The 72,089-nt window shown below is 39.3% G+C and overlaps 1 protein-coding gene across 1 annotated transcript; it reads left to right on the top strand.

The window, feature by feature from the left end:
- Window positions 1–12,384: 12,384 nt before the first annotated feature.
- LOC128661550 (programmed cell death 6-interacting protein) lies at window positions 12,385–62,898 on the top strand. The gene is made up of 4 exons (XM_053715793.1): window positions 12,385–12,687; window positions 25,418–25,472; window positions 58,036–58,105; window positions 62,888–62,898. Exons 1-4 carry the CDS (start codon window positions 12,482–12,484, stop codon window positions 62,896–62,898), a joined length of 342 nt encoding a protein of 113 aa, XP_053571768.1. The 5' UTR covers window positions 12,385–12,481.
- Window positions 62,899–72,089: the final 9,191 nt, after the last annotated feature.

Raw genomic sequence — 72,089 nt, 5'->3', positions numbered from 1 at the left:
CTTTGATCCAATTCAAATACATGTGTCCTACATATTTTTGAATTTGAAAGGGGGATTTATGTCAAGGTATTTGAAATATTATTAAATAATATATAGAAGTATATTTGTCTTTATTTGGTAAGTCTGTGCATGTGCACACTGTTTGTAGAACAAAGGATTGTTTCTGGGAGATCTCACACACTCAATATGCTAAATTATGCAATTGTATAATTTAGCAAGGAGCTGAAAATTGACAGCTGCCTGTTAAATGACTCAGGCTGTGTGGCTGATAACACCAGAATACACGTGACACAGACATTGCGTCTGGGTTAAGATAACACAGAGAAAACACATGACTTACATGCTTCCAACAACTGTAGTCAGATTTCAAATAAAATATAATTCCAGGAAAATATATATATTTTAATGGATATGAGATGTCTATTTATGTGATATAAAATATTAACATCTAAACATATATATATATATATATGGAAAGTAAAAGATTGAATGAAATTTGTAATAATCCCATATTTGAATTACACAAATATATAACATACCTCCCTGCATTCCAGATGGAATTAAAAAGTGATAAATACAAGATACTGCATGGAAGTGTATGTGTATGTATATATATATATATATATATATATATATATATATATATATATATATATATATATATATATATATGTGTATATATATGTGTGTATATATATATATGTGTATATATGTATGTGTATATATATATGTGTATGTTTTGAAAAAATGAAATATCTTAACCTCTGTGTTTTGTTTTTTTTAAGAATATAAATAAATATTTGTGAACCTGGAAAGAAATAATTAATGACACTTATTTTTATTTCAGATCTATTCAGACAAGATTCAGATATCCAGGAAGAAATGCACAGAAATATGAAACATGCTGTATATGCATGAATACCATATTAGATGTATAAATCATACTAATCTGTAACTGTTAGCATTATAAATTGGTAATATAATATAATGGAGTTTGATCTAGAAATGATCAGAAAATTCATAAAACCCTACCCTATCTAAAACAAATGTTGTGAATAATTGCTATAAAAAGTTATGGTCTGATTAAATAATCATTTCATAAAAGTAATTAAGTTGTTTAAAAATGTTTAGAAATTTTAAAGGTGAATTTGTTTGTTGGTATGTTTGCTGCCACCTAGTGTTATGATGCGAAATTGCAGCCATGAGATGATTGGTTGTTGCAAAGAATGCATTTCCTTGACAACACATTTACCAAATAAACCAATCCATGTTCAGTTGCAAAGAACCAATCCAAGACAAGGCCGTGGGCGTTTCCAATATTCACCAATGACTGATAATAATAAAAAACGGGGAGGGGTGAAATCAGATGATTTAAACCCCAGCATAGAGACTAAAGAGGTGGTTGTTGCTGGCTGACTCCTGAAGGAATAATAACTACGGTAGTTATTATTAAAGCACACACCTACTATTGGACTCCATATGCATTATCCCCAAATTTTGAATTTCTGAGGTGAAATTGGATCTGTTAAGAAACATTGGAAACTGGATTGCTGTTTATTTGGTGATGTATAATAGGTTTCATGTAAGATAAGTTATATCCATAGCCATTACAGTTAATAGATTTAAAGAGCAGATTGTATTTTTAAACTGTGTGTCATTGTTTTAGCCTGCCTATTTGTATGCAAGCATTTAAAGTAAGCATTTACTATTACTGTATGTAGCAGAGTTAAAGAAATAGTTTGGATTTTAAGTTAGCATTTCACAGCCTATATATTGTTTAAATCTGTATCTGATTTGTTAAATAACTCATCTGTGCAAGTTCTGATACTGTAAATAAATATTGTATTAGCTTAGCTTGTTAGATCATAGCAGCACTGTGTGTAGTTCCCTAAGTGTGCTAGTTCATAAGTGTAGAGAGAGTTATAACAACGGAGTTATTATATATATTATATATGGATATTAACAATATAGAACAGCGACTGGTATATAATTGGAACATAATTGGAACTTTTAATCCTGCTTACACTGCTGTCTCTCCTCTCTCATCAGGTATGTGCTTAAGGACTCCATTTTAACCCTGCAACACATATTAGAACTGCATATTTTACCCACCAAACTTTATATTTCTCTGGTATGTGCTTAAGGACTCCATTTTAACCCTGCAACACATATTAGAACTGCATATTTTACCCACCAAACTTTATATTTCTCTGGTATGTGCTTAAGTACTCCATTTTAACCCTGCAACACATATTAGAACTGCATATTTTACCCACCAAACTTTATATTTCTCTGGTATGTGCTTAAGGACTCCATTTTAACCCTGCAACACATATTAGAACTGCATATTTTACCCACCAAACTTTATATTTCTCTGGTATGTGCTTAAGGACTCCATTTTAACCCTGCAACACATATTAGAACTGCATATTTTACCCACCAAACTTTATATTTCTCTGGTATGCTGTATTACCTTTTTTAAAAAAGCTTTCTTTTCTGTGTCTCCCATTTTGATAAGAAAGGTGCCATTTGCAATGTTTGTTTAGGCCTTGTTTTATGCTGCTCTAATTTATGACCTATGCTAATTAGGATCATGTGACTGTTATTACCTTTAAATTGAACATCCCTAGCTTGTTACATCAAGCTTAGCTTGTTAGATCATAGCAGCACTGTGTGTAGTTCCCTAAGTGTGCTAGTTCATAAGTGTAGAGAGAGTTATAACAACGGAGTTAGACAAAGGAGTGGACAACAGAAATAAGTACTATCAAATTCCAACAATTAAATGCAAACATGCTACACTTTCTAATCTCTGCTTTAACCTTTTCCTCCCTTCTCTTTAAAGTCACAACTCTTCCATTCACAAACAGCCCTCAGAACATACATATTTCTCCTTCCCTTCTACCTTCCCCCCTCTACAACACACATGAACTTTATTCCTATCTCACATCCCTCAGCCAGCCATGCTTTACTGATCCTAAACTTAAACACTCACATAAGACACATTCTCATCTCCTTTCACTCACCATCTTTCTTCTTCTTGCAGCTGGGGATGTCTCGCCTAACCCAGGTCCACCCTCTGCTTCCCTCAGATCACTACCCCAAATGTCACCTCATACACCTTGCACACGTAACCCTCTAAACCTCATTAACTGCACCTCTATTAGTACACCCCAATTCTCGTGTGCCCTTTGGAATGCACGCTCGGTATGCAATAAGCTTACATCTATTCACGACCTATTTATTTCACGTGCACTTAACCTGTTAGCCCTCACTGAAACTTGGCTTTCCTCCTCTAACACAACTGCTGTAGCCTCTCTGTCCTATGGCGGCCAGCACTTCAGTCACACTCCCAGGCCTGGAGACAAACAAGGAGGAGGAGTAGGAATTCTCCTGTCTCCTCACAGTACCTTTCACTGCATTCCTTCACCCCCCTCTCTTTCCTTCTCATCTTTTGAAGTTCACGCTATCCGCCTCTTCTCCCCTATAGCTCTTCGTGTTGCAGTTATCTATCGGCCCCCTGGCCCAGCATCACAATTTCTGGACCACTTTGAAGCCTGGCTTCCACATTTTCTCTCTTCTAATGTCCCCTCTCTCATCTTAGGGGACTTCAACATACCCCTTGATAAGCCTAACACACCTGCTGCCTCTAAACTTCTATCCCTTACCACCTCTTTAGGCCTGTCCCAGTGGACAAAATCTCCAACACACTGTGAAGGCAACTCCATAGACCTGGTCTTCACAAATCTCTGTGCTGTTTCCAACTCCCTTAACTTTCCCTTTCCTCTCTCTGACCACCATCTATTAACTTTCTCTCTCACTCTACCTGCTAAATCTTTGCAAGCCCCCAAAAAACTGCTACCTCACAGGAATTTAAATGACTTGGATCTCACAGACTTTTCCACTCAACTGAGTCCTCTGCTCTCTGACATTTCATCCCTCTCTTGTCCAACCCTCGTGACTCTACAGTATAATTCGGCACTAAAATCAACACTTGACAAAACTGCACCCTCCACTCGTCGACGTACATCAATCACTCGACGGCAACCGTGGCACACTAAACAGACCAGATATCTTCAGCGATGCTCACGGGCCGCTGAACGGCAGTGGAGAAAATCACACACCTTTGCTGATTTCCAACATTATAAATTCACCCTTAAGTCCTACAGCTCTGCGCTCAGCCTGGCAAAACAAGTCTATTTCTCCTCTCTCGTGTCATCTCACGCATCCAACCCCAGAAAGCTGTTCTTAACCTTTAACTCCCTTCTACGTCTGTCTGCCCCCCCGCCCACTACCAACCTCACTGCTCAAATTATTGCTGATCACTTCAAAAATAAAATTGACACCATTAGAAAAGAGATCTGCACCTCGCACCCCGCAAACCCAGCAATCCTACCCACCCCTTCTATTAACAAAAATCTATGCTATTTCCCTCCTGTAACAGAGGAAGAAGTCTCTGCACTCCTATCCTCGGCTCATCTCACAACCTACCCACTTGACCCTATTCCTTCACGACTTATTCCCCCTCTCTCAGCTTCACTAACCCCTACCCTAACTCATCTCTTTAACCAATCCCTTACTGCTGGCACATTTCCTGACACATTCAAGCATGCGTCAATCATACCAATCCTAAAAAAGCCCTCGCTTGACCCCTCCACGCCTTCTAACTATCGACCGGTCTCCTTACTTCCCTTTGCTTCAAAATTATTGGAACGACTAGTCTATAATCGGCTAACTCAATTTCTTACAACTAACTCCTTACTTGATCCACTACAATCTGGTTTCCGCCCTAAACACTCAACAGAAACCGCTCTTGCTAAAGTAACAAATGACCTGTTATCAGCCAAAGCAAAAGGCCATTACTCATTACTAATTCTTCTTGACCTGTCCACAGCTTTTGACACAGTTGACCATCCTCTCCTCCTAAAAATACTACATTCATTTGGCATCCGAGACACAGCCCTCTCCTGGTTTGCATCATATCTTTCAAACTGCTCGTTTTCAGTTTCCTTTAACAACATATCTTGTGATCCTATGCCTCTCTCAGTTGGAGTACCGCAAGGCTCTGTCTTAGGTCCCTTGCTTTTCTCGCTTTATACATCCTGCCTTGGAAAACTTATAGCCTCCTTTGGATTCCAGTACCACCTATATGCTGATGATACCCAAATCTATCTTTCCTCTCCTGATATCTCTCCCTCTTTACTCAACCAGATTTCTGACTGCCTCTCTGCAATTTTCTCTTGGATGTCTTCACACTACCTCCAACTCAATCTGTCCAAAACTGAGCTGCTTCTAATTCCCCCCTCTTCGAGACATCCGACACCTGACATTTCTCTGATGGTTGGAGACTCTACTCTCAACACCTCACCCCAGGTCCGCTGCCTTGGGGTCACACTAGACTCAGAACTCACATTCAACCCACATATACAAACGCTTACCAAATCCTGCCGGTCACACCTACGCAACATTTCCAGAATTCGTCCCTTCCTTACTCAAAATACTACAAAAATACTTATTCATTCCCTCATCCTGTCACGCATTGATTATTGCAATCTACTCTTAAATGGCCTTCCAAAACACCGCCTCTCCTCCCTCCAATCTATTATGAATGCTTCTGCTAGACTCATCCACCTAAGCCGACGATCTACATCAGCTGCTCCGCTCTGCCAGTCTCTACACTGGCTCCCAATACACTCCAGAATACAATTTAAAGTATTAGCCCTAACCTACAAAGCACTCAACAGTCTAACTCCCAACTATATCTCCTCTCTCATCGTGAAATACTCCCCATCCCGTCCTCTTCGATCATCCTCTGACCTACGTCTCTACACTCCTGTTATCTCTACATCCCACTCCCGCCTCCAAGACTTCGCACGTGCTGCTCCTGTCCTCTGGAACTCTCTACCCCGCTCCATCAGACTGTCTCCAACCTTGTATAGCTTCAGAAGATCCTTGAAAACCCACCTATTCAGAGAGGCTTACCATCTCTCCTCCATCCCGCATCCGAACCAAGCTAATACATGTACATGAACTGCCTGACTCACTGCTGCAAATACAACGATGTAACAAGCTACCCCAACCTTATGTCTCTGCACCCTAAACCTATAGACTGTGAGCTCTCCGGAGCAGGGCCCTCTTCCTCCTGTGCTAGATTTGTTTAGTCTTGTTATGTTTTGTATTGTATCACAAATCTTTGTCATTGTATACCCCTATCATTGTACCCAGCGCTACGGAATTTGGCGGCGCTATACAAATAAATGATAATAATAATAATTGTATTAGGATAAATTGCAGTTAAATAGCAGAATATATATATATTATCCTATTGTTTAAGAGCACAGTTTAGAATTGTATTGTTTGGATGTTAAAGGCTATTTATAAATAAGGCTGGTTTTTAAGATAAGCGTGTATAAACTTTGCATAGCATATTTAAATAGTTTTCAAGCGCATATAAATAAAAATTTATTTCATATTCCTTTTATTGCAAATATATTTCAAAAATGTTCATGGATATTAACTAAATAAAAGAATTCAGATATTTATATTAATTGTATGGTCTAGTAGGTGCATGTTGATTAAGGGTTTCTATTTTTAAGGAAAATTATTATTTGTATTGGTTATAACCCTGCCATAAGCTGATATATTATTTGGATAGCACTACTAAGATTTTCATAAATATAATGACAATAGTTAAGGGGAAAAAAAAACACACTGAGTAATATCTTTGTTCCAGTGCGTCTATTAGGGAGAGTCTCTGGTAATTGGTATTTATAGAACAAGTCCTTCTTTTGTACAAATTTTAAAACATTTTGCAGGGAGATATAATAGACTCCTGATGCTTTCCTTTTGGGCTTTTCTTGCTCTTTACTCTTTACCTCACTTTTTTCCGTTTTATAAGAGTACTTTTCCAAAAGCACCATGAAAAAGGTCTGCCATAAAGTAAAATATCCAGAGAAAAGAGTACTTATCTGTCTTGACTTTTGTCCGTGTCTCTGTAAGGATCGTCCTATAGCCACAACCTCTATAGCTTGTTTTCTAAGCTATGTTACCTCCGGTACTCCGTCATATATGTTTTTAGACAAGATCTTCCGACTTTTTTCAGCACATAGTTACAGGCATTGTACTCCTATCCCTGGCAGCCCGTTTTTGGAGTGATGTGGCATGACCCGCTTCTCCCCAGCACAGGCCGCCTTGGGGTCCTGGGAGCGCCTCTGTTATACCTCCGCTTTGCTTCCGTTCAATGCTGGTTCTATAAGCTTCGAACCTCCCAGCAGAATATGGCTTACGTGAAGCCGTCTGTAGTCTTATCCTCGGGTGATTTCAGTGACTGCTCGTTCTCACCAGTCCTCCCCAGTTTACAAGCTGTGGCCCCAGCGAACGGGCCGGATGGCTGAAGGGGCTTCCAATGTCTGCTGCCGTGTCTTTGCAGCTCCAGGCCGGATGCAGGATATCGTTCCTCACCTATGGCCGTATGAACACATCGGGTGGTGGTGTCGAGTGTCTTGCACTCCTCCAGGACCCCGGTTACAATAAGATGTGGTTGACAATTATATAGATTTATAAGTCAGAGCACAAACTAGGAAGAAAGCATTATATATTATAATATCACAACAGACACCATACACAGTCCTACAAGGAGGAAGAGACCTCTGCAAGGAAGGCTTAATCTAGCCTGATATCATAAAACTTCTGAAATTACAACTGAAGCTTTAATTGTAAATAATATTAAAAAGATGTAATAATATCCAAAGATGTAATTCATCTATGTGCATTTAAATTTTGTTTGAAATGTCCTTTTAAGATTTCTATAGGTTGAACTCAGTGGACTTCTTTCTTTTTTCCACCTCATCTACTATGTTACATGCTGTTTTACTATAAAGTGAATAAATAGATAACATGGAGTCAGATTTGCTCATGCTCGAATCAGTCAGAATGCAACCTTTTTCAACAAGTCAGCTCCCTTTTCACACTGAGGGCAGGGCTACACTAAGAATGTCTAAGTGGTAATTATGCAAGAAAACAAGTAAGCTGTTTTTACAGAATCTCTTTTGATGTTTACTTTAACATATTTGTTTTTACAAATGGATTGTTGTTTAAAGGGATATGAAACCCATTTTTTTTCATGATTCAGATAAAGCATGTGATTTTTTTTTTAATTTTTTTTTTTATTGAGAGACAGGAAATAAATACAGTATACAGTTATACAATTGCTTACCCCAGAAAGTTCTATAATACAACCATGTGTTTCATAGATCACAGGAGCAAAGTAAAAAATTAGATGACATAGAGATACACACATTTCACCCGTGAGAAGATACCCATACAAGATGTTTTCTACATTATTCTTCTGAAGTTTAGCCTGTATTCACATAGAGGAATGTAATCCACAGAGATAATAAGTAGTTTCTAGGTCCGGGGGACAGAACCAATGTGTCTCACTTTTATAACATCAAACAACAAACAAACAAAATAAAACAAACAAAACAACAATAACATGTTCAAAGTGTTAGTCTTGTAGATGTTGAGGACAGTTTTACAGAAATGTGGCTGAGTTAGGCTATGTTTAAATCATAGGATATAGTTGCTAAGTTCCCAATCCTCAATCATCAAATTTTAGGGCCGTTAGACTTGAATGCAGAATTTACTACTAATACATAAGACTGGCAGGTAGTTATCTAATGAGCAACCTACTTGTCTCATCATATATAGAATTCAAATCAATTGACTCATGATATCTAGAAGAATGTTAACTATATGTAGTTATCGTAAAAATGAGGCACGATGTAGAACTAAAAAAAAATTAAGGTGAATACGTTAGTTCTGAGAAAATGTAGAGCCAGACATCTATATAAGTGATTATCTGAATAGTAGATTGTTCTCTAATTTATGAGGTATATACAAAGTGAAAAGAAGCGGCCCTACTAAGCATAACCAGTTTGCATGTGTAAAATGAACATGTGAAAAACATTGAAATACAAATTATAATCTTGTTGCACATGAGCAGAACATTGTAAATACTCTCAATGATATGGAATCGCAGTAAAGGTACACTTATGGCCAGCATACCAGTTAATTATGATTTTAAGTATATAATAGGAAATAGACTTAAACTATGGTCTCAGGTGCTAGTGGGGCAAATTAATGAATAGTTAGTACCATAAATTCAGTAGGATAACACTCTTAACAACAATATTGAGTCAAACAGAGCTTCACTATAGCTATGAAGTCTAAGAGATTATGCAACAACTGTCACTAGGATAAAGGCTGTGACACACTGCAACGGAGTGACGCGCAGCGTGTACATGCAGCTGTGTGCGCTCAGTGTGTCCTGCCTTTTCATCTCTGAGCACTCTGCTGCGTCAGGACGCGTAGCTGAGCGCTCAGAGATTAAATATTTGAACTTCAGAAGCGATGCAACGCGGAGCGAAGCAGCTGCTTCGCCTTGCGTCGCATCGCTTGCAGTGTGTCACAGCCTTAAGTGTCATGGTTGGTGAACTCTATCACACTGTTCTCCAGACATGAAAGGGAGTAGTGCATGGCCTTAGCTTAGCGCTCAGAGATGAAATATTTGATCTTCAGAAGTGATGCGACGCGGAGCGAAGCAGCTGCTTCGCCTTGCACTGCATCACTTGCAGTGAGTCACAGCCTTCATCCTCCTATACATCTTGCCTTGCTTGCTACCACTATGCTAATGAGTGTCCCTGACTCTTCCTCCAGGCACATGGTCCAGTACATGAAGGCAGACATCCCAACTCTCCCTGAAGTTCAGGGAGTCTCTCTGATTGTAATAGCGGCTCCCTGATGCCAGCAAATGAAATGCAATCTCCCTGAAATTCCAAGTACCATGATCCAATGTGGCCCAAATCCAGAAAAGTGTTTCTTTAAGTAGGCTTACCATAATTTTTAAAGGTGAAACTGGGACCATCTTGTGCAGTGCCAGTTGGGGTGCCAGTTGGGGTGTGACCAGGGGTGTGGTCAAGGGGGCGTGGCGATTAACGGTCCTTTTTCATAAAATAGTGAAAAGAGTATACATCACACAATTTAATATCTGCAGTGTAATATGTGTTTTATGTGTCTAATTAAAGGGACACTGAACCCAAATGTTTTCTTTCGTAATTCAGATAGAGCATGAAATTTTAAGCAAGTTTCTAATTTACTCCTATTATCAAATGTTCTTCATTCTCTTGGTATCTTTATTTGAAATGCAAGAATGTAAGTTTAGATGCCGGGCCATTTTTGGTGAACAACCTGGGTTGTTCTTGCTGAATGGTGGATAAATTCATCCACCAATAAAAAAGTGCTGTCCAGAGTTCTAAACCAAAAAAGAAGTTTAGATGCCTTCTTTTTCAAATAAAGTTGGCAAGTGAACGAAGAAAATTTGATAAAAGGAGTAAATTAGAAAGTTGCTTAAAATTGCATGCGCTATCTGAATCACAAAAGAAAAAAATGTGGGTTTAGTAGCCCTTTAAGGAACAGAGCCAAATACTTATAAGGCATAAATGCAACATTGAATAAAATAAGTAAAAAAGAAACACATACCTGCTATAGCTGTTTAAGAGGCTTCGCTATACCATAATGCAGGAAGATTACAGCCAAAATGCTATTCTGCATGAAGTAAAGCAAGATCCATGCCAAAAAATCCTGCCTGTATGCACTTCCCGGTCATACTCATATGATTCCCCTAAAGGTGGATCACTGGTGATGTCACCAAGGGTTGGGGGGGGTTACATTCTTAGAAAAATAAACCAAGTAGTATTACAAAATTAAAAAACCCTATGCTGCTCACTCAGCCTGTATTACTTTGAAGGACACGAACCTTAAAGGGACATAATACTCATATGCTAAATCACTTGAAACTGATGCAGTATAACTGTAAAAAGCTGACATGAAAATATCACCTGAGTATCTCTATGTAAAAAAGGAAGATATTTTACCTCACAATCTCCTCAGCTCAGCAGAGTAAGTTCTGTGTAAAAAGTTATACTCAGCTGTTCCCAGCTGCAGGTAAAAAAAATAAAAAAATGAAGAAATGAACAGCAGCCAATCAGCATCAGCAGTGCTGAGGTCATGAACTCTTACTGTGATCTCATGAGATTTGACTTAACTCTCATGAGATTTCATAGTAAGCTTCCTTTACCTGATTGGTGAAATAATATGAGAGTGCACGAAGCTCATCCTTTCAGTTGTCCCGGGACAGACACTAAAATGCTGCTTAGAAATCCTTTACAATGGGAGGTGGCTACTGAGGAACTTTTGAGGTAAAATATCTTTCTTTTTTACATAGAGATGTTCAGGAGATATTTTCTAGTCAGCTTTTTACAGCTATGCTGCATCACTTTCAAGTGTTTAAACATTTGGGTATTATGGCCCTGTATGTAACAAATTACCAGCATCCAACTATGCTGGAGAGTCACAGTCTAGTCATTTTGAATAATGTGTCTGGGTTTCAGGTGGTCTGAAACCCGGACACATGATTTGTAACCCGGAGTTGGCAACCCTACTGGGACAGAATGAACAACCGGGTGGGTCAGCTCCTCCAAACAGGGACAATCCCAGTAAAAGTGGGACTTCTGGTAAGCCTATCTTTAAGGAATGCCTTTAGTTGATGGACGTTATAGAACACTCAAAGCATGCATCAGTAACCAACAAGCCCCCACTGATTTTAATAAAATAAAAACACAAATAGTACCTTATTTACTGCACATAATTAAACGTTATATTCTAAAATATTTAAGCATTCAACAAGTGTACAATCACTGGAAAAAAAAAGGTTTGTTGTATGTGGTTGTGCAATAAAACTACATTTTTTTTAAATAGGGTTTCAAGGTGTCCAATATATAAGGGAGGGGGGGTTGGCGACGCAGTAGCGGGTGAAGCCAGCCACCGGCACCTCTCTGAAATGAGTTTTTGCAGGTTGGGATGTCTGTGAAGGTATAAACTGGACGTGGCATACATGGACTTGAAATAAATGTGATACCCCAAATATATGTTTTGTAAATCACTTAGGATAAAGACGACAACCCATTTTTAATCATCAGACTAATTCAATTTCAGGTATTTGAATACAGAAAAGCTACGAGATAAAACTCTAAAATGACCCACTCTATTTGCGTGTCTTCATTGCCCCATTACAGAATGATGTACTCAAGCATTCCCAATAAACCATACGATTTACCACTATATTGTTAAGACCGTTTCAGTTGAAATATTATTTGTTGTGGTTTCTATACAAAAAGGTTTATCGCACGAACTAATTCTGATTAATACGCAGCAAACATACATTTCTACAAATCAAACTCTCTTTAAATATGACGTAATCAAAGGACTAGTAAGTAAGCAAACAATACGTGTGCGGCTGCGCGCGTGATGACGTTTGGTCCCGTGATGGCTAACGCACCCGGAAGTTTTAACATAATTTCTGTTTTCCTGATTTCTGAAACTGCAGGTTGCTGTTGGGAGTAATTTTGATATCCTCCTGTCAGCCATGGCTACTTTCATTTCAGTTCCACTTAAGAAGACATATGAGGTAGACTTATCCAAACCTTTGAACAAGTTTATTCAGAACACTTACCCGGCAGGAGAAGAGCAGGCCGAATATTGCCGTGCAGTGGAAGAGCTCAACAAGCTCCGGAAAAGCTCAGTTGGGAGGACACTGGACAAACACGAGAGCTCGCTAGAAACAGTCCTAAGGTGAGTATAATTTGTCAAGAGACTGGTGTCAACCTCGTTTGTGCGTTAGATAAAAATACGGCTAGTAGTACCTGTCTAGATAGGTTTAGGTTATTTTTTTTACTTATGGCCCAGGTACAGCAGCTTCCCACCCTTTCTAAAAATGTATTTCTTATGTAAATAAACATGGAAAGCAACCATTCTTGTTTTTCTTATTCGTTGTTCACAACCTAATGAGAATTTCCATGTTAAAAGAAAGAAAAATATAAAAAGTAAGCTTTATGCCACTTAGTGACTGTATACTGAAACATACCCCTGACTGAGAACAATCCAATGATATCATAGTTAGGACCCTAACTTTGGGATAAGACACCTTGGGAGTCCCCAAAATACACTGCTCCTACTCACTCTCATAAAAACAACTGCCCTGTAATAACTTGGTGTTTTCACTTATTGACTACTACCCATGTAAACCCCAGACTGGGCAGAATCCAATTAAACCAAAATTATGACCCCTTAGGAGTCCGCTAAATGCACTACCCCTATTTAACTCTTCTAGATGAGTATGGCAAATAAATACATTGTATACATTGCCCTATTTAAAAACTAGGCTTTGGGCAAAATTGATCAAAGTCACAAAAAGAAAATTCTCATGTTTGTCATAAAAAACAAAAACTTCACAAATGATATCACAATTTTTATGAAAGGTTATGCGCCAATAAAGTCACAACTTTTCATATGTGCGAACAAACTGACTCAACCATTCGCAGGTCTGTAATATATGCGAAAAAGTGTCTGGAAATGCCTAATTCTTGTATTAAATCTCTATTGGCATTTTAAAATGCCTGTATATATTCACAGTTCTCATATGAGAATTGTGAATATATACAGGCATTTTAAAATGCCAATAGAGATTTTTTTAATTTTTTTTTTTAATGATTTTTATTGAGGTTCTATAAATGTCATACAACTTATATGATGGAAAATAAATGCACAGTATCGGGGCATAAAGTTATGCTCAAAAATACAAAAATATGAACAATAGTACCCCTAAAACGATAAGTTTCAGGTTAACCCTGAGAATTGGAATAAGCATTGACAACATATTGAAATACAGTTGATAAGTATCTGGAACCTCAGTTTTGTATTATTATCTTAGTAGCCAATGGAATACGCATAGTTAATAATAGCCAATATGATGAGGAAATTCATATGAAAATACACAGTACAATTGGATATATCAACATTTAACTATATATTATAAAGTTAACTACCATAGACAAACTTTTTTGAACAATTTATACTCACAAATCTTCATAGAGGGGAACTGAAAACGGATGTAACCAAACTTAAGGTATTGAGTAAGGTGTAAAAATACAAAGGTAATAGAATATAATCTAATAGGGGATTTTTCTTGCTGTGCAGCAAGAAAAAAGAAAATCAAGTTCCTCTTGAACTGGGGAATGTAACTTGACATGAATGGGGGGGATATGTGAGACAGCAAATTACTTTTAGGTCTGTAATAAAAGAAAATAGGAACCATATCTGTTTGTTTATGACCTATGTATACACAGTTATCAAGACTAGAGAGTATGGGCTATGTATTGACAACCAACAGTAATGATAGGCTAAAGGCATGTGAGTCTGACCTAATAGATGGCTTAATTGGACACTAAACCGGTTCTTACTAGCTGATTAATAAAGTGAGATCTAAACCATATTCATATGAACTAGTGCAATGAGGAGTAAATTAAGAACACTTGTCTCCCTTAATGGTCTCCCTGTGAGAGTCTCAATCGGACCAAATGGCCGTCATCCATACCAAATCGGGAGGGGAAGCTAAATATTATATAATGCCAAGTTATGGGCTCATAGTGGATATAATTAGGGAACCCATCCAAGACTATAATAGCCGGGTATCTTTTATGTACAGTGGGCTGTAAGGATCTCAAATACGGACAAATATAATAAACATGTGGTATACTTAAACTTATGAAGATTTAATACGTCTCTAACTATCTACACACACTGAATCTGGGTTAAAAGGGCTAGAAATTATTGCAAAACTGCATGGAGTATTATATAGCTGCATATAAATTGCGTATAGCCCAGCATGTAGTGAATGGGCTAGCGGTAGAAAAAGAAGCGGCTCATCTAGATAATACAGACATACACGTAGGGTAAGATATTTGATGTTTAGCAGGGATAGAGAAAAATATACACGTTTACTTGATCTGAATTGCTCATATTCCTCTGAGAGATAACGGAAATATAAGCATAAAGAGTCCCAAAAAGTCTGAGGTGTGCTCAATGAGACTTTTTAGAGTGTGATTGTCTTAGCCTTAGCCGATGCCCAATCTGCAGTGGCTCACCCCGGTTTTCCTAACAGAGCCGGCATCTGCTATGCTGATCGGAGTATGGACAGTCTGTCACGTTCTGGGAAAGGGCCATTCTGCAGAAGTAGTTGCGGACTGGCCTCTGTGTAAAAGGTGCTAGCCACAGTGGGACCCCATTGTTCCGGTCAGGTCCATATGCAAATGCCGCAACACCCAGCTCCTCTTCACTCCACGCAGTTATATGGCATGCAACTGGGCAGACCACGATCTCAGTCAATGGAATATCTACATTATGCAACATCCTCCTCTCGTGTGGCTGAACTACACAAACCTCGGTAAGTTCCGTTGCTACGTCGCGCCATGGAAGGTAGAGAAATGTGTGGTGACTCCGTGGTTAAGGCCTCCCTGTTCTGCGACGGAGGGATAATCAATGGGTCAGCAATAACTCCTTAAGCAGTTGGAACTTGGGTCTGCTGGTGGGCGTCTATGTCTTTTAGGGATATATGATCATCTTCAGGTAAGACTTCGGCTCCCTCCATTAAGTTCCCATTTGTTTCACCGGTCCGGAGATCTCGCCCTTCTGCAGCAGGGTATGAACTTACAGGTTCCTCGGCTACTTGCCTCTGTGTTTGCTGGCTCTTAGGTTCTGTCTTAAAGGCCTCGCACAGGCGTTGGTCGATGGACCAGAAATGTTCTTGTAGGAGCTGAAAGATCTCTGATGCACATTGGTGTAATGTCATTGTAGTTTGTATAATACACCTTTAATCTAGAGTTGCGATATGAGAATTGAGGTTAAGACTGTGCACTAAAGGCACAGCTAGTTGTGGGGACAGGCTGAGGCTTCTGTTATAGGGGAACTCCTCAAAATGAAAAGTCTGGTACTGAGGGCAGTGAAGCCCAGTCACTATCCAAAACCCTATATCTGGACTGTAGACCTCTTCAGACAAGCCTCTCTACTATTTTAAGCAGGTTGTTGCCAAAAATATGATATTAAACTAAAGAACAAAGAAGAGAACTTGAGGAGCTGAAGCTCAGTGCGACCTGCAAGATGTCCGCCGCCCGGGGTCCCCCTGCCAATAGAGATTTAATACAAGAATTAGGCATTTCCAGACACTTACTCGCATAGTTATAGTTATGAAAAGTGGCGCATACAATATTCACAGTTTTTAATCTCGCAAATTTGTATGTTGTGAGAAATAAAGAGTTGTTGTTGTTTGTCTGGAGGTAAAATGGAAAAATGTCTTTCTTGCCTTAATGGCTGTATCTAGGGTTAGAAATTGCCCACAACAAGGCACATAGCCTGAAGGATAATAATTAAATAACTAAAAGGTGTGTATACTTGGGTAGTAGTCCCTAAGTGACAAATTACAATAATTAGGGCTGCAACTATTATTTTCATAATCTATTAATCAGACTATTTTTAATTTTTTTGATTAATCAACAAATTGGGTAAAAAGATAATTATTTTTCCTATATTTTAAATAAAAACACAATACTGAGTGTTAGAAATATAAACTTCAGAATAAAACTTTACATTAAGAAAACTGTTTGCCCAATTTTTAAGCAACAGAACACATTTTTATAATTAAGCAAAAAAAAAACCCCACAAACTATTTGAAAAGGCAGACTATCATGGTTTTTAATATTCTGTCCACTCTTTCAGAAACTTTGCATTGAAATGCAAAACAGTCAATATGTACACATGCTTCTGGCTGAGGCTGGCTCTTTTTGCAAGCTATTTTGCCTGCAGCAGAGAAGAGGTGGTCAGATGGTGTTGAAGTGCCTGGTTAGCTCCACCAATGCAAAATGTTTCCTCCTTGGCTCTCTCTTTCTCTTTTTCTCTCTTTCTCTCTTTTTCTCTCTGTCTCTCCTTTTTCAAAAGCACCCTGGTCTAAAAGAGGCTGCTCCTGGGTGGTAAATCATCATAGAACTAGCTAATGAGCTGTTGTTCATTCCTGGTAGAGCGCTTCTCTCTTCGTGTGTATGTATATACATTTGATATATTTATAAAATATTTTACCAGGAAGGATACATTGAGATTTCTCTCGTTTTCAAGTATGTCCTGGGATTATGTATGTATGCATGTATGCATGCATGCAAAAAGTGAGTTTAAAATCCTCCGCTTCGCAAAAAATAAAGAGAAAATAACTTGTGTAGTTCATTAACAAATCTAGAAGGCTTGTTTTTCCCTAAGACAACCTCTGAATTACATTGGTTTCCAATGCAGCAAAGGATTCTGGGTAAGATATGCAAATGAGGTTCACGACACACTTTTACCCAGAATCCTTTGCTGCATTTGTGGTGTGTGTGTGTGTATATACAGAAGACAAAAAGACGGGCTACATCCTCCAGGATAGGGGGAGTCACACTAAACTTCCCACCCCTAAGCTGCGTAGTCCAGTATACCCTTATCTAGCACAAACCATAAAGAAATTTATAGTAAAATCAGGACAATAAGTTTTATATACAGCTAGATCAACATTTAAGTACAGTTGTTTAAGTACAGCTCCGTGCTGAGTTAGGGGTGAAACGCGCGTAGCAGACGTAACTATATTGAAAAGTTCCACTGGGCGATTTTCCCATAACAAAAAGGTATGCAGGAAGACCGATGAAGAAAAGAGATGTGGCATCAGGAACCCCACGTAAGTCTGTAACGGAGATTGCACAAGTCGCGGATATTCGGAAGGAGGGTAAGATTGAACGGCAGACGCTGCTAAACTAACCACGTTGAGAAAAGCTTTGCTCCTTTGTGAAGTATATTCCGTCGTTGTGGGAGCTACTTGGAGGGTTTTGACAAAGGACTGTACTACCTTTCCCTTCTTTACTAACCCTATTTCAAGAGGCTTTAACTTGCTGGACAGAGCTGTACTTAAACAACGCAAGTGACCGTTATTACAGCCGTGGGGGTGCACATTGAAAACTCACTGACAGTCTATACTTGTGGAATATAAAGATTAATCCAAGTGGCTTTGGGATACAGAGATATAATTGGATGAAACATTCAACTCTGTAAGGTTTTTAAGTTGCCCAGGTGACTCCTCAATTTTCAAACATAAAATTCAGGTAAACAGGAGGGCACTCACGGGTCTTTCCATCAGCAAATTCCTTTATATACATGAATCAAATCACATACAGTCCGACGTTTCGGCTGGTACAGTCAGCCTTTTTTAAGACAATCTACAAATGAATAAAATACATCAACAATGTGCACCATAGATTTTTATACAATAATCATTAGAGTGATAAACAAAACACAGCATGCTCACCCACCAACAACACATTGACCTAGAATAAATTAATATATACCTTGGCTTTAATTTGAATTTCAAATGCATAAAAAAATGCTAATAAAATGTTTTCCGGAAAGTCATTATTTGGATCCGCACTCCAGGGACATCCCCAATATGAACATACTGTTTAAATGCAAAAAGTAGGTGCTAAAACCTTCATGGCCCCCCTCCAAGGTCCGGAGCGAATATAACGTAGACAAAAAGAAGGTAGCACTCTGATGAAAGGAAACACCTTTTATTGGAGCAACGTTTCAAGGCTACTTGCCCCTTTCTCAAGCTTACATACACTGAGTTGTGAACACAACTTTATTCACAAGGCAATTAGTGAAGGACCAATCCCCAAGTTGACAATGGGCGTGTCTAAATAATGACATCACACAAACACTTGTAATTGATTTTTAACCCAATACAGACTGAAAAGGGGGGGGATTGGACCCTCAGAAAAAATAAAATTAAAAACAATGAATAATACAGAACCAGAGGCATACACTAAAGGATCTCAATGTATAGAGCAAACAAATCAAATTAATGGTAACAGATCAAACTCCCTATTGGGGCCTTTAGGTGTCATGGTATCTAATAGCCAAATCCATTTGGCTTCTTTGTATAACAAATCCCTTATTCTGTTTTTTCCTCTTGGCTTTTTACTAACATGACCAATAACCATAAATCTTAACCGATTGGCTTGATGGCCCTTTTCCAAAAAGTGGGAGGGGACAGGAAGATGGGATTGTTTCTCATTGCCAATATTGGATTTGTGCTGGCAGAAGCGGTCCTTGACCTTCTGAGTGGTCTCGCCTATGTATAACAGCCACATGGGCACTTGAGCGCATACACTACATATGTAAAGTTACATGTAAAATACCCTGGGATTTAAATTTTTTTGCCTGTGTGGGGATGTGATATCTCTCCTCCCTTGATCACACTATTACATTGGGCACATCCAAGGCATGGGAAAGTCCCATTCTTAGGGGTGCCAAAAAACATTTCTATAGGCATGCACCAATTTTTTGCCCATTGTGTTGCCTTTGTGATAAGCAGCTTTAGGCAATTGTTTAAATTCCTGTATGTCGGAGCAGGCTTCCTTCAGCATTAACCCAATTTTTCTTGATAATGTGAAATGTATTTTTGCTCATAGAGCTATATGTGCTAACAAATGAGATACTATTTGGATAATCCCCTGTCTTAATGTGAGTGTCACTAGTAGGACTCATCTGAATATTCTTAAGTTCATGTGGGCTATACCCTCTCTTGATGAATTTCTCCACCATTGACTGACCTTTCCTGACGTTTCTCTGGGTCACTGACAATTCTATTGAACTTGTATGAGCTGGGATTTGGGAACACTCTTAAATACCCTTGGAGGCTGAAAACTAGATCTATGTAGCAAAGTGTTTCGATCAGTGGGTTTAGTGTACAAATAATTGTGCAATCTATCTTCAATTTTGTAAACCATAGTGTCAAGGAACTCAATGTTAGTCATACTTGTTTTAATACTAAATTTCAGAAATGGGACCTCCGTTTCTATCTCATTTTTTAATTGATTGAGTTCCTCCGGTGTGCCCCGCCACAAGATGAACAGGTCATCTATGTAGCGGACCCATCCTCTCAACCCCAACTCTCAACCACAATACCATGGGGGATGACAGTGTACAGAGATGTCACGTCCCAAGTAGACAACAGAACATCTTTCATATCCACATATTTAATTTTACAAATGAAATCTAGTGTGTCTTTAACATAGGATCTGCCAGTAGTGACTAAAGGTGATAGAATTTTCTCCAAGAATTGGGCTGTTGGGCTTAACACTGAGCCTATACCTGCCACTATAGGGCGGCCAGAAGGGTCAATTAGGCTCTTGTGAATTTTTGGCTTCACGTAAAAAACTGGAGTAATAAGGTTTTTAATTAACAAAAATTGAGCTAGTTTCTGACTAATAATCTCAAAGCGTAAACCCCTTTCAATTTCTTTCTTAAGTAATTTTATAATATTACTTAAAGGATTACTGTCCAGTTTTTTATAAACGGTAGTATCTTCCAACTGTCTCAAGACCTCAGTTGTATTTTTCTCAGATCAGAATTGCCAGGGCTCCGCCCTTATCAGACGGCTTGATAGTTATGTCACTGTCGGTGACTTCTTTGATGCCGGTAACTGCCTTTTCATAGAGCGAAAACGGAAGTTCAGGCGCGACTAACAGGACTACGCCACCGGAAGTGTTTACAGGTGGAATTGCGGCAGGAGAAGAACATGCAATACTTTTGCCAGGAGACCGAATTTTTACACACGGCGGAATGCCGGATCCAATACTGGATCTTCATCTGGATTAGAGGGTTAAGCGACGGAGCCAAGTAGTATGGCTATCTCCACACCTTCTTTTTTAGGGGCAGGCACCGGCCCCGTTCCTGCAAGCGGCGCCGGACAAGGCGAGGTGGAGGTGGGCAGAGGAATGGATACACAAGCGAGAGCGAATCAACAACGGAGGAGGTAAACGTAGTTAATCTGTCTTCTAGTACACTTACAAATGATGAGATCATGGTGTTAAATAAGGGGTTATCGTTTTGCCCCACTGAGGAGCCTGATCCTTTTGCCCTGATGGTAGACCTGACTCGCTTCTTTAGGTTACTCAGGTTATAGGCCTTTTTTAACAATCATGAAAGGCCTATAGTACATGCCCCACAGGACTCTAATACTGACATGTTTGACATCAATAATTTAGGATTACGCAACAAGAGTACCTTTAATCTATCAGGTGACAATCCGGCTGTGGAGACATATATCAAAACAATAGAAGCAGAAATCATGGCTGACAAACATAAACAAAGACACAGACATCACAATCTTACAAAAAAAAAAAGAGTTTGAAGCTCTTAAATCCATCCAAGATGACAGTGACCTAACTATCAAGCCGGCTGATAAGGGCAGAGCCCTGGTAATTCTGGACTCTGAGAAATATACAACTGAGGTCTTGAGACAGTTGGAAGATACTACCGTTTATAAAAAACTGGACAGTAATCCTTCAAGTAAAATTACTTAAAGAAATTGATAGGGGTTTACGCTATCAGATTATTAGTCAGAAACTAGCTAAATTTTTGTTAATTAAAAACCCTATTACTCCAGTTTTTTACGTGATGCCTAAAATTCACAAGAGCCTAATTGACCCTCCTGGCTTCCCTATAGTGGCAGGTATAGGCTCAGTGTTAAGCCCAACAGCCCAATTCTTGGATAAAATTCTATCGCCTTTAGTCACTACTGGCAGATGCTATGTTAAAGACACACTAGATTTCATTTGTAAAATTAAACAATATGAGGATTTGAAAGATGTTCTGTTGTCTACTTGGGACGTGACATCTCTGTACACTGTCATCCCCCATTGTTTTGGGGTTGAGAGTGTGCAGAGTGCCCTGTTCCAAAGCGGCCAGTATAGTGATATACAATGTGATTTCTTGGTTAGATTGCTTGTGATGGTACTTACAATTACTTTATGCATGACAACCAGTTCAATTTGCAAAAAAAGGGGACGGCGATGGGGTCGAATGTGGCCCCATCATATGCATGCCTCGCTATGAATTGGGTTGAGGAGAAATATGTATACACTCATTGTCTTTTTCAGCGATTCTGTTTAGGATGGGTCCGCTACATAGATGACCTGTTCATCTTGTGGCGGGGCACACCGGAGGAACTCAATCAATTAAAAAAATGAGATAGAAAGGGAGGTCCCATTTCTGAAATTTAGTATTAAAACAAGTATGACTAACATTGAGTTCCTTGACACTATGGTTTACAAAACTAAAGATAGATTGCACACTGATTTGTACACTAAACCCACTGATCGAAACACTTTGCTACATAGATCTAGTTTTCACCCTCCAAGGGTATTTAAGAATGTTCCCAAATCCCAGCTCATACGAGTCAATAGAATTGTCAGTGACCCAGAGAAACGTCGGGAAAGGTCAGGTCAAATGGTGGAGAAATTCATCAAGAGAGGGTATAGCCCACATAAACTTAAGAATATTTAGATGAGTCCTACTAGTGACACTCGCATTAAGACAGGGGATTATCCAAATAGGATCTCATTTGTTAGCACATATAGCTCTGAGCAAAAATACATTTCACATTATCAAGAAAAATTGGTTTATGCTGAAGGAAGCCTGCCCCGACATACAGGAATTTAAACAATTGCCTAGAGCTGCTTATCGCAAAGGCAACAAAATGGGCAAAAAATTGGTGCACACCTATAGAAATGTTACTACTAAGGGTGGCCAACAAAAGTTTTTTTGGCACCCCTAAGAATGGGACTTGTTATCACCTATGCAGAGCGGAGAGAGGTGGGCGTGATCCGAGACTGTCGGTCGTGAGTGACAGATGACGTCACACGCCGAAGTTCGGCACTGAGCGACAAGAGGTTTTACAGTTAGAAAGTATTTTCAAGGTAACTGCGGTAATCCAGAAATTGTAGTTAGCTGATGTGCCAGTTTATCGGATGATAATTTACGTGTGAGCCAGAAATGGATCTTGTCAGAATGATGTGATAGCGTGAATGAGGAGGTGATTACTCCTTAAGAATCCAGTTCTCTTTGTGCTGCTGTGCAGAGAAGATAAATAATTCCCACCAATAATGCCGTGGAAAGGATCTGTATTTCACTTTTAGAGACACTGTAGATAGAATAACTTTGTAGAGAGCTCAGCTACTTGAGACTTCAGTGTGCATTGAGTGTAAATTACTAAGCACTAGGAACAGGGCGTAGTTAGCATTTAAAGGTTCAGAGAGAGGCAGCTGTCATAGGTGGGAGGTACAGAGAATAATCCTGACTTTGATTTGTTTATTCTATACATTGAGATCCTTTAGTGTATGCCTCTGGTTCTATATTATTCATTGTTTTTAATTTTATTTTTTCTGAGGGTCCAGTCCCCCCTTTTCAGTCTGTATTGGGTTAAAAATCAATTACAAGTGTTTGTGTGATGTCATTATTTAGACACGCCCATTGTCAACTTGGGGATTGGTCCTTCACTAATTGCCTTGTGAATAAAGTTGTGTTCACAACTCAGTGTATGTAAGCTTGAGAAAGGGGCAAGTAGCCTTGAAACGTTGCTCCAATAAAAGGTGTTTCCTTTCATCAGAGTGCTACCTTCCTTTTTTTTTTTTTTTTTTTTTTGTCTACAAAATAAAATGTTTTCCAACAGAACAGCATATTGTGTATGCAAATATTAAGTTTTGAGAAGAAATCTCATATATTCTCAGATAATGTTAAACGGTTCAAAACCATGCTGCCCCACAAACATATTAGTGTTACTATTTGTAGTCAAAATAAATCAATTCAAGTGATTACAAAAGAGCCGTGGCAAGGTTATACTATGTATCATTAGTATGCTGCACATGTTGTGACATAGCAGCGTTTACACAAGGCAATATTGACTGCCAACAACACTGCTACATGTTCATGTGTCAAAAGCCAGACACTGATACAAATATAAGAACTGAAATTCAACAATGGATAAAGCATATAAACAACATATCTTCCTTCGCTTGTTAGAATTTGCAGCTTCTCATGCCGCTATGCCGGATAGAAATGTGTATGTGTGTGCTAACCAACGCAGTTTAAAACACCCGCCGACAGGCTGACGTCATTGCGTATGATCATGGTCGAATAATTGAAGGGATTGAACAAAGGTGTGACAAGCAGACAGCGAATCAGGGAAGTGCAATAATAATGCGATCGCCGTCAAAAATATGACAGCCAGTATTGATATGTAAGATACACGGAAGAACATGGTCATGAAATATTTTAACATACTTATATGAAAGTACTGCGGATACCTTTTTAATGATGTCCCTATCATAATATGGCAAGGAAATGCAATGTGTACAACTGATACAAATTCTTAAAAATCTAGACTCAGAGCAGAGATGGTGATCAAAATAAGAGGACTAATTTGGCAGTTAAAGAGATAAACCCCATGAGTGATAACAGATCAAATGAACTCAAACCATGATAATAATGGGGCATCTATATAACGCTACCTGAGCAATGACATGTTGGTACCTAGGGACTCAATGGTACAAAAATTAAATAAGCAAGCAACTGACAATAAAATGGGTAATAAATGGAACAGAGAAGTCTAATTGGGTGTTGAGACCTTTTTGATACATAGTACCACAACAGTGTATCCACCGTGCCTCTCTCTTTAAAAGCTCTTCATCTCTGTTACCATCTTTTTTTAAGGGCTGGAACCCTGTCTATCAGCATAGTTCTCATCATGGCAATGTCATTTTCTACACTAAAAAGTGGCGTGCTACAGGTTGATCACTCTTGTGATTTTTATAGGCTGCTCTGATGGCACTTTTGTGGTTGGCAAGATGTTCCCTGAAAGAAGTACAGGTCTTGCCAACATAGTACCTCTCATACGGACAGGTAATATAAACTACAAAGTCTGAAGTGCATGTTAATCTATGTCTCATAGACTATTGTGTCCTATACGGATGTCTAAAAGTATCCCCTGTTAACATAGTATTACAAGTTACACAACTGCCACATTTGTAGCAACCCACCTTTCCCTTTGGTAGCCAAGTTTTTGTATCACAATTTGTCATGTTTGACCATCATTGATCTTAGTTAGGCTTTTGCCTTTCTTATACAATATACGTGGGGGTTTCAAATCTTTAAAAGGTAGTATAGGGTCCTCAGAGAGGATATACCAGTTTTTGGACAGAGTATTTTTGACCATATGGCTGGCGTATATGTGGTGATAAAATTAAGGGCATTAGGTTCCGATTTCCTCACTCTATTTTTATTGATAACAGATCTCTGATCTAAATGTTCAATCTCCCTCCAAATGTTCATAACCTTTTTCAATTTGTAACCCCTTGCCAAGAACTTATCTCTCATTAATACAAATTGTGATTGTTTGTCAGTCGCTTCCATTTTTTTTTGTTGTAATTACTCTCCGTAATTGAGATTATTCCAAACTTTAACTGTGGAGGAGTAGCCACAATAGTACAAATGATTGGTCTCTGTAATTACTTTTGCCATTTGAAAATTAGATTAAGTTGTTTTTGTTCTACTTTTAAAAAGTTAATTGTTCTGACCTTATGCTATGAAACTAAAATGCTAATATTTTTCTTTTTAGATATTATGATCAGCTGTGTTCTGTTGAACCAAAGTTTCCTTTTAGTGAAAGCCAGGTAAGTGTTGCTTTATTTCTATTTACTTAGTATGCTGGTGACCATGATATATAGGTTTTGCTTTTCCAGTTCATTGTCTACAACAGGGCTTCCCTTGGTCTCTTAAAATCTAGAGTTAGTGTGTTTTTTTGAAAGCCCTGAAACCTCACATTGGCAGACAATACCTAAGATGGTGATGTCTAGTGGGGGGTGAGGGAGGGAAGAGAGCTGTTTAGGAGGGATCAGGTAGGGGTCAAGGGTGGGAGGTATCAGGTGGGACGTTCATTTCTACACAATAGCTAAACTTAACCTTACAAGCTACCTGATTAAGTGTGGTGCGCAAAGTTTGTAAAAAAGTTTAACAATTTTTTTTTTTTAATTTGATTGCATTTGGCAGCTAAATGATGGCATGAAATATGCCAAAACGGGCTTAGATAAATACCTTTTGGTTGTCTTCTAATTCCTTTTTTATATAGTTTTGATAGAAAAAAAACCTTGTTTTTTTATTTACCTGTTTAAAAGGAGTGATGACAAAAATGCTCTGGTCTTTTGAGTAAGTTTTTGTCTGAAATTCCTGGTCCTTAGGGGGTTAAGAAAATTGTGAATGCATATCAAATCTACAGTCTCTAGTTTAATTCAATATTTGTTGGCTTATGAAGTCACAAAACCAGCAATACTATGTTCATTGCCTCTACCTGAGCAATATAGACATATTTATTTTTTTTTCTTCTAGAATTGCTTTTTAGTCTTTAGCACATACTTTTCTAATGCAAGTTTGATAATATTTTCATTACAGCAGAGAATACTTTTCTTTCAATTTTTTTACCTCAGCAAATGCTTTCATTTTTTTTTTTTTTTAAATGATTGTTTCTTCATCAGTCAGTGAGTCTACTAGCCATCACATTTGGGAATTTCCCCTCCTGACCACAAGGAAGGAGGCAAGATACCCAGCGTACCAAAGGCTTGGACAAGGAGTTTTCAGCCAGGCAGTGAAATATTATTTCTCAGAGGGTAATGTCACAGGCCTCCCAGAGGAAATGTGGATTTATCCTCCAATTCTCTGGTTTACACTCTGTTGTTCCTTGTGGAATCCATAACCCTCCCTGATGCAATGTGTTTTTTATAAGTCCCCTGTCTTGTAGAAAACTGTTACTTGATAACAATCATTTTCATGGTGCTTGCACTGCCTAGGTTGGACGTCTTTACTAGAAACAAGTTGCTTCAGCTGAGGTGCGGTGCCTGGGAGATATAGGTTTGCCAATGTAATTGGTCTACCATAGAGTGCCAACCAGTATCAAATATCTGCCATCAGGGTCCCTATGAGCCTGCTCGAGCCAGAAAGACACCTTGTTGAGAAATAGTATGGCCACCCCGTTCTTTTTTTAGGGACCTGAAGCAAAGTGGGCTTCTGGGTATTGGCGACTATACCATCTGGGTTCCCTGGACCTGGGAAAGTGAGTTTCCTGTACGTAAACAATGTCACCGCCCATTCTGTGTAAATCCCTGATGACCATGGACCTTTTTCCGGGGCTATTAAAACCCTTGACATTGATAGTTATTCTATGTGGAGATGCCTTACTTGTGTATGTGACGCCATTTTAGAAAAAGGGAAAAAAAGGGGGGTCAGAAAGGACTAGGGACAAGCAAAGATGGGAAGGGAGAAGGGAAGAGATATATTAGCATAAGAGGAGCAGAAAGGTGAGGGGGTATTTAGGTAAAAATTAAAAGCTGAGAGGTGGGGGTAAGGGATAACTAGAGCAAGAAATTAGCAGATCAATAAGATACTGTTAACAATGAAGTATCGGTCTTGGTTCTGCGATCCTTATGCAATATACCAAAATACAAATTAGGGAGTAGTAATCCTATTCCCTCACCTGTTGGATTATTAACAGATAAATTCTATTTGTAGGTTAAAACCACTGTTAAACTTTAGAAAAACATAAAAATAACAATACCAGAACATTTTAAGGAAAGTATTCATAAACTTTTAAGAACTATCTTAACAGACCTGGGCACCACTAGCGCTAGGGGTGCAAAGTATCTATTTGGGTCATATGTCTCTGTACATGTAGGAGCTTAGTTACAGGCAGGTAGGGGAACCAACAGAGGGGTACCCAACTTTCCAAACTTGACCTCGTTGCCTTCAGTTTAGTGTATGATCTATCAAAAACTGTTGGGCGTGATCTATATCCTAATCTGTCTTTGGGACCACACAGGTCCCATACCTGCTCATGTTTACAATGTCTAGAGGTGTGGTTGGCGTTGCACGGTCAAGCTCTCTTGTGATAGTGTAACTAATCCTCCGGTTATGCCCCTAACCAATGTGTCTACTATAAGTGGGGTCCTCTATAGTCAGGGCACGCGAGTGTCGTTTCGCTAGAGTGCAAGGTGCTATGTGCTAGACCCTCCACCAGTATTCAGGATCCCGTCTGACTAACTAAGATATTATGTTATCGATACAATTTTGGGCCTATTTCCCATGTTAGCTGGGGTAGATGCCCCGAGTCTGGTTAGGGGCTAGGTCTGGAGCCAGGGTTAACCTGTTGGGGCCAATCAGAAGATGGCACAGCCCTCCCGTCCAGGGAAATCCCACAAGGAGCAGAAGCAATCATGCAAAGGAACAACAAAAACATTAAACATGATTAACATTATTACAAGGAGGAATAAAACAGATACAAAGCACATCAAATACATCAATCTGTTGCAGATGGTGAGATTTAGAAGCAATTATGTCTCTAGATAAAACTGACTGTGCCATAAACCAGGAGCTTAACTGTCGGTTGCCCTGTCAGGGATTGCAGCTGATGGGTTGTCTTTTATAATTGGGAGCCAACTCTCTCCACACCCCTGCTAGGCCATGAGTAGGGCCCTCTAAGATCTATGATGGCAATCCCACCACCAATATGTGTATTATCGGGGGAGTTCCAGTAGAGCCACTAAGTGTGTGTGTGTGGATTGTTAGTAGTGGGCCAGTCTCTCTGGTTTTCTAATACCCGTCAAGCTATATGATTAGTGCATTGTCGCTATTCTCAACCTATATGTCTAGTCACCTGTGTATTAAACCTGGTGTCTGGTTATCATGTGTTCCCCATAAAGGTTGGGGCTAGGTGTTGCCACCTTTTGTGAGAGGCACCGCATTAAGCTAGGTCTAATCTACCTGGGTTTTCCAGAGAGTGTTATAGTAATCCCACCTGGCAAAATGTGTTCTAGTGAGAATGAATGTAGGCATTCTAAGATACAGCTATATCAAGCTTTTGGACAGTAACTCAAGGCAAGATTAATCCGATACGTGATACGACAGTAACATCAAAAATAATTTGTCAGAGAGATCTAGAAAAATATGTTATTGCATAAAACATTAACTGTACTATAAATAAAAAACTTAGCTGTAGGTGCTCCTTCTGAGGGCTACAGTCAACAGTTCAACCCAAAGAGCAGAAGGTTAATTTCATCCATACCCTATATGGTTTGATAGATAAGGTCTGCTAGGCCTTGTGATAAGTTACTCCTCAGACAGGGTGGTTTTCTTCTTCGTTGCGACCTGATCCCGCTTCCTCAGGAACAAGTCTTGCTGCAGTATTTAGGGGCCTAATATGCAGGCCCAGTGCTTGATTAAAGGTTGGTAGGTCTGCTACGGTCCTGTATATGGCTGATGTTCAATCTTTGGAGGCTATAATGCAGGTGGGGAACCCCCATCTATATTGGATTTTTTGCTCCTTGAGTGTTGATGTGACATAGCGAAGGTCACTTCTCTTTTGTAGGGTTGCCGGGCACAGGTCAGTAAAGACCTGTATGTCAGATCCCTCCATAAATCAATGGATGTCGTTGCCTCAAGTGCCTGAGGATATCTTTTTTTTTTTGCGGGCGGTTTGGGCCTCAAAGCCCTATGTGCTCTTTAGATCTGGACATCTGCTGCCGCTGTATTTTTAATATGCTTAAACAGCTCTTGGACATAGCTGCTGATTTCAGAAGGACTTACTGCTTCAGGAATGTCTTGAAGTCAGAGGTTATTTAGTCTGCTCCGGTTTTCTAGGTCTTCTATGTGGTCTGTCAGACCTTGTACTATCACTTCCTGCGACTGCACACAGCTAGCTTGGTGCTGTCAAGGCCCCCTGAGTTTCTTTGACATGCTTGACCCTCTGATCAATCGCCACAATATCTTTCTTTAGCTCGCTAAACATATGCTTCACGTCCATCATGGCCTCCTTTATGTCGGTTTTAGAAGATAGATGCTTAATGTCGTCCTTGGTGACTTATGTGTGCTGTGAGGGGTCTACTTCAAAAACTGGAGCAGCCATCTCCTGTCTTGTGTTATCTACCCCTACTGGAGTTTTGTGCAGCATCAGAGGCTATCAGATAATTCTCCATATTGGAAGACTGAGAGCTTTTAATTTGTTTCATGACTCTTCTTGCTGACATGACTGTGGCCTTGAGCGTTAGGTGATGCAGCGTTGGTCTTTTGTACAGAAGGCCGTAGCTCTTTATATTATGCCCCTTCTAGATGACCGAGGGACCCCTCCCAAATGATGCCAGTAGAGATTAGGCATTTATACTCACACTCGCTGGGTATAGAATAGGGGTGTACCAGAGCTCTTACAATTTAGTTGGCAAGGCAAACGACCTGTACTTTTTGTCAAGTGCAGTGCTGTCCCCTTCACTCACCGGATCCTCTGAGGCAGACACGTGTCTTGACTATCACCTGGTGCCGGAGCAGCTTGTGGAGTCTCTTCCGTTATATGTGAGGACTCTGCAGATGGCAAGTCACCTTCTCACTACGTGGTCTGCTCAGGAATTCCCCAAAGTTCTCTCATCCTGCACCCGGAGCCACAGTGCCTCTGATTGCTCTGTTTTCTGCACGCCACAGTGCTGTAGAGAGACCCCACAGTCTGGTGTATCCGGAGAAGTATCTTCTAATGCGATGTATTGTAGTGAAGCGGCTCCAGCTAGGCTGGTCTTCCAGGCCCCAGTGCTCTCCCCCTGCGTTTGCTTACGCAGCTCAATGAGGTACCTTGGTAATGTGTCTACAACGCTTTTAGTTTATCTGTTTTCTGCTTCTGGAACTATTCCGTTACACTTTAGAATAAAAAGTTTTGTTCTGGGTTTCTGTCAGTGGTTTTAATCTGCTAGGTGAGATTTAAGGATTTTGGAGCACGTTTAATGTCCAGCCATCAGCTAGCGTGGCCAGAGTCCACCCCCTCGCCGGTTTTTATTTTAATCAAGACTAGTCTCTTCTTTCGCTAAATTTCCTTCCTGTCTGCTGCCATCTACTGGCTATTTTTTTGTTACTGCACTTTTTGAACATTCATTTTTTTTCTGTATTAAATACTGATATCAGAGACAGACGTATATCTATTATGTTCCCGTCTGACTTATGCACTCTGATATACTGATCAAGTGCCAGGTGTATGTATCATTGCAGGGGGATGATTTGGGTATATGTAATCATATGTATATATTTTTTTTCTGTTCATATTTTCCCCTTATTTCTGCTCTGCAGATGTCTACTGGGATTTCATGCATGCTTCTTGTTGCAACATGTAACATGAGGACTGTTTTTTGTCGTTAACATTGTCCTTTTTATATTTGGGAGAATGAGATTTTCTCAGTACAGAGACTGTTTTCATGGGAATGATTAATTCATGTTTTGGTGAATTGATTTGTCACTCTAGCTGTTTGCGTTTAACAGCGCATGTGTTTTTTTTTTTTTTTTTTGTGTCTAATATAACACCACTCTTATATCTTATGCTGGAGTGTATTTTATAGGATCTCCCTCCTGTTTGTGACCTTTTCATGAGGTCTGAGCCTGTGATATAGGTTTAGGGATTATCTTCATAATTTTTTTTTTTTTTTTTTTTTTTTTTTTTTTAAATTTATCCCTATTTTTTGAGTCTAGTATCTCTGAATTTTGTTATAAGCAGAATGTCTGCTTCTCCTCTTGTCTTCCAGACATTTTAAGTTATTATTTAACATTCGTTTTCATAATCCTATATTTCTGCAGTAGAATAGATGATAGACCTTATCATATTCATATTTATCTTTTGCCTGTTGTGCAAATTAAACAATGTTCTTAGGGAATCTACATTTTAGCCCTGTTTTTCTGCAGTAATAATGTATACAGGTGATTGTTATAAGCATTATTTGCGTATTTTTTGTGTGAACAATTCTGAATGTATGTTTTGGAATTTTTTATTATTTATTTTTTTAAAAAGGAGGGTTTAGTTATGTTTACCTATCCTTTCAGGAGAAATATATCTTCTCTTGGTTATTCGCAATCTTCTGCTTATGTTTCCTTTTACTAAGGTACATTTTAAGGAATTTTTTGCATTTCAATATTTTATCCCTCTATAGTAGAGGAGTATATGCGCTATTGGTATAAGCTCTTTTCCTGCTTATCTTCTTTCCTTAATATGTGCCGTTAGGGATGTTGTCATGACTTTTTATCCATATCTCATTTGCAGTAGTTATTTAGCCGGGTTACTGTTATAACCTTTGCATCTGCTTATCATATTTTTCAATTTTTTCTTATTGCAAAGCAGGGTGGATTTGATTTAAAGCAAACTGATTTAATTCACGATTTAAATCACTAGCCAGTAAAGCTTGAGTTACATCATAGTTTTCTACATAAAGACTAATTCTTGCTGGTATAACTTTAATATGTAAGTAAATGAAGATTTTTAGAATAACAAATTTTCATATTAGTTTTTTATCCCCAGTTTAATAGGTTAATCAATATAATTCATATTTGGACAACTTTTCTGTTGTACTTAGGAAGGAGAAAAATAATCATTACCTTAATAATAACAATTTAAATAGATTTATTCAACTGAACAATAACATTACAGCATATGTTATTTGCTTAAACATCCATGTTTGTTAACTAATTTGGCTAAACAAAAAATATATATTTTAAGAAACTTAGACTGTCAGCCCAGCCTACACATGAAAAACTTAAATACTGTCCTCTGTAGCTCACTCGTCATCTTCAGCTTCTTCTTTGTTCATAATCTGGAAAAGAAAAACAAGCTTTCCTGCTTTATCGGGTCCCAAACTATTTCTCAATTTAGAATGAATGAGTCCAAAGGAAGAGAATATTCTTTCAACGCCTGTTAAAAGTGAAATCATTACTTGAACAGTCTCTAAATCCAAGTGCTTAAGTGACTTCCACCAGTTCACTGGTGTGACTTTCTTTGAAATATTTGCAGCAAACATATATTTCTTGAATGGTTCCCCCTTTGCTTTGAAGTTTATTATAGTTGGCATTACAGATGGATGATTACTGGATACCCATGTCATAGCTAACGCCTCTTCCTCAGCACTTAAAGGGACACTGTACCCAAAAATTTTCTTTCGTGATTCAGATTGAGCATGAAGTTTTTAAGCAACTTTCTAATTTACTCATATTATCAAATTTTCTTCATTCTCTTGGTATCTTTATTTGAAGTGCAAAAATGTAAGTTTAGATGCCGGCCCATTTTTGGTTTACAACCTGGGTTGTCTTTGCTGATTGATGGATAAATTCATCCACCAATAAAGTGCAGTTCTGAAACCAAAAAAAAGCTTTCTTTTTTCAAATAAAGATAGCAACAGAACAAAGAAAAATTGATAATAGGAGTAAATTAGAAAGTTGCTTAAAATTGCATGCTCTTTCTGAATTCCAAAAGAAAAAATTTGGGTTCAGTGTCCCTTTAAGTTTTGACCCTGATACTGGATATTGACAATATTTGCCAAAAAATGAGCTGGAGACAGTACTTGTCCCAAATCAGATTTTTTTTTGGATTTAAATCTGATTTTTTTTTTTTTTTTTTTTTTTGTGTGATTTTTATCCACCCCGTTGCAAAGCAATATTGCATTTATTTCCTCTATGGAGTTAGTTGGTTTTGGCTGACAGCAGGTCCCCAAGGTGATTACTTTATTTGCAACCAGCGGTAGTATCCTGGAGTTAGCTTAGCTGCCTAACAGGCATAAGGTTTGCAGTTTGAGATCAACCGCAACTACTTACTCTTTGATGAGTTATCATAGCTGTTTTTACTTTGTTTTTTTGTTGTGGCTTCCCCGGAAATTGTTGTTCCGTCCTTAGCCCAACGGTAATCCTTTGCTGGGATGGTTTCTGAATCGCTATTCTAACCCTAGCTAAAATTAAAAGCGGTGTATACAGCAATGGTGTAAAGGGAGGTCTGCCCAACAGCAGACTTGATGGCCTATTTTTCAGCATTATCTGAGATGAAGAAATCAGGAGTATGTACTTTTAAGTATCTTTAATTCTCCATGATGTCAGAGGGCTATTTTTTTTATTTATTTTTTTTAATTTCCCTCCATGGAATTGAGGAATGCTTGGGCCTCTACCGGCGATGGTTCTAGCCTAACTGACCCTATGTTCCTTTCTGATGATTGGAATAAACCACCCCCAAATAGAGTTCAGATTTAATTCAGATAAGTTGGACCGAACCTAGAAGGTTCCAGACTATCAGGGCATTGACTTCAGCTCTCAACAAAAAGAGATCTCATTAGAAAACAGCTGGATTTGAACCCACAACCTTTTGCTGTAGGATGCGACTAACAAAATGTCAGGAAAGACCTACTAGAACAGCTGAACTTTATTTGGGGTTAATCAGAGGCACTTTAAATGACAGGTGTGTACTGACTCCTATTTAACATGATTTTGAATGTGATTGCTTAATTCTGAACACAGCTACATCCCCAGTTATAAAAGGATGTTCACACTTATGCAACCATATTATTTTAGTTTTTTATTTTTATTTCCCTTTACTTAAAAGATTTGTTTGTTCCTAGGAGTGCAATGTGCACGCCGGGTGCCGGGAGCGTGCGGGTGCGCACGTGCATGTGCGCGCATTACCTGGCACTGACACTGACACCAATGAGGAGGGAAGAGGGGGGGGGGAAAGATGTTTTAATAAAATAATATAAAAGGATCTGGGAAGGGGAGGGGGATAGGGGTATTGTGGGGGGCTGCTACACTACAGAAAACATAAAAAAAAAACAAAAGAAGAAAAAACACTTGTTTTTGGGGCAAATTGGGTACTGGCAGACAGCTGCCAGTACCCAAGATGGCCGCAATTAGATAGGGGAGAGGGTTAGAGAGCTGGGGGGGCGGATCATGGAGGTTGGGGCTAAGGCAGGAGTCCATCACAGCTAAAATATTTTATTTTTTTTATAAAAAAAACAAAAAACTCCTTTTATTTAGTACTGGCAGACTTTCTGCTGGGCATAATTTACGTGTGGTGCGCAGCAGCATTTAGCGGCCTTCTAATTACCGAAAATCAATGCCAAAGCCATATAAGTCTGCTATTTCTGAACAAAGGGGATCCCAAAGAAGCTTTTACAACAATTTGTGCCATAATAGCACAAGCTGTTTGTAAATAATTTCAGTGAGAAACCTAAAATTGTGAAAAATGTAAAGTTTTTTTTTTTTTTTTTTTTTTTTTTTTTTTATTTGCTCGCATTTGGCGGTGAAATGGTGGCATAAAATATACCAAAATGTGCCTAGATCAATACTTTGGGTTGTCTTCTAACAAAAAATATATACATGTCAAGGGATATTCAGGTATTCCTGACAGATATCAGGGTTCCAATGTAACTAGCGCTAATTTTGAAAAAAAGTGGTTTGGAAATAGCGAAGTGCTACTTGTATTTATGGCCCTATAACTTGCAAAAAAAGCAAAAAACATGTAAACATTGGGTATTTCTAAACTCAGGACAAAATTTAGAAACTATTTAGCATGGGTGTTTTTTGGTGATTGTAGATGTGTAACAGATTTTGGGGGTCAAAGTTAGAAAAAGTGAGTTTTTTTCCATTTTTTCCTCATATTTTATTATTTTTTTGTAGTAAATTATAAGACATGATGAAAATAATGGTATCTTTAGAAAGTCCATTTAATGGCGAGAAAAACGGTATATAATATGTGTGGGTACAGTAAATGAGTAAGAGGAAAATTACAGCTAAACACAAACACCGCAGAAATGTAAAAATAGCCATTGTCATTAAGGGTAAGAAAATTGAAAAATGGTCCGGTCATTAAGGGGTTAATTGAGTTGTACAGTTTATAGGTCACATTAAAGGTGGAAAAAGTTCTGAAATGATTTATCTTTGTCTCATTTTTTTTTAACATCACAGAAACCTGACGGGTGTAGACTTTTTATATCCACTGTATGTATGTATGTATGTATGTATGTATATAATTATCTGATCTCTGATGAAGCGCATGCGCGAATCGCGTCAGATCCTGCCTACCTTGCACACTGTTTAGTGCTACACCTGTTCGTTTGAATAAACCACTTTGGCCGAAAGTTCCTGAGTATCCTCGTTGTCTTTCTTCTATATATATATATATAATCTTAATGTACATATTTATCAATGTCCAATACACTATTTGAGCATACAAATACAAAACAAAGTTACAATAAAATTTGCTGCCTGTGATGTGATTAAATAGTAGCCACTAGCCAGTTATTAGGTCTTATGACACACAAGTTCACACAACATTGTCATGTTTTATTGAACAGTCATTCTAACAGTGTAGACACAGTGGTATGATTAATATATGAAGCAGTGTAAGCATGGAGAAACCTGGAAATTGCTGTCTTTACAGCAGTATGACTTGTGAAGTTCTGTATATAAATAAATATAAGTGCAGTAAAGTAAGTACAATGAATGCACACACTGCTGCATGTGTTATTCATTTTAGGAGTTACTGTCCAGGGAAACATGAGGGATGTGGCATTGACAAGGTCAATCATGACATCCTGCAGCCTGTCATATACATCACATACTAGTCACAGCTATTCTGTAGTAGTAGTAGATCTATATAAAAGACCACTAAGAAGTAGAACACATCAGCACAGTTATATACAGGAGCTTAGTAGTACATAACAAGTTAACTCAACACATACAAACAAAGCTAATTTAAATGAAATTAGCTTGCCAGTTCTTACCACATTGCCCATGCTTTCTTGGGCAGTCAGTCTACCTGTGGTAAGAGTAACATATGAAGAAGTGTGTGCAGCATGTAGAAAGAAATCTGAAAAGTGCTGACTGAGGACTATCCAGCTCCAGCTGCATGATTTGTGTTTCTAAGTAAAGGTAGTACAATGCAGCACATTGCTGCATGTGTTAGTCATTTAGCTGAGTGACTGTCCATGAAAATATGGGGAATGTGGCATTGACAAAGTCAATCTTGACATCCTGCAGCCTGTCATATTACATTAATTTTTACAGCTATAGCTGTAGTACAGAACACAGTAAGAAGTAGAACACCAGTTATATTTAGAGTAACTAGTACGATACATAATACAAACAACTGAACTCAACACACACACACACAGCTAATTGAAATGAAAATAGCTGTCCAGTTCTTACCACATTGTCCTTTTGTTTTCTTAAGCACTGGGCAGTCAGTCTAGCTGGGGTATGAGTAACATATGAAACAGTGTATGCATTGCATACACGGAGAAACCTGAAAAGTGCTGAGTGTGCAGCAGCATGATGTGTGTTCTGTTTCTTTTTTTTTTTTTTTTAAATATTATTTTTATTAATTTCACATGCAAAAACCAATTCAACAAAACATCTTACAGAATTTGTAAAAAATGTAACATATCTTCTGATAATTCGAGAAAACACAAGATAAATATCTATCTAGTCATAGATTACCTCATGACAGCATACTAAATCCTTACAGAGGTCATATATATACAGAAAAAAAGGAGAAAACATCGCCATATCTCAATTAAGTCACATAAATAAACATGAGGAAAGAAAAAAGAAAAAAAGATATTACACTCGATATAATAGTACAATGCTTAATAGGAAGAAACATTTTCCCTTTAACTATCAGCTCAAGAATTCTCCCAGTGACCTGACCCATTATTCGAATTATCATATCTTCTACATTAATAAAGAAAAGATGAGATATATCGGGGATTCACATATTCATTCATCACTCTGAGGACACCACCTCCGGATCAATTATAGGGAATAAATGGAAAAAGAAAAGAAAAGAAAAAAAAAAAAAAAAAGGGAACAACCAGGCTCACCCAGCCCCTCACTCCCCTACCCCACCCCCCCGCACCTCCCCCGATGTCACTACTTCTGCCATGCCGGTCAGCCACCATCCGGGATAATGCCCTGCCAAGGTATTTTGAAGAATAAAGGTAGAGCTACTTATTGGCTTGACTATTTGAATTTGAGTTTTATTCGGGAGCGATTTGATTATCCGCTCCCATTTGGAGATGAATGCCTGAACCTGATCATTATTCGTGGTTGATATATTATATTGTTCCAAAATTATTTGCATAGTTACTGCTTTCTTAAATTCACTGAATTTGGGCGCCTGTGTTGCTTTCCAATGCCTGAAAATTAAATTCCGAGCTAATATCAGTATGGTATTAAGTAATTTATAATCCTTGGATCTCGTTGAGTATCCAACCAGGAAAATAATATCTCTACAAGTTATGGTAAATGTAGAATTGATTGTCTGTTTAGTCCAAAAAGATATTTTGCTCCAGAATTGGGATATCTTGGGACATAACCATAAACAGTGCAGGATATCTGCGTTCTCCTTACTGCATCTTGAACATAGCTGGGCGTTCTTAGACCAGATAGATATTTTGCTAGGAGTGATATATACATTATATAAAATTTTTAGGTGTGATTCGCGCCAAGCTGTGGGTACCCAAGAATCATTAATTATTTGCAGGCTTCCCTGTATATCCGATGCATCTAAATCTGGAAATTTTGTTAGCCATATTAACCGTATATACCTGATTTGTGTTGCTTTATTATTAAAATTCAAGATTTTATAGAAAGTAGAGATGGAAAATCTACCCGCTTGATATATTTTCACACCACTTACTAGTGGACCCATTGACCAGTCTGGTTTAAATTCTTTTTGAAGATTTACTAGATAATGTCGAATCTGTAGGTACGCAAAAAAATCCTTGCTTTGTATGTCATACTTAGAACAAATGGAGCCAAATGAGTCAATTGTACCATCTGATAACAGCAACTGTTTGACATAACTTAGCCCTTTCTCCGCCCACCTCTGAAAGACTTGAGTCATATCCTGGCTGGAACTCAGGATTCCCTTGGATTGGTAAGAATTCAGTAGCATTTGGATTCACCTGGATTTCAAGGCAGTATTTTTGCCAGGCCCAAATTACGTTCCTAAATGTCGAAAGATTCTCTACATTACTGGGCAACTTTTTAATTGGACAATGTAATAAGGCCTTCAAATTAAATGGAGCAGTAATGCTTGATTCGCACTGATAGAAGGTGAAGTATTGTTTCTAAGAGATCCAGTCAATTGCATATTTAAATAGAGAGACCCAGTTATAGTATTGAATATTGGGGAATGCTAAACCTCCTGCCATTTTATCATTCATTAATCTTGTCAAGGAAATTCGTGGTTTTGCCCCTTTCCATATAAACTTAGATGCTATTTGGTTAAATTTCGAAACGTCCTTATTTTTAAGCCTGAGAGGAATGTTCTGTATAAGATACAACAATTTGGGAAATACTATTGTTTTAATTAGCATAATACGAGGTATTAATGATATTGGTAGATTAATCCAACTTTCTACTTGATTTTGTATTGTCTTAAGACAACTTGTTATATTTAAATCATACCATTCCGACGGATTCTTACTTAGAACTATACCTAGATAGTTCAGGTGTTTAGTTTCTTTGAAAGGATGTCTGATTCTGTTTTTAACTGGTTTTAATATCCATAGTAATTCAGATTTGATGAAGTTAATTTTATAGCCAGATACATTACTAAAAAGTTTCATGATAACAGTAAATTTCGGCAAATTAACTTCTAGATTATTCATAAACACTAGTAAGTCGTCTGCATATAATGAAAGAATGAATTTGTTCCCCTATATTAATGCCCTCTAGTTGATCCCGTAGCATAATAGCCAGTGGCTCGAGTGAAATATTAAAGAGTAGAGGGGATAATGGGCATCCTTGCCTTGTTCCTCTATGTAATGAAAATGGGGCTGTAGCTATATTATTTATAACTAGAGCAGAAACTGGATTACTATATATTGACTGTATAAAATTGCTAAAATGTCCTCTGAAACCGAACTTCCCTAGTGTCGTGAATAGGTGGCTCCAACTTATGTAGTCAAACGCTTTCTCTGCGTCCAGCGCTATTATAGCAGCATCAGACCCTTTCCTAGATGACCCTTGGGACTTATTCCAAAAGTAATCCAGAATAATCATTGTTTTCCTTAAATTCTTGATTGGACTTCTCACTTGCATGAACCCCACCTGATTCTCATGTATAATACTTTGTAAAATAGGCTGTAATCTATTAGCTACAATTGATGTGAGGAATTTATAATCGGAGTTAAGAAGCGATATGGGTCTATACGAATCTACCAGTTCTGGATCCTTTTTTTTCTTAAGAATAAGCACCACATTAGATGCCGTAAAATATTTTGAACATCCTATTTCTGCACTATAATATTTGTTAAATAGACTACACAATGTTGGAGTCACCTCCTCCTGTAGGATTCTATAGAACTCGACAGGGAGACAGTCTGGTCCGGGAGCCTTATTGAGTCTGGCTTGTTGAATAGCCAGATTTATTTCTTGTTCTGAGATTACTGCATTCAAACTTTGAAGATCTTCCTGCGAGATCCTAGGTAAAATTAATTTAGACCAAAGCGCCTCACTGTCCAGGTCATGACAGGGTTCTGCTTTATAAATACCCTGAAAATAGTTATGAAAAGCTTTTTTTAATTTCTTCTGTCTGAATATATCTATTCCCATTCTGTCTAATAGCAGCGATAAAGTTGCTATCTTTCGGTTTAGAGATTCTAGCTAGGTATTTAGCCGCTCTTCCTGTAAACCCTCTATATAGAGCTTTTTGCTTTAACCCTTCTTGCATGGCTTTTTGTTTTAGAAAAATATCCCATTGAGATTTCGCATTACTGTATTTGATCCAATTCCCCCTAGATCTAAGAGAGATATAAGCGTTGTACTTATTTCTGACTGTGTTGGAAAGTTGTATTTCTTTTTGCTTAGTTTTTTTTTGAGTCTACAAAGATAAGCTTTAATGTGTCCTCTGAGTACAGCTTTAGCAGCTTCCCAATATGTTTCAGTTTTATCTATATAGCCTCTATTAAAATTGTGATATTCTGTCCATTTGTGCTTTAAAAATTCTTGAAACTGAGTATCTGAAGCTAGATACTTAGGGAAAAATATTCTATTATCTCCTTTTTTAAATGCATTGGGGCCAAATTCAAGTGAAATTATTGCGTGATCTGACAAAAGAATGTCTTTAATATCAGTTTTACATTCCAGTCCCATTAGGGCCTCTGAGATCAGAAATAAATCTATCCTAGAAAAACACTGGTGACTTGAAGACATACAAGTGTATCCCCTAGTATCAGGGTGCTGGACCCTCCAGATATCTCTTACCCCTAATTGGGAACAGAATTTTTGAAATATTCGTGTCTTCCGATCCCGTTTGTATGTATCCTTCCTTCCAACTCTGTCTAAATTAGGGGAGGGAGTAAGATTTAAATCCCCAACTATTATTAAATTTTGTCCAGTATACTCTAATAATTCTTCAGTAAGTCTGTTCCAAAATTGACCATCTACTATATTGGGCCCATATACATTACAGATTATGTAAGGAATGAGATTCATTTTTAATTTAAAAATTTGAAATCTCCCGCCCCTGTCCTCTTCTAAACCTGTGATCTCATAATCCAAATGTTTACTAATCAAAATTGCTAATCCTTTCTTCCTATCTTCCCCAGGGATAGCGACAACTTCTCCCACCCATTTCATTTTTAATTTCATTATCTCTGAATTTTTTAAGTGAATTTCCTGGAGCATTACCAGGTCAGGTTTATATAAGCCTAATTGCTTGATAATAGCTTTTCTCTTTCTTGGCGAGGTTATCCCGCCAACATTCCATGACAGAAAAGTTAACGCTTTCATACTAAACTCTTAATAGAGATAAGACGAACCTCAAGGGTCCAATACCCATAGTCGGGGGAGGACAGGGGAGAAGCACAGAGGGAGAGAGAGGGAGGAGAGCCCGAAAAAAAAAAAAAAAAAAAAAAAAAAAAAAGGGGAGAGAGGGGGGATAAACCCCCTAGACTTGGGTCCATCCATCCTACACACCCATCCATTCACTTCCTGAAAATCCATATATACTAATTTGGAATATTTTTAACACCATATTTAAAATTCTTCGTTCATTGTATGCCCTGCTCTTTACAGAAAGCCTGCGCCTCACTGGTATTATTGAGTACCACCTGTGTACCATCCATTCTTATTATTAGCTTAGCCGGGTATATCATCCTCACATTGTAATCTGCTTTTAATAATTTAGAGCAAAAAGACATCTCTTTACGTTTTGCCACTGTCTCACTAGAAAAGTCCTGAAAAATCAAAACTTTAGCTTGCTCTATCATGAGAGGATAGACTTCCCTATATTGCCTAAGAAAATGTACCTTATCTTGGAATTTAAGGAACTTGACAATTATAGGTCTGGTAGAAAAATTATCTTTTCTCACTTGACGAGCTACACCTGTTCTGTGCACCCTTTCTATATGAATTGGTGTATCAATATTAATTCCAAGGCTCAGTGGGAGAGTGACCGTGACAAAATGCATCAGGTCCGTATAATTACTATCATCTGGAAGACCAATAATTCTCAAGTTATTGCGCCTAGATCGGTCTTTCAGCTCTTCCACCCTGCCTTGTAATTTGTCCAATCTCTTAATATACTCAAGGTTAGCAGGTTCAATTATGTTAATTTTGTCTTCAATGTCTGAGATTCTAGTTTCTACCTCCAAAAGCCTTGTAGAAAATTGTCTAACTTCAGATGTAAGACTGTTTATATCTTGCTTAATTTCCATTTTCATGTCATTCAACTGTGGAGTAATTGTCTTGGTAATCTGACAGAGTTCCTGCATATCAAAATGCGTCTCAGCTTGTGATTGTGATGTTTCTAATATCTGTTTCGCCATTTTTTTTTCTTTCTGCTTAACAGGCATATTAGGGGGAGAATTCTTGGCTGATAATATAAATTTATCCATATACTTGAGTTCCTATAAGCCCTGCTATGTGTCCACTGTCATCTATTGTGATCAAAAATTGTGTGTGTTAAATACGTGAATTAAGTGAACCTAAGTATGGTCCCCAAAAAGATGGGACAAAAAATTAACAAAAGATCTCAAAAAGTGATAAGATCAACAGCAACAACAAAAAAAAGTGCAACGTGAAGAAAGAACAGTGCCACGTGATAGTGATTATGTGAAATGGGCTCTGAAGAGCTCTACATGGAGTGAGGCGAGGGAGAAAGAGGAGGAAAAAAAGCAGAAAGAAAAAAGGAAGTTTAGGAGCGGCCTAAATAGCAGTAATTTGTAGAAGGCAAATTCTATGTAGAAATTCAAGTGGATTTTTAAATTAGAGAACAGTTAAGCATGCCCCTTGAATTATTTGAGAGCCTAGAAATTCTAACAGTTATATTATCTGGCCAGTGCAAATGCCAGATTCTCTGTCTATGTTGATCCTTATTCCTCTTAATTAATACTTATAATCAGTATAATTCTGATATGTAGAAATGTTTGGAATAACTTTGATCGTTTAAATTCACTCCAAGATTTAGGGAGAACAAGATAATAACAATCAATAACTACTTATGGATATATACACTCATATCTTAATTCTTCTCACTAGTATTCTGTATCAGTATTACAAAGCCATAGAGAGAGATGCCAAAGCTAGAGAGACACAGAGAGATCCCCAGCAGGTATCCAGAAAAAAGCAGACAATACCCTTTTGGACAGTGCTAGACAAGAAAGAATATACGGCAACAATATTGACATCAGATTTGAATAATACAATGCTGTAGCAACCACTTAGCTCCCTAGATATAGGGTACTTATATTGGCAAATGAAACAATATACCAGATCAAGTTTTTGAATGGCCCAGTGTCTATATATGAGTGTTTCTGGCAAATGTTTGTAGGAGAGAGGAAAAAAAAAGGAACACAAAAAAAAACACTCTGGGTCTTTACTTATACCTATAAGGGGTGTAAAAGAAAATGAAGGCAGGTGAGACGCCAATACTATACTTTATCTTGAAGCCGTCTTCAGCGTCTCAGACTCCTCTATTATTACCGTCTGATAGAGGGTCCCGTCTTGGAAAGTTCCCTTCCTCCTGTACTCGAAATGGACAGAGCTGGATTCCCACCTCGAGGCAAACTTAATCCAGGTGAGCAAAACAAGGAAAAACTTCTGATGCCACTCCACACCAGGCCGCAGTGATGCCGTGTACTCCGCTGATATCCGTCAGGGCGCCTCTGTACGTGGCCCACGTGCAATGGGCTTCCCGGGTTGCAGCTTCCGCCTCCGGGTCATCCCTTGTCCGTCGAGCGACGAGTAACTCCGCAGCCGCGCCTGCCCTTGTTCCCGGAACCCACAATGAGCACACCGCTCCGCCTGAGGCTTAGTCAGTTGCAGGCGTGATCACCACCAGGAGTCAATAGAGCTGTAAGCCAGCAGAGATATGCTCACCAGGGAGCACTCAAGAATTCAGTATCTCGCTGCAATACAGGTATGCTTTTGTTCCTTACCCAAGGAGCTCACCAGGGAGCAGCCAGGTACTTGAGCGATGAGATAAGACCATGTCCTATACGTTTTTCTTATTTTTAGAGATTGTGTTTTAGAGTGACCAAGCTTTTTACCTTCCTTCTTAGAGAAGTCATGTTTAGGCAGGAAGCAGCAGTTCTTTACACTCCTATGCCACTGAACATTCAGCCTGAAACAAAAGGAAGCAGCGGTGCAGCTACAGTAGAAGCCGTCTTTCTGCAGCCTTTGCGCTCGCTCTTTGAATGTGTGTAGGAAACACCTTCCTTGGTGTTTTATGAACTGTTCGTTGTAACACTTCCAACGAATTAGTTACATTGTATCATAAGATTTCTTTAGAAGAGTTTGTAACCAATTGCTTCAGCCACGAAGCCAGAAGATGCCTAGTATAGACTTCCCCTCCAGGGACCAAATGATCCTAATCCCAGACCAGTGTCAGCCTTGGTCAAGGGGCGCGTGGAGGTGAGGGTTGTTGGTTAGAACACAGACCAGCAGCACAGCATGCAGCACCTTGCTTGCTCCTCCCCTCAGCCGGAAGTCCTTCAAGAAGCCAACCTATTTTTGATTCACAACATGGTGTGTTCTGTTTCTAAGTACAGTAAAGCTATTACAATGCACACTGATGCATGTGTTAGCTATTTAGCGGAGTGACTGTCCACTGTCCAGGAAAACATGGGGGATGTGTCATTGACAAGGGCAATCCTTACATCCTGCAGCCTGTCATTACATACATTTTTACAGCTCTAGCTGTAGTACAGAACACTTAGAACATTGGTAGTTAGAGTACAACTACAATACATAATACATTACAAACAAGTAAATTCAACACGCACAACAGCAAATTGAAATTAAATTGGCTGGACAGTTATTACCACAACACATTGTCCATGTTTTCTTGGCCAGTCAGTCTATCTGTGGTATGAGTAACATATGAAGAAGTGTACAACTACATGGATGGAGAAACTTGCAAAGTGCGTACTGTGCAGCACTGATTTGTGTTTCTAATTGCACAATAAGGTAGTACTTAGTACAACGCACACTGCTTCATGTGTTAGTCATTTAGCTGAGTGACTACTATCCATGAAAACATGAGGGATGTGGCATTAACAAGGTAAATCCTGCAACCTGTTTTTAACATCCATGCATCAACTAATAGCAGCAGCACTGCAGCATAGTACAGTAAGAGTACATTATTCAAGATTAAAACGGAGATTACAATAGAAAAACATTGGAATTTGGAAGCTGGCCTGCCCTGGTTATGGCATTGGCCATTGATACAGCCAGAATACAGTCAGTGCACAAAGTGCATGTGCATTTTCACACAGGAGAGAAATGTGAATCACTAAGTATTTGAGCTGACATCATCGTAGTTTTTTTTTTTTTTTTGTCATAGTGAGTGACATGTTAAGTACAACTATAGAGCTTGTATAAGCAGGGCCCATGAAGGAATTCTAATGATTTTTTTTGTAATATTACATATATTACTAAATTATTTACTAACAAGAGAAGAACATAAATAAAATATATTATAACATTTAAAAATTGCATGTTTTTTAGACTTTAGATAGGTTAGGTGGTTTTTGGATACAAAAACCAACATCTGACTAGGACAGTACAGCTACAGTAGTACTGTAGTACCATTTTTTTATTTCATGCATTACTAGTTTTTTTAGTAGGTTAGGTTTTTTGCTAAAATAAACATATGTACCATTTCTGGCTTCAAGCATGAATGTTGACAGGTCGCCACATTTCCTCCTGTGCTAAACACCCTCTCTGATGGTGAACTAGTTGCAGGAACACAAAGATATTTTGTGCTAGCTTGCTCAATTTTGGAAAGTTAATCTGATGTAGTTTCCACCATTGCAGAGGATTTTTCTCACTATCAATGGAGGGAGAAAGCAGGTAGCTTTTCAGCTCTGATGCTATGGCTTCTTCAAGTTGCAGAGATGGCGCAGCGGACTCAGTCTTGAAAAAACTTCCTAAAGACTTTCTTGATTTCTTTGCAGGAGGAGAACCATCTGCAGCTATGCATGCTCGCTCAGTGGAACGGGGATTATACAGATCTATCTCCGAGAATAGTTCTGGATCAATCAACAATGGACTCCCTACCGTGGTGGCTGTCGCAAGAACATTTGTCCCATGGGACTTGTTTTCAGAGACCCTCTTAGGTAATTCTGTCCACGGATGCCAGCCTGTTGGTTTGGGGAGCAGTCTGGGAATTGTTGAAGGCGCAGTGGCTTTGGTCTCAGGAGGAATCTGCTCTCCCCATAAACATTCTGGAGTTGAGAGCGATCTTTAATGCCTTGATGGCTTGGCCTTGGTAGGCCCTTGCCTGGTTTATCAGGTTCCAGACGGACAACATAACCTCAGTGGCCTACATCAACCACCAAGGGGGAACTCTGAGTTCCTTAGCCATGGAGGAGGTGGCACAGATCATCCAGTGGGCAGAGACTCACAATTGCTGTCTATCGGCCATCCACATTCCAGGAGTGGATGGTTGGAAAGCAGATTTTCTGAGCAGACAGACTTTCCATCCCGGGGAGTGGGGATTCCATCCGGAAGTGTTCTACAGGTTAACAACCAAATGGGTGTTGCTAGAATTGGATCTGATGACGTCTCATCAGAATGTCAAGCTCCCAAAGTACGGTTCGAGGTCAAGAGATCCTCAAGCCTTTCTGATAGATGCTCTGGCAGTTCCTTGGAACTTCAGATTGGCATATCTCTTTCCTCCGTTTGCTCTCCTTCCGCAAGTCATCTCTCAGATCAAGCAGGAGAGAGCATCACTGATTCTAATTGCTCCTGCGTGGCCTCACAGGATCTGGTATTCAGATCTAGCGTAGATTTCGTTTCTACCTCTGTGGAGATTACCGCTGAGGAAGCACCTTCTGCTTCAGGGGACCTTCCTTCATCCAAATTTTGTTTCTCTGAAGCGGACTGCTTGGAGATTGAACGCTTGATTTCTCTTGTAAGGTGTATCCAGTCCACGGGTTCATCCATTACTTGTGGGATATTCTCCTTCCCAACAGGAAGTTGCAAGAGGACACCCACAGCAGAGCTGTCTATATAGCTCCTCCCCTAACCCCCACCTCCAGTCATTCTCTTGCAACTCTCGACAAGATAGGAAGCATCAAGAGATATGTGGTGACTTAGGGTAGTTTTACCTTCAATCAAGAGTTTATTTTTAAACGGTACCTGCGTTGTACTGTTTTACTCTCAGGCAGAAATTAGATGAAGAATTCTGCCTGGAGGTTGATGATCTTAGCGGTCTGTAACTAAGGTCCATTGCTGTTCTCACACATAACTGAAGAGTATGGGAAAAACTTCAGTTGGGGGAACGGTCTGCAGATTACCTGCTTTCAGGTATGTTCAGTATATTGATTTCTAGAGAGATGAAATAATTTCTAGAAAATGCTGATAGAGCCTTGTGTATTGGAGGTAAGCCTGATGCAGTGATTTAACAGCGACTGGGATCATGCTTACAAAACAGGATAATACTTATGTTAATACTCATATTACTTAGTGACAAAACGTTTGCATGTATACATAAATAGGACGTTTTTTCTCTCAGGGAGATAAGTCTTTATTTGGGGCCTAGTTTCCACATGGCTAGTCAGATACTCCTAGGAGTATTTTCTTAAGGCCCCTCTGACATCCAGTACATGGTGGGAGGGGCCTATTTTCTCGCTCTAGATGCGCAGTTTTAATTCAGACTGAGACATCCAGCTTCCCTAGAGGAGTCCTCTGGCATCTGAGGACCATTATAGAGGGTTTATTTCTTCCCTAAATCGTATTTGAGGGCAGGTAGGATCCTCAGCAGAGCTGTGGCAAGGTGTTTCACTGTTTTTTACCGGTGGTTAACGTTTTTTAAATCCGGTTTGGGGGCTAAGGGGTTAATCATCCATTTGCAAGTGGGTGCAATGTTGCTTTAGTCCTTTACACCCACTGTAAAAATTTCGAAGAATTTACTACATTTTAACACTGTTTTGCAGTTTAAGTGCTAGTTTTTTTCTCTTAAAGGCACAGTAACGTTTTTATTTAATTGCTGTTTCACATTTATTAGTGTTTTCCAAGCTTGCTTGTCTCATTACTAGTCTGTTAAACATGTCTGACATAGAGGAAACTCCTTCATTATGTTTAGAAGCCATTGTGGAACCCCCTCTTAGAATGTGTACCAAATGTACTGAAATTTCTATAAACTATAAAGACCATATTATGGCACTTAAAGATTTATCTCCAGAGGAGTGTCTGACTGAAAAGAGGGAGATTATGCCATCTAGCTCTCCCCATGTGTCAGAACCCATAACTCCCGCTCAAGTGACGCCAAGTACATCTAGCGCGTCTAATTCTTTTACCTTACAGTACATGGCGGCAGTTATGACTAATTCCCTCACAGAGGTATTGTCCAAGCTGCCAGGGTTACAAGGAAAGCGAGACAGCTCTGGGGCTAGAACAAATACAGAGCTTTCTGACGCTTTAATACCTGTGTCCGATATACCCTCACAATATTCAGAAGCCGAAGCAGGAGAGCTTCTATCTGTGGGTGACATTTCAGATTCAGGTAAGGCGTTACTTCAGTCTGACTCTGAAATGACAGCGTTTAAATTTAAGCTTGAACACCTCTGCTTGTTGCTCAGGGAGGTTTTAGCGACTCTGGATGACTGTGACCCCATTGTAGTCCCAGAGAAATTGTGTAAAATGGACTAATACTTTGCAGTGCCTGTTTACACTGATGGTTTTTCCAGTCCCTAAGAGGTTTTCGGAAATTACTAAGGAATGGGATAGACCAGGTGTGCTGTTCTCTCCCCCTCCTGCTTTCAAAAAGATGTTTCCCATAGATGCCGCAATACGTGACTCGTGGCAGACGGTCCCTAAGGTGGAGGGAGCAGTTTCTACCCTAGCTAAGCGTACAACTATCCCCGTCGAGGACAGTTGTGCTTTCCTAGATCCTATGGATAAAAAATTAGAGGGTCTCCTTAAGAAAATCTTTATACAGCAAGGTTTTATTCTCCAGCCTCTTGCATGCATTTCCCCAGTCACTGCTGCAGCGGCTTTCTGGTTCGAGTCTCTTGAGGAGGCTCTACAGGTGGAGACCCCGTTGGATGATATTTTAGACAGGATTAAAGCTCTTAAGTTAGCTAATTCCTTTATTTCTGACGCCGTTTGCCATTTAACCAAGCTAACGGCTAAGAATTCAGGTTTTGCCATTCTGGCGCGTAGGGCGCTATGGCTTAAGTCCTGGTCAGCAGACGTTACTTCAAAGTCTAAGCTTCTCAACATCCCCTTCAAAGGGCAGACCCTATTCGGGCCTGGACTGAAGGAGATCATTTCTGATATTACTGGAGGAAAAGGTCACGCCCTTCCTCAGGATAGGTCCAATAAATTAAGGACCAAACAGAATAATTTTCGTTCCTTTCGAAACTTCAAGAGTGGCGCAGCTTCAGCTTCCTCTAATGCAAAGCAAGAGGGAAATTTTCGCCCAGTCCAAACCAGTCTGGAGACCTAACCAGGCTTGGAACAAGGGAAAGCAGGCCAAAAAACCTGCTGCTGCCTCTAAACTATCTGCAAACCAGATAAAGAGAGAGGCATTCTTACGTTGCGTTAAAGACTTACTGGTTATGGGAGTTTCCACCCAGTTCCAAGGGAGGAACAGGGGCAGGGTTTCTATTCAAACCTGTTTATAATTCTGAAAAAAGAGGGAATGTTCAGACCAATCTTGGATCTCAAGATTCTAAACAAATTTCTCAGGGTCCCATCTTTCAAGATGGAGACAATCCGAACCATCCTCCCTATGATCCAGGAGGGTCAATATACGACTACCGTGGACTTAAAGGATGCTTATCTCCACATTCCGATCCACAAAGATCATCATCAGTTTCTTAGGTTTGCCTTCCTAGACAGGCATTACCAGTTTGTGGCTCTTCCCTTCGGATTAGCCACAGCGCCAAGAATCTTTACGAAGGTTCTAGGGTCCCTACTGGCGGTTCTAAGGCCGCGGGGCATATCGGTGGCTCCTTACCTAGACGACATCCTGAACCAGGCGTCGACTTTTCAAATCGCCAAGTCCCGTACGGACATTGTTCTGGCCTTTCTAAGGTCTCACGGGTGGAAGGTGAACAGAGTTCTCTCTCCCCCCTCACAAGAGTTTCCTTCCTAGGAACTCTGATAGATTCAGTAGAAATGAAGATTTATCTGACAGAGGTTAGGATATCAAAGCTTCTAACTTCCTGCCGTGTTCTTCATTGCACTTCTCGGCCGTCAGTGGCTCAGTGTATGGAAATGATCGGCCTAATGGTAGCGGCAGTGGACATAGTTCCGTTTGCCCGCCTTCATCTCAGACCACTGCAACTTTGCATGCTCAATCAGTGGGATGGGAACTACACAGATTTGTCTCCTCAGTTAAATCTGGATAAAGAGACCAGGGATTCTCTTCTCTGGTGGTTATCTTGGGTCCATCTGTCCAGGGGAATGAGTTTCCGCAGGCCAGAGTGGACTATAGTGACGACAGATGCTAGCCTTCTGGGCTGGGGCGTAGTCTGGAACTCCCTGAAGGCTCAGGGTTCGTGGACTCAGGAGGAAGCCCTCCTTCCGATAAACATTCTGGAACTAAGAGCGATATTCAATGCTCTCTAGGCTTGGCCTCAACTAGCTACGGCCAGGTTCATCAGATTTCAGTCGGACAATATTGCGACTGTAGCCTATATCAACCATCAGGGGGGAACAAGGAGTCCCCTGGCAATGATGGAGGTTTCCAAGATAATTCTTTGGGCAGAGGTTCACTCTTGCCATCTCTCAGCTATCCATATCCCAGGAGTAGAGAACTGGGAGGCGGATTTTCTAAGTCAGCAGACTTTTCATCCGGGGGAGTGGGAGCTCCATCCGCAGGTATTTGCCCAGCTGATTCAACTATGGGGCAAACCAGAACTGGATTTGATGGCGTCTTGTCAGAACGCCAAACTTCCTTGTTACGGGTCCAGGTCCAGGGATCCCCAGGCAGCGCTGATAGATGCTCTAGCAGTGCCCTGGTCCTTCAGCCTGGCTTATGTGTTTCCACCATTTCCCCCCTCCCTCGTCCTTTCCACCATGGACTCTGCCGCTGAGGCAGGACCTTCTACTCCAAGGTCCTTTCAAACATCCAAATCTAATTTCTCTACGTCTGACTGCTTGCAGATTGAACGCTATGATTTTATCAAAACGTGGTTTGTCCGAGTCAGTCATTGATACCTTGATTCAGGCTCGTAGGCCTGTCACTAGGAAAAGCTATCATAAGATATGGGGTAAATATCTTCATTGGTGTGAATCCAAGGGTTACTCATGGAGTAAGGTCAGGATTCCTAGGATATTGTCTTTTCTCCAAGAAGGATTGTAAAAAGGATTATCGGCTAGTTCCTTAAAGGGACAGATTTCTGCTCTGTCTATTCTTTTGCACAAGCGTCTAGCAGATGTTCCAGACGTTCAGGCTTTAGTTAGAATCAAGCCTGTGTTTAAACCTGTTGCTCCGCCATGGAGTTTAAATTTAGTTCTTAAAGTTCTTCAAGGGGTTCCGTTTGAACCTTTTGCATTCCATAGATATCAAGCTTTTATCTTGGAAAGTTTTGTTCTTAGTAGCTATCTCTTCGGCTCGAAGGGTTTCAGAATTATCAGCCTTACAGTCTGATTCCCCTTATCTGGTCTTCCATGCAGATAAGGTAGTTTTGCGTACCAAACCTGGGTTTCTTCCTAAGGTGGTTTCTAATAAGAATATCAATCAGGAGATTGTTGTTCCTTCACTGTGTCAGTACCCTCAAATGGCAGATTTCTGTGTTATCAATTCTGCTGCGCAAGCGTCTGGCAGACATGCCGGATGTTCAATCATTTTGTCAGGCCCTGGTCAGAATCAGGCCTTTATTTAAATCGGTTGCTCCCCCTTGGAGCCTCAATGTTGTTCTTAAAGTTTTACAGCATCTTGTTCTTAAAGTTTGAGCCTATGCATTTCTTAGATATTATGTTATTATCTTGGAAAGTTTTGTTTCTTACTGCTATTTCTTCTGCTCGGAGGGCTTCTAAACTCTCAGCATTGCAGTGTGATTCTCCTTATCTCATATTTCATGCAGATAAGGGATGAAAAAATACAAATAATAAGGTAGCACAGTTATCTGAATATTTTGTTTAATGTGCTGCAATAACTCGCGCACCTCTCCCAGCCCCAATGTCTGTCAACCACAAAGTCACATTTCCCTCGCACATAAATATGCTGCTCATTTCTAGGACTAGGCAATAAGATTAATATATAGCCTACCTTGGTTCTGGGGACGGATCCTGACAAAGCACCTGAACTTTCTGCGAGTCCTCACTCCTCTTGTCTCCACTTGAAAGACGCAGCTTCACAACGAACACAGCTCCTTAGACATCAACCCAGTCTTCACTGTAAAAGCCTGTGTTCTTACACATCAACCCAATCTTCACTGTAAAAGCCTGTGTGCTGTAGCGATCACTTTATTGCACACAGGCTTTTAGTGAGAGGATAGGGCAGATGTGCAAAACAATACATTTACACCACTGCCTGTTGCAGCGCCAGCCACTTATTGTGCTTAGGTTCAGTGCTGCCTGCCTCTGGCCCTGTGTGCATTGGTGTCTGCCGCAAAACTCCTGGCTCTTCAAAATGTGGGCCCTTCTCCAATCTCTCCCAGAGTCACTCAGTCCACCTCCACATGAGGCCTTTATGAGAGCAGCCTGCATTGAAAATGATTTCCATTGGCTAAAACTTAAAATGTGACTTTGTGGTTGACAGACATTGGGGCGGGCACTCCATTATACCACACCGGCGGTGTTGCAATGGAGAGAGGCTGAGCTGATGGCTGCTTCTCTCAATGAATTTAAATGTAATTTTTTTTTTTTTTTTTATTGAAATAGAAACAGATTTTTTTTTTTTATGACAGTGGTGAGGCAGTGTGTATGTATGTATGTATGTATGTATATATGGCACCGAAATGAAAATTCTGTACCGAAACAGAATCCCAGGATGCCCTTGGCCAAAAAACGAAAATGACTTTAACAAACTTGTTAAAATAGTTTTTTCTATAATTTTATTAAACATATAACTTTTTTTAATGAATCTGAAATGAAAAATTACAAGCCAATAACACTCCAAAATTGGACAGAAAATATCTTAAAACAATATTACATAGCAATATATTTATTCTTCATTCTGTTCTTTGTAACAGAATCAGATTGAAGATCAAAAAACTATTATTATATGCAAAACACTAAGTCATGTAATAAACCGATCGTGCCTTTTTTGGCCCAAACATTTTCTTGGCTGAAATTTGGTGCATCACTAATATATACAGTATATACATATAAAGGCATCTATGGATCCGTGGCAAATGGTGTTGACTGACAAATGCTTACAAAAGTATTCCCGAGCCCACGTCAGGATATCCATTACAGACTCATTACATTTTGAGACAGTGACGTCTGAGGGATCGGAGATCACCCGCATTCAGTAGTGGTTTCGGCCTTGCCCTTTAATCAGAGATTTGACCGGATTCCTTGAATCTTTTAATTATATTGTGCAGTGTAGAAGGTGAAATGCCCAAAATCCTTCTGATTTGTCTTTGAGGAATGTTATTCTTCTCAAACTGTTGGATAATTTGCTAACGCATCTGTTGGCAGACTGGCGAGTTTCGATTTATCCTTGCTGTTTTTTTGGAGGCTCCTTTATATACTATGATTACATAATTGCCTCACCTGTTTCACATCACCTTCTTATTTAAACTTGTTACATCGCTATTAGACTTTAATTGCCCCTGTTCCAACTTTTTGGAATGTGTAGCAGCTATCAGATTTGAAATGAGTGTATATTTAAAAAAAATACATTATTGAATGTTTTACTTTGTGAATGTAATGTGGTTAGGGCTTTAACATTTTACCTTAATGCTACTAAGGATTTTTGACAGTCTCAGTGTGTTCGTTCTTTTCACTGGTAAGGGTCAGAAGTATACTGCTAATTCCTTGTCTTCTTGGTTAAGGAATCTTATTCGGATGGCTTACAGGTCTTCAGCCTCCGGCATGTATTACTGCTCACTCCACCTATTATTTGGTTTCTACTTCCTGGGCCTTTAGGGATGAGGCTTCGGAAGAACAGATTTGCAAGGCTGCTACCTTGTCTTCCCTTCATACATTCACCAAATTCTACAGTTTGGATATTTTTGTCTTTGCAGAGGCATCCTTTGGCAGGACAGTCCTTCAGGCGGTGATGTCTAGCACTAAGTAACTGCCTTGTCTTTTTTGGTCCCACCGTTGTTTTTTTTTTGTTTTTTTTTAAATCATGGACTCCACAGCTTGGTTATAGATTCCCATTTGTAAGATTAGGATTTTTGTGGACTCTATCTACCATTTGAAAGAAAGCAATGTTTTATTATTACTAAAAGTTCAGCTTTATTCCAACATGATTAAAAACATGCAAAATATGTAAAAAGTGGTCAGCACAATTGTGCAAAATACAAGTAAAAGAACAGGTGCAAAAAACAGCAAACGTTTCGTGCTTCACGCACTTGATCACTGCTAATTGATGCACCTGTTCTGTTCTCCTTTTATTCTCACCGATCTTCAAGTAACATTACATGTGTATAAACTTGTAAATTGCTTGTCATAGTAAGGGAGCCTATGACAAGAAACCTTTGTTACATATACATAAAATTTACGTGAAAATACATGCAAATTCTTATAGATGATAAAATTAAATACAACTTAGAAACATGATGTATATAACCTTATGAATACTCCTGATATGAGGACATAAAGAAAAAGACATGTATATTTTCTTGGGTAAACAAAATAAATGCTTCTCATTATATACTTAAGATTGAAAAATGACTTTAATATGAGCAAATGATAGGTTTCAAATGAGCCTATGACAAGAAACATACATTTAAATTATAAAATCCTTATTGATCTAATTAAGCATTTTAAGTGTGTCTATGGGAAATATAATTATACCGTGTTCTAGTCTCATCTACACGCAATAGTTAATTATATTCATAAGGTGAAGAAATTTATTTTCCAAAAATGAGCCTCTGACAAGAGACATGTACATGAAGTTATCCCAATTCTAAAAGTTCTTGTTTAAGCATATTGAGAAAGAAACCCTTAGTAAAGTGTTTATTATTTGGCGAACAGATCTAAATCTTTTCTCATGTTCAGCCCATGTGGATGGGTAGTCTGTAGATTAAACATCCACATGACTTCCCTTTTGTCGAGCAACATCTCTGTCCCCCCCTCGTCTCCAAACGGGTAATAAAATCAATTCCCTGTATAGTCAGAGCTGTTGAATCTGCATTATGTAACATTTTAAAATGTCTTGATACCGGTGTATCTGAATGCTCATCCTCTATATAGTGTATAATGAAGAAACATCTGCTGAAATAAACCTATATGAGGGTTTCCATTTTACATTTTGGATTTTATTCAGAAGGGCAGTGGTGGGTAAGTCTTTGACTCATTTTTACAGCCTTTGGTTAATTAGTTCTGACATAGGCTCATTCAGAGAATCTATGCCCGCTATGATAGGTCTACCCTGCGGATCTCTAAACGAGGTAAGACATTGGGTAATTTTCTTTCTCCCTCAGATGTAAAATCTAAAAAACCATCAACCTGGTTAAAACAAAGAAAAGGTTTCTTTAAGTGTAGGCGCCCAATTTGTACCACCTGTGAATATGTTAAAGAAGGTGAAGATTTTAAATCTACTGTCACCAATAAAACATATAAGATATACCACTATATCAATTGTTCAACTACTCATGTGGTCTACCTTCTTACATGTAAGATTTGTCAACAACAGTATATAGGGAAAACCAAAAGACCACTAAAAGAGAGATTTTTGGAGCACCTACGCTCTATAGAGGATGAGCATTCAGATACACCGGTATCAAGACATTTTAAAATGTTACATAATGCAGATTCAACAGCTCTGACTATACAGGGAATTGATTTTATTCCCCGTTGGAGACGAGGGGGTGACTGAGAGATGTCGCTCGACAAAAGGGAAGTCATGTGGATGTTTAATCTACAGACTACCCATCCACATGGGCTGAACATGAGAAGAGATTTTAGATCTGTTCGCCAAATAATAAACACTTTACTAAGGGTTTCTTTCTCAACATGCTTAAACAAGAAATTTTAGAATTGGGATAACTTCATGTACATGTCTCTTGTCAGAGGCTCATTTTTGAAACTTTTTTCCACCATATGAATATAATTAACTATTGAGTGTAGATGAGACTAAAACATTGTATAACTATTTTCTATACTTACTCTTAAAATGCTTAATTAGATTAATAAGGATTTTATAATTAAAAGGCATGTTAATTGTCATAGGCTAATTTGAAACTTATATCAATATTTGCTCATATTAAGGGTTTCTTTCTCAATATGCTTAAATAAGAAATTTTAGAATTGGGATATCTTCATATACATGTCTCTTGTCAGAGGCTCATTTTTGATATTTTTTTTTCTTCACCTTATGAATATAATTAACTATTGAGTGTAGATGAGACTAGAACACGGTATAATTATATTTCCCATAGACACTTACACTTAAAATGCTTAATGAGATCAATAAGGATTTTATAATTTAAAGGTATGTTTCTTGTCATAGGCTCATTTGAAACCTATATCATTATTTGCTCATATTAAAGTCATTTTTCAATCTTAAGTATATAATTAGAAGCATTTATTGTTTACCCAAGAAAATATACATATCTTTTTCTTTATGTCCTCATATCAGGAGTATGCATAAGGTTATATACATCATGTTTCTAAGTTGTATTTAATTATACATCTATAAGAATTTGCATGTATTTTCACATAAATTTTATATATATGTAACAAAGGTTTCTTGTCATAGGCTCCCTTACTATGACCAGCAATTTACAAGTTTATACACATGTAATGTTACTTTAAGATCTGTGAGAATAAAAGGAGAACAGAACAGGTGCATCAATTAGCAGTGATCAAGTGCGTGAAGCACGAAACGTTTGCTGTTTTTTGCACCTGTTCTTTTACTTGTATTTTGCACAATTGTGCTGACCACTTTTTACATATTTTGCATGTTTTTAATCATGTTGGAATAAAGCTTAACTTTTAACTTTTTTTCTGGGCTTGGAGCGCTGTTTTTTTTGTTCCCTCTCTGGATTTCCTGTGATCATGGGTTTGTGTGCAGACACACAGGGAACTTTGGCTGCCGTCTGGAATCTACTATAAAATATAGTTATCCCACTGTGGAGATTAACTTTATACCCTCTCTCTCTATTTTTGTGCCTAACTCACACCTTTTAAGAATCATTTAACTACCCCAAGGGCGCTCCATTGTGCAGGTTTGTTTGTTACTTTATTATTATTACTACCAGATACATTCATTTCTTTCTTGGTAGTGAGTCTACAAACCCACCATTTTTTTTCTGTTTGATTGCAGTTCCAGTTTTCACCTCTTATCTCACTTGCTTTTTCCTTTCCTTAGATATGAACTAATGGGAGGAGGGAAGGGGGGAAGTAGGAGGGATACTTGAATGTTCTGGTTGAGGTGTCTTTGCCTCGTCCTGGTGACCAGAAGTTTTATTTCCCATTTGTAAGACTAGAATTTTGTGGACTCAAACTACCAAGAAAGGAAATAATTTATCAGGTAAGAATACATTTTGTTTGGCTTTTAACAGCAACATCACCTTGTTTGCAGAGTTTAACTGGTTCTCACCCAGTTTTATTCCTTTTACACTGTTTTTTCTGTTAATGATCGTGTTTCAACCGACATATTTAAACAATTTAACTAAACGGGTGCTAATTTTAATCATACCTTTTTTGTAATATGCCACACCAATAGACTATCTAAAATTTTCTGGCTCCTAGATTTCAGCGTAGTTGTCTAGCACTGTCTTACCCTTTTATGAGAACCTGTATGTAATATATTTTTTTTTGTTTTTGCAGCTCTGTTTAACTTTTACATGGAAAGATGCTTTTGACAAAGGCTCACTTTTTGGAGGATCTACAAAGCTTGGTATGTATAATGTTTTTTTTTAAACTAGTTTGTAGCTACAAGTAACACAACAATGTCAAAACAAAATTTATGCTTACCTGATGATAAATTTATTTCTTTTGTGGTGTATCCAGTCCACGGATTCATCCATTACTTGTGGGATATTCTCCTTCCCAACAGGAAGCTGCAAGAGGATCATCCACAGCAGAGCTGTCTATATAGCTCCTCCCCTAACTGCCACCTCCAGTCATTCGACCGAAGACAAGCAAGAGAAAGGAGAAACTATAGGGTGCAGTGGTGACTGTAGTTTAAAAATAAAAAACACCTGCCTTAAAATGACAGGGCGGGCCGTGGACTAGATACACCACAAGAGAAATAAATTTATCATGTAAGCATAAATTTTGTTTTCTCTTGTAAGGTGTATTTAGTCCACGGATTCATCCATTACTTGTAGGATACCAATACCAAAGCTATAGGACACAGATGAAGGGAGGGACAAGGCAGGCGCTTAAACGGAAGGCACCACTGCCTGTAAGACCTTTCTCCCAAAAATAGCCTCCGAAGAAGCAAAAGTATAAAATTTGTGGAATTTAGAAAAAGTATGAAGCGAAGACCCAAGTCGCCGCCTTACAAATCTGTTCAACAGAAACCTCATTTTTAAAAGCCCATGTGGATGCCACCGCTCTAATGGAAGGAGCTGTAATTCTTTCAGGAGGCTGCTGGCCAGCAGTCTCATAAGCTAAGCGAATTATACTTCTTAACCAAAAGTAAAGAGAAGTTGCTGAAGCCTTTTGGCCTTTCCTCTGTCCAGAGTAGACAACAAACAATGCAGATGTTTGACGAAAATCTTTAGTAGCTTGTAAATTAAAACTTTAAAGCACGAACCAAGTCAAGATTGTGTAATAGATGTTCCTTTTTTGAAGAAGGATTAGGACACAGTGACGGAACAACAATCTCCTGATTGATATTCTTATTAGATACCACCTTAGGAAGAAACCCAGGTTTGGTACGCAAAACTACCTTATCTGCATGGAAGATCAGATAAGGGGAATCGCACTGCAAGGCAGATAACTCTGAAACTCTTCAAGCCGAAGAGATAGCTACCAAAAACAGATCTTTCCAAGAAAAAAGCTTGATATCTATGGAATGCAGAGGTTCAAACGGAACCCCTTGAAGAACTTTAAGAACTAAATTTAAACTCCATGGCGGAGCAACAGGTTTAAACACAGGCTTGATTCTAACGAACGTCTGGAACATCCGCCAGACTCTTGTGCAAAAGAATAGACAGAGCAGAAATCTGTCCCTTTAAGGAAGTAGCTGACAATCACTTCTCCAATCCTTCTTGGAGAAAGGATAATATCCTAGGAATCGTGACTTTACTCCATGAGTAACCCTTGGATTCACACCAATGAAGATATTTACACCATATCTTATGATAGATTTTCCTGGTGACAGGCTTTCGAGCCTGAATTAAGGTATCAATGACCGATTCGGAGAAACCACGTTTTGATAAAATCAAGCGTTCAATCTCCAAGCAGTGAGACGCAGTTAAATTAGATTTGGATGGTTGAAAGGACCCTGAAGTAGAAGGTCCTGCCTCAGCGGTAGAGTCCATGGTGGAAGGGATGACATGTCCACCTGATCTGCATACCAAGTCCTGCGTGGCCACGCAGGTGCTATCAAAATCACCGAAGCTCTCTCCTGCTTGATCTTGGCAATCAGACGAGGGAGCAGAGGAAACGGTGGAAACACATAAGCCAGGTTGAAGGACCAAGGCGCTGCTAGAGCATCTATCAGCGCTGCCTTGGGATCCCTGGACCTGGATCCGTAACAAGGAAGCTTGGCGTTCTGACGAGACGCCATGAGATCCAATTCTGGTTTGCCCCAAAGTTGAATCAACTGTGCAAACACCTCCGGATGGAGTTCCCATTCCCCCGGATGAAAAGTCTGTCGACTTAGAAAATCCGCCTCCCAGTTCTCTACTCCTGGGATATGGATAGCTGATATATGGCAAGAGTGAACCTCTGCCCATAGAATTATTTTTGAAACCTCCAACATTGCTATGGAACTCCTTGTTCCCCCCCTGATGGTTGATGTAGGCTACAGTTGTGTTGTTGTCCGACTGAAATCTGATGAACCTGACCGCAGCTAGCTGAGGCCAAGCCTGAAGAGCATTGAATATCGCTCTTAGTTCCAGAATGTTTATCGGAAGGAATGTCTGCTCCTGAGTCCGCAAGCCCTGAGCCTTCAGGGAGTTCCAGACTGCACCCCAGCCCAGAAGGCTGGCATCTGTCGTTACTATTGTCCAATCTGGCCTGCGGAAGGTCATACCCTTGGACAGATGGACCTGAGATAACCACCAGAGAAGAGAATCCCTGGTCTCTTGATCCAGATTTAGTAGAGGGGACAAATCTGTGTAATCCCCATTCCACTGACTGAGCATGCAGAGTTGCAGCAGTCTGAGATGTAGGCGGGCGAACGGCACTATGTCCATTGCTGCTACCATTAAGCCGATTACTTCCATACACTGAGCCACTGAAGGGCGAGAAGTAGAATAAAGAACACGGCAGGAGTTTAGAAGTTTTGACAACCTGGGCTCTGTCAGGTAAATCATCATTTCTACAGAATCTATCAGAGTTCCTAGGAAGGAAACTCTTGTGAGAGGGGATAGAGAACTTTTTTCTTCGTTCACTTTCCACCCATGCGACCTCAGAAATGCCAGAACAATGTCTGTATGGGACCTGGAGATTTTGAAAATTCAACGCCTGTATTAGAATGTTGTCTAGGTAAGGGGCTACTGCTATACCCCGCAGCCTTAGGACCGCTAGGAGTGACCCCAGAACCTTCGTAAAGATTCTTGGTACCGTAGCTAACCCAAAGGGAAGAGCCACAAACTGGTAATGTCTGTCTAGGAAGGCGAACCTGAGAAACCGATGATGATCTCTGTGTATCGGAATGTGCAGATAAGCATCCTTTAAGTCCACGGTAGTCATGTATTGACCCTCCTGGATCATAGGTAGGATGGTTCGAATAGTCTCCATCTTGAAGGATGGGACCCTGAGAAATTTGTTTAGGATCTTGAGATCTAAGATTGGTCTGAAGGTTCCCTCTTTCTTGGGAACCACAAACAGATTTTAATAGAAGCCTTGCCCCTGTTCCTCCTTTGGAACTGGGTGGATCACTCCCATAACTAGGAGGTCTTGAACACAATGTAAGAATGCCTCTCTCTTTATCTGGTCTGCAGATAATTGTGAGAGGTGAAATCTTCCTTTTGGGGAAGAAGCTTTGAAGTCCAGAAGATATCCCTGGGACACAATTTCCAACGCCCAGGGATCCTGGACATCTCTTGCCCAAGCCTGGGCGAAGAGAGAAAGTCTGCCCCCTACTAGATCCGTTACCGGATCGGGGGCTGATCTTTCATGCTGTCTTAGAGGCAGCAGCAGGTTTTTTGGCCTGCTTTCCTTTGTTCCAAGCCTGGTTAGGTCTCCAGACCGGCTTGGACTGGGCAAAATTTCCCTCTTGTTTTGTATTAGAGGAAGTTGAAGCTGCGCCACTCTTGAAGTTTCGAAAGGCACTAAAATTAGGCTGTTTGGTCCTTAATTTGTTGGACCTATTCTGAGAAAGGGCGTGACCTTTTTCTCCAGTAATATCAGAAATGAACTCCTTCAGTCCAGGCCCGAATAGGGTCTGCCCTTTGAAGGGAAGGTTGAGAAGCTTAGTCTTTGAAGTAACGTCAGCTGACCATGATTTAAGCCATAGCGCCCTACGCGCCTGAATAGCAAAACCTGAGTTCTTAGCCGTTAGTTTGGTTAAATGAACAACGGCGTCAGAAACAAATGAATTGGCTAGCTTAAGGGCTTTAAGCTTGTCAAGGATATCATCCAATGGGGTTTCTACCTGTAGAGCCTCTTCTAAAGACTCAAACCAGAAGACCGCAGCAGCAGTGACAGGGGCAATGCATGCAAGGGGCTGGAGAATAAAACCTTGTTGAATAAAATTTTTCTTAAGGTAACCCTCTAATGTTTTGTCCATTGGGTCTAGAAAAGCACAACTGTCCTCGACAGGGATAGTGGTAAGCTTCGCTAGAGTAGAGACTGCTCCCTCCACCTTAGGGACCGTTTGCCACAAGTCCCGTGTAGCGGCATCTATAGGAAACATCTTTTTAAAAACAGGAGGGGGAGAGAACGGTACACCTGGTCTATCCAATTCCTTAGTAATAATTTCTGAAAACCTCTTAGGTATTGGAAAAACATCAGGGTAAACAGGCACTGCGTAGTATTTATCCAATTTACACAATTTCTCTGGGACTACAATGGCGTCCGTCATCCAGAGTTGCTAAAACCTCCCTGAGAAACATGCAGAGGTGTTCAAGCTTAAATTTTTTTTTTTTTTAAATCAAAGATTTTTATTGAGGTTTTATATATATATTACAATATGTCATATTATATGTTTCTTCACATACATAACAATTGCAGGGTTACACATCCATAGAAAAAACAAACAAAATAAAATCAATCTAAGCAAGAACAACTGACTTTCTACTTAAACATATGGTAATGAAACCCCAATTTTTTATTTTTTTTGACTTTGTATAACTCCCAACTTTTCTATAGGTCACTTCTGGGCCTATACCTAATAACTTATATCACTGCAGGGAATTAGGGTGATATATAACCACTCATATATGACAATTGCAGGTTTAAACATCTATAAAACAAAACAAAACAAAATCAGTCTAAGCAATAACAACTGACTTTCTACTTAAACATATGGCAATGAAACCTCATTTTTTATTTTTTTTAGACTTTGTATAACTCCCAACTTTTCTATAGGTCACTTCTGAGCCTATACCTAATAGCTTGTATAACTGCAGGGAGCTAGAGTGATATATAGCCACTTACATCCTATAGTATGATAGACTAAATGTAATATAAGTATGTATTTATTATTTAATATAGGGATAATGACTTATATATAATATGACCTTCTAGATGCTACTGACATGAGAATATAGGAGAGAAGGTCTTGACTACTGATAATGCTGATATTGGAATAGGAAGATAATACTATTCTCATAACATAGAAGAATGACATACAATGACAAATGGAGATTAAGACTGTTGGAGAGAAGGAGTAAATGCATACAAGTTTAGGCTACCTAGTTTAAATTAACTTGATAAAAATGGCAAAGAAGCTAGGTGTGGGAGGAATAAGTAAATATGAGAATTAGGTTCCCTCTTGAGATAGTGAACTAGTTACAGCTCCTACTAATTAACATGTTGTGTCACCCTTGTATGGTGTCCAAATAAACATTGGCTAAGAGGTCCTAATATTATAAGAAGTTAAACATCATTACCAATATATCTCTCTTTGTTTGAATAAACCAGGGATTAAACAAAGTGCATTAGCATATAAGACAGCCTAGCTTGTTCATTCATAAGCTAGCTGAATCTTAGCATAGGGAAATGCATAATAGGTGAGGAACACATCTAGATAAATGACATCTATATTATATATTATTATCGGATAAACCTTCTGGAGAACTATTGAATATTTGACCCAGTATGTTAGAGAAAAAATATATACATTAGAGGTTATGCCTTCAGTGAATTTCAAAATAATTTATCCGTTTGTACAACCTAACCATGAGGAAAAAACCTTAGTGTGCACATGCTATGTCACAGCTCTAATTTATATGGACTATGCAAACAATAAGTAATAATACACAGAGCTAACTATACATTAGAAATAAACTATTACAGACGTAATACCAAGATAAGCATATCAAATACCATTAATATATATTACTTGCTTTTGCCTCTTTAAATGAACAAATGGCGACTCGTGAGTACTTAAAAAAAAGGAAAATATGCCTGACATAGTGCAGTTCTGAGTGCTATTGTGATCGTTCATCTTCCATTAGCCAACTCCGGAACGAATCTTAACTGTTGAACCCTGGTGTGTGACTAAGTCCTTCCAGTACTGTAATAAGGCTGACTCGCCCAGCAAGAGAAAAGTACCTTTGCAGAAGTTCAAAAATCTCCCCTGTCTTATCTCCATTACAACATATCTCCCAGGGTGATGAGGATCGTGGGTATTATCCCACATCCAGTCGCGGGAGCCGGCCGCACCCCCACAACCAGGTTCCCCATACAAGAAGATAGACACGGGCCTCACGTTGAAGGTTACCGCTGAATCTGAGGTAAGTTGGTTAGACTGGGCTGAGTCATCTGTGGTGGCCTTCCGACTTGCGCCGGTCAAGACCAAATGCGAGGTCTTAGGATGAGGTTCCGATATCTGCCTTATAATCGGTAAGTTTGATCGTGATGTAGGTGTGTCTGCCTCCTGAGGATCAAAATTATCGGCTCCTTCCTCTGCGTGGCTCTCTTTAACAGCGGCCATGAGGTTGTGAAATCCCTTCTCTGCCTTGATGTCAATTTCTGCCAATATATTGTGTATAGTTGCATAGTACTCCTCCATAATGAATCAGCCACAAGACTGAATGCTGAGAATAGAAGCAGGTTAATACTGCGTTACTCGGTTACTGTAGGAACCGAGGGGGGGTAAATGAATGTGTAACGATGTTGCGGCCTTCACTTTCAGCCGGTCCTATATGTCTCCTGTTGATACAGTCATAAAAATGAAGATATCTTTCTACTTCATATCATCTCCTCCTTAGTTTTCATAAGTTGTACATTAGGATGGCTGATTAGTGAGAAGATAATCTGTAGAATATTCGAAAATCTTGAGGAGCTTCTCCATTATGCGTCTGATCATGGCCTCAGCTTGGACACGCCCCCCTCAAGCTTAAATTTAAATGTAGACATATCAGAATCAGGTTGAAGTGTCTTCCCTGAGTTAGAAAAATCACCCACAGATAGAAGCTCTCCTCCTTCGGCTTCTGCACATTGTGAGGGTATATCGGACATGGCTACTAAAGCGTCAGAGAGCTCTGTATTTGTTCTAGCCCCAGAGCTGTCTCGCTTTCCTTGTAACCCTGGCAGTTTGGACAATACTTCTGTAAGAGTATGATTCATAACTGCCGCCATGTCTTGTAAAGTATACGCAATGGGCTCGCTAGATGTACTTGGCGCCCCTTGAGCGGGAGTTAATGGCTCTGACACGTGGGGAGAGTTAGTCGGCATAACTCCCCCCCTTGTCAATTTCCTCTGGTGATAAATCTTTTAAAGCCAGAATATGATCTTTATAACTTATAGTAAGATCAGTGCATTTGGTACACATTCTAAGAGGGGGTTCCACAATGGCTTCTAAACATAATGAAGGAGTTTCCTCTATGTCAGACATGTTTAACAGACTAGTAATGAGACCAGCAAGCTTTGAAAATGTTGAAAATTAATGTGAAAAAGCAGAATATAAAAAACGGTACTGTGCCTTTAAGGGAAAAAAACAAACACAAAAACTGCAAAACAGTGAAAAAAGCAGTTAACTCTATGAAATTTTTACAGTGTATATAATAGACTAAAATAGCATGGCACCCACTTGCAAATGGATGATTAACCCCTCAGGTTAAAAAACGAAGCAAAAAACGGTAAAAACCGTTATAACAGTCACATGCACTCAAAGTCAGAGGGCCTTAAACTATAGGAGTAAAATAACAGCCATGTGGAAAACTAGGCCCCAAATAAAGATTTATCACCTCAGTAAAAAACGTTCCTTTATATATATATATATAAACGTTTTACATAGTAAGCCATAATAGAAAGTAATATGAAAATTACCCTTTACTGCAAGCATGATGCCAGTCGTTATTAAATCACTGCAATCAGGCTTACCTTAACTATATCAGGCACTGTCAGCATTTTCTAGTTCTTATCATCCTTTAGAAAATAATATACTGAACATACCTCAGGGCAGTTAATTCTGCAGGCCATTCTCCCAGCTGAAGTTTCCTCATACTCTTCAATTAAGTGTGAGAACAGCAGTGGACCTTAGTTACAACCTGCTAAGATCATCAAAAACCTCAGGCAAATTCTTCTTCTAATTTCTGCCTGAGGTAAAAAAAACAGTACAACGCCAGCACCGTTTAAAAATAACAAACTTTTGATTGAAGATAAACTACACTAATTCACCACATCTCTCTAGCTACTTCCCTTGTCGAGAGCTGCAAGAGAATGACTGGAGGTGGCAGTTAGGGGAGGAGCTATATAGACAGCTCTGCTGTGGGTGATCCTCTTGCAGCTTCCTGTTGGGAAGGAGAATATCCCACAAGTAATGGATGAATCCGTGGACTGGATACCTTACAAGAGAAATAGATGATAATTCTGTTAAATTAGAAGCCAATTCACCAACGTGAGACAGGATAACACCCACTTAGTCTTTAATAGGACATCTGGTTTAGAGAATTCAGAGTGAACTAAGAATGAGGTTTTCAATACTTAAAGGGAAAGTCTAGTATAAATTAAACTTTCATTATTCAGATAGGACTTGGATGCCTCTTATCGCATGCTTTTTTAAATCTTTCTCTTGTAAGGTGTATTCAGTCCACGGATCATCCATTACTTGTGGGATATTCTCCTTCACAACAGGAAGCTGCAAAAGGATCACCCACAGCAGAGCTGTCTATATAGCTCCTCCCCCAACTGCCACTCCCAGTCATTCTCTTCCAGCTCTCGACAAGAAAGGAAGTAGCTAGAGATATGTGTATTTATTTAGTTTATCTTCAATCAAAAGTTTATTTTCAAATGGAACCGGAGTTGTACTATTTTAGCCTCAGGCAGAAAGTTGAAGAAGAGTCTGCCTGTGGTCTTTGATGATCTTAGCAGGTTGTAACTAAGATCCATTGCTGTTCTCACACATAACTGAAGAGATAGGTAACTTCAGCTGGTGGAATGGCGTGCAGGGTCTCCTGCTATGAGGTATGTGCAGTTTACATTTTTCTAGAGAAATGAATATGCTAGAAAATGCTGTTAATACCGGATTTATTTAAGGTAAGCCTGATTACAGTGATTTAATAACGACTAGTATCATGCTTGCTGTAAAGGGTAATATTCTTATTACTTTCTCACATTACTGAAAAATAAGATAACGTTTGCTGGAAGTGTTTAAAAGTTTTTGTTTTTTTTTCTACATATTGGTGATGAAACTTTATTGGGGCCCAGTTTTTTCCACATGGCTGGCTAGATTTTGCCTAGGGATAGTTTTGTTAGGCCCTCTCACTGTGAATACAGGTTGGGAGGGGCCTATTTTCGCGCCTAAATGAGCATTAGATTTTGCAGCTTGAGACATCCAGTTTCCCTGAAGGAGTCCCCTGAACACTTAGGACCTCTCTAAAGTGTTTTTTGTGCCTTCCAAAGTCGTTGTATTGGCAGGTAGGGCCACATCAGAGCTGTGGCAGTTTGTTGTGACTGTTCGGTTGATCCGGTTTTGAAATTAAGGGGTTAAACATCCATTTGCAAGTGGGTGCAATGCTCTGTTAGCCTACACACTGTAAAAATTTCGTAAGATTTACTGCTTTTTATCACTGTTTTTCAATTTCTGACATTTTTTTGTTTCTCTTAAAGGCACAGTACCGTTTTTATTTTTTGCTTGTTTACATTTATTAAAGTGTTTTCCAAGCTTGCTGGTCTCATTGCTAGTCTGTTTAAACATGTCTGACATAGAGGAAACTCCTTGTTCGTTCTGTTTAGAAGCCATTGTGGAGCCCCCTCTTAGAATGTGTACCAAATGTACTGATTTTACTTTAAGTTATAAAGATCATATTTTGGCTTTAAAAGATTTATCACCAGAGGAAACTGATAAGGGGGAAGTTATGCCGACTAACTCGCCCCACGTGTCAGAACCTTTGACTCCCGCTCAAGGGACGTCCGCTCAAGAGGCGCCAAATACATCTAGCGCGCCCATGGCGTTTACTTTACAAGACATGGCGGCAGCTATGGATCATACCCTTACAGCGGTATTGTCCAAACTACCAGGGTTACAAGGAAAGCGAGACAGCTCTGGGGCTAGAAGAAATACAGAGCACTCTGACACTTTAGTAGCTATGTCTGATATCCCCTCACAATATGCAGAAGCTGAGGCAGGAGAGCTTCTATCTGTGGGTGATTTTTCTGACTCAGGGAAGACACTTCAACCTGATTCTGATATGTCTACATTTAAATTAAACTTGAACACCTCCGCGTGTTTCTCAGGGAGGTTTTAGCTACTCTGGATGACTGTGACACCATTATAGTGCCAGAGAAATTGTGTAGATTGGATAAATACTATGCAGTGCCTGTTTACACTGATGTTTTCCCAATACCTAAGAGGTTTTCAGAAATGTTTACTAAGGAATGGGATAGACCTGGTGTACAGTTCTCTCCCCCTCCTGTTTTTAAAAAAATGTTTCCAATAAATGCCGCTACACGGGACTTAGGAGAATATCCCACAAGTAATGGATGATCCGTGGACTGGATACACCACGAGAAATAATTTTATCAGGTAAGCATAAATTTTGTTTTTCAACACAGAGACAGAAAGTACACGTGGGCCATATAGATAATACTCTGTTCAGGCACAAGGGGTTATTTAAGATTTAGCAAAACAATGCTAAATTTCACCCCTGAACGACCAAGGACGTACGCTACACGTCCTCAAAAAAAAATACTGTTAATGACAGAGGACGTGTGGCGTGCGTCCTTGGTCTGGAAAGCAGCTGGAAGCGATCCTGCTCGCTTCCAGTTGCTTTCCGGTTATTGCAGTGATGCCTCGATATCGAGGCATCCTGCAATAACCTTTTTTTAGCAATCCGGTGCAGAGAGCCACTCTGTGGCCCTCTCTGCACCGGACATCACTGGCTAAATCCGTTGGTGGGTGGGAGCCGGTTCGGGAGGCGGGTGGCGGCCATCGATGGCCCTGATGATGTGGAGGGGGGCGGGATCGTGGGCGGGGGTGATAGGAGGCGCGCACGGGGAGGGAGCGGGTGGGAACAGCTCCTCTACAGAAAAATTATGTATTAAAAATTTTAAAAAGTAGTCAATATTTATATAAAACTACATTAGTCAGGGGGTGGGGGATTGGTCTGTGTGGGGGGGAAGCTACACTACAGAAAAAGAACATTAAAAAAAAATAAAAAATAAATTCTCTTGCAAACTGGGTACTGGCAGACAGCTGCCTGTACCCAAGATGGCCCCCAATAAGGCAGAGGGGGAGGGTTAGAGAGCTGTTTTGGGGGGGATCAGGGAGGTTGGGGGCTAAGGGGGGATTCTACAAAGTAGCATATGTAAATATGCTAAAAATTTTATTTTATTTTTTAAAAAAAACAAAACTTATTTTAGTACTGGCAGACTTTCTGCCAGTACTTAAGATGGCGGGGACAATTGTGGTGTGGGGGAGGGAAGGGAGCTGTTTGGGAGGGATCAGGGGGTCTGATGTGTCAGGTGGGAGGCTGATCTCTACACTAAAGCTAAAATGAACCCTGCAAGCTCCCTACAAACTACATAATTAACCCCTTCACTGCTAGCCATAATACACGTGTGATGCGCAGCAGCACTTAGCGGCCTTCTAATTACCAAAAAGCAACGCCAAAGTCATATGTCTGCTATTTCTGAACAAAGGGCATCCAGAGAAGCATTTACAACCATTTGTGCCATAATTACACAAGCTGTTTGTAAATAATTTCAGTGAGAAACCTAAAATTGTGAAAAATTTAGCGTTTTTTTTTTAATTTGATTGCATTTGGCGGTGAAATGGTGGCATGAAATATACCAAAATGGGCCTAGATCAATACTTGGGGTTGTCTACTACACTACACTGTAGCTAAAATTAACCCTAGAAGCTCCCTTCATGCTCCCTAATTAACCCCTTCACTGCTGGGCATAATACATGTGTGGTGCGCAGTCGCATTTAGCAGCCTTCTAATTCGTAAAATGCAAAGCCAAAGCCATATATGTCTGCTATTTATGAACAAAGGGGATCCCAGAGAAGCATTTACAACCATTTATGCTATAATTGCATAAGTTGTTTGTAAATAATTTCAGTGAGAAACCTTAAGTTTGTGAAAAAAATTGTGAAAAAGTGAACAATTTTTTTTATTTGATCGCATTTGGCGGTGAAATGGTGGCATGAAATATACCAAAATGGGCCTAGATCAATACTTTGAGATGTCTTCTAAAAAAAAATATATACATGTCAATGGATATTCAGGGATTCCTGAAAGATATCAGTGTCCCAATGTAACTATCGCTAATTTTGAAAAAAAGTGGTTTGGAAATAGCAAAGTGCTACTTGTATTTATGGCCCTATAACTTGCAAAAAAAGCAAAGAATATGTAAACATTGGGTATTTCTAAACTCAGGACAAAATTTAGAAACTATTTAGCATATGTTTTTTTTGGTGGTTGTAGATGTGTAACAGATTTTGGGGGTCAAAGTTAGAAAAAGTGTGTTTTTTTTTTTTCAATTTTCCTCATATTTTATAGTAAATTATAAGATATGATGAAAATAATGGTATATTTTGAAAGTCCATTTAATGGCGAGAAAAACGGTATATAATATGTGTGGGTACATTAAATGAGTAAGGGGAAAATTACAGCTAAACACAAACACCGCAGAAATGTAAAAATAGCCTTGGTCCCAAACGGACAGAAAATGGAAAAGTGCTGTGGTCATTAAGGGGTTAAGACAATAGATAATAAACGGTCACAGTCAGAAGGTTCCTAGATACAAGGTAATCAGAGGTAAAAAGTATATTAATATGACTGTGTTGCTTATGCAAAACTGGGGAATGGGTAATAAAGGGATTATCTATCTTTTAAAACAATAACAATTCTATGGTAGACTGTCCCTTTAAGTAATGTTCGTGGTGTAGATCTCCTGCCTGTCGGTGAAGTGCAGCATGGTGCTGGGCTTACAGTACTGAATTAAGCAGAGAATTTGAAAACAGTTTTGCTTTGAACTACAGTGCTTATGCTCCTCCCCCACTTGCTGTGTTTATTTCTTCTATAATGTACGGCGAGTCCACGGATTCATCCTTTACTTGTGGGATATTATTCTCCTGCTAACAGGAAGTGGCAAAGAGCACCACAGCAGAGCTGTCTATATAGCTTATCCCTTAGCTCCACCCCCCCAGTCATTCTCTTTGCCTACTCTAAGTACTAGGAAGGGTAAAGTGAAAGAGGTGATAAAATATTAGTTTTTAATTCCTTCAAGCAAGAGTTTGTTATTTTAAATGGTACCGGTGTGTATTATTTACTCTTAGGCAGCAGATGGATGAAGACTTATGCCTGGAGGATGATGATCTTAGCATATGTAACTAAGATCCAATGCTGTTCCCACAGAGGCTGAGGAGTACAGGAAACTTCAGTGTGAGGAACGTTTTCATGCTATACAGCAGTGAGGTATGTTCAGTCATTTTTTTCTGGAGAGACTTTGTATTTCAGAAAGGCTGACGGTATACCCATGAGGGTAAGGGTAAGCAGTAATCCTAAGCTATAGAAAGGCATTACTAAGCTTTCATAAGGGGCCAATTACAAAGATGGTTGAAACTGAGTTGTAAATGTTTGTGGGCAAACATTTTTATGAACTGGGAGTGCTGTTAACTTTTTGTGTGCAATAACGTTTTGGGCAACTTTATTGAGGGTACACTTGGCTTATTTTTTGGGTCTCAGAACCCACATGGCTAGTTAAAACCGCTCTGGTGCGGTTCTTTGAGGCTGTAGAGACATTGAGTGAGATGGGCGGGGCCTATTTTCGCGCCTCAGATGTGCAGTTATTTTCTCACAGCAAGCTCTACCTCCTGAGGGCCCTGGTGGATGTTTTAGGCCAAATCGAAGCTTTAACCCCACATTTGCTATCCCTGAGGACAGGTAAGGCTACAGCAGGGCTGTGGCAAGGTGCTGAGGTTTTTTTTTTTTTTCAGATTTAGGCCTAATTTCAATCTGGTTTGCACATTGAAGGGTTAAATGTTATAATTCCTTGTGGGGCAATCTTAACTACATATATTGTGTCTGCTTGCAAAATTTTGAAAAATTTGTTGCATTTTAAGGCTGTTTTGCAGAACATGTATGCTT

This window comes from Bombina bombina, chromosome 5 (genome assembly GCF_027579735.1).
Source record: "Bombina bombina isolate aBomBom1 chromosome 5, aBomBom1.pri, whole genome shotgun sequence".
In the NCBI taxonomy this organism is placed as follows: Eukaryota; Metazoa; Chordata; class Amphibia; order Anura; family Bombinatoridae; genus Bombina; species Bombina bombina.
The sequence above is the reverse complement of the archived record's forward strand: the minus strand, read 5'-3'. Positions and strand labels throughout refer to the sequence as shown.

What these genes read in the sequence shown, in the direction of transcription:
- LOC128661550 (XM_053715793.1), top strand. Translation starts at nt 12,482, where the DNA reads ATGGCTACTTTCATTTCAGTTCCACTTAAGAAGACATATGAGGTAGAC. An exon ending in TCGCTAGAAACAGTCCTAAG is followed by an intron (nt 12,688 to 25,417) that starts GTGAGTATAATT and finishes TTTTCTTTTTAG; the next exon opens with ATATTATGATCAGCTGTGTT. An exon ending in TTCCTTTTAGTGAAAGCCAG is followed by an intron (nt 25,473 to 58,035) that starts GTAAGTGTTGCT and finishes TTGTTTTTGCAG; the next exon opens with CTCTGTTTAACTTTTACATG.